Here is a 72,089-nt window from a genome sequence, read left to right as displayed (position 1 = left end):
ATAGAATGTCTAATATCTGTAAAAATCCCTTCACTTTTGATATCATTGATCATTCTTTACTCACAGTAGTACTGGCTCATCACATTTTCCATCTTCACATGGTTAGAAATTTCAAAGGTCATAATCCTGTCTCAGAAGAACAATTATCACTTTTCTCCTCATTTGTATCCACTACATAATAGATAACTAAAACTATATATGTACAGCTAACATAAAAGCAGAAGAAAAATCAAGAAAGAAATGAAGAGGAAAGAGCTGGGTCTGAGGAAATGTGCTCAAAGCAGACTATATTCTTGTACCACAATACCTTTGTGTAACCCTGAATAATAAAATATTAAGAAGAACAATAAAATTTTTATTTTCCTTATCTTTTGTAAGGACCTATCTGAAAAGAGAACTAATTTTTTCGTTCCACCTTTAACTCAGGTCTGTAAGCCAATTAAACAGTTTTAGAGAGTGAGTAGTGCCTCTGGAGAATAAACATTTATTTGTCAGTAACTACATGAACCCCCCAAAAAGTTCATACCCTTTGGTTGATTATTTATTTTCCAGACTCATGTAAAATTAGCAATTTCTGCCTGCAGATGGCTTATGATGAAGGGCAGTTGCATGAAGTTGAGGATTCTTCCCATGAGCACTGGTTTCATTCCATTTTTAACAGCCCAGTGTATCAGCTGAACTGATACCCCCAGAAGAACTTCTGATGCTAATAAACAACCAACATTGTTTTCTTTACTTTAAGAACATTTCAAATAGTGTCTACCCTAGACAAAGTTCAAGCTAATTTGCAAGTGTGAAAAAAAACTTCATAATGTAAAAAATAATCACCATAAAATAAATTTGCCAACCACATACAATTTCTGGTGGTTTAATTTAAGGTTTGGTGGTAAAATTTAAGGTTGAGGACATTATAAAAATGAGGAGTAACAGTGTCATTTAACAACCTGTTACCCTAAAGTTGTTTTTAGCTTCACTGGAGTCTCCCAGTATTCCTGGTCTTGAAAAAGATGGTCTTGCAATACTTAATTTTCTTTGAGGAACTCTGATGACATTCACTTCCTTGAGCAAAGTATTTTAGTAATAACCATGAGGTACTTTTTCTAAATCATACATTTCCTTTGTGTTGACGTAGATTTTTCACCAAACCTACTTTATTTAGGGTTCTTAAACATCTTTACAGCCCTCCTACCCCCGCCCCAGACTTTAGATAGATAGTTGATTAGCAAAGAAAAGGGCTATAGATATATTTATCTACTTCTTGCTGATTAGGGTTAATGGGTCTTTAGGGGATTACCAAACTCAGGTGTCAGGATACCAGCAGTCCATGGCAAGTTAGTGAAAGCTGTAAGACTCAATTGGATTGCTCCAAATAGTTCTTGGAATATTTCTCTCTGTGAAGTCAAGTGTCAAAGCATGAAGATCAGTATAGTGATGTTAACCAAAAAAGTGAAGTCTCACTGAGCATGGGCTTCTATATATCTCCTCTCCTCAGAGTCCACAGATGTTCTCAGCTGGCCAAAGTCATGCCCCTCACATGTAAGAGCTCACAGCAAAACATCATATGCCCTCTCACAGGCCAATCTCAGGCAAAACATCAAGTGCTCCGCTTGTAGCAAAACACCACATGACAAAACTGAGTATTCAAGGAAACCAGAAACAGACCTAATTTCTTTGAAGAGGCTGCTCTTGACAACTGTCTTTCCTTTTCCTTATAATGCACAATGGTACCTGAAATTACATCCCCTATCATGTCTCCCATCTCAGTTAGACTGGATGAAGTTTCTTTCCCACCTTCCTCAGGGGGTGCACCTCTGCAGTGCAGTAGCTTTGTTTTGCAGTCTGTGAGCTTCCTGATGTTCATTCCATCTGCTCCTTCACATTCTCTTTGGCCTAGCTCAAGTCTCCTCTCTGAGAGACCATTATAAACAATGCACAAAGCCACTTCCTTAAGTTACTTTTTGTTTCTATGAGGATCTTTATTGTAAAGAAAAGTTACTTCCTTTAGTAGAGCAAAAAGCATTAATTTTGGTAGAGGAACACAGAAGAGTCTCAGTGCATATAGGATGGTCTTCATTTAGCAGTCTTCCGCCGGTTTCTCAAGTGCTGAGAGTTGTTTCATCAAAATGTGTGGACTTCTTGAGAAACAAACTCATGCCCAAGTAGGAAGCAAAACTATTTTAGAGTTGATCCAAGGATGCTGGCTGCCAAGAATATGTCTGCCCCATGGTACCATGCTGGTCCTGCTCCTACTGAAGAGCAGGAGAGGCAAATAGGGCAGAAAGGGAAGATGGGGCGGGGGGAACAAAAGCAATCACTGCCCTTCCTCTTTTTACCACTATAATTTGGCTCAAATTTGGATGCCTTTTTACCTCACTCCTGGAACCCAAGTCAGTACCTCATCTACAGTACCTGATGACTCCTATGAAGACAGCCAACCTTTCCCTAACACTCAGACCTTTGGACATGTCTGAGATGATTACTATATTTTATTAATATTCATTAACAAAGCTAATACTAATGTATTTATTATCCTGTATTAAGCTACTCCATAGCCCTTATTACGGCCTGTGACTGGTCTGGAATATGTGTATATCTCCATATTTATCATGTTATTTCTTCTATAATAAAAGAATAAAGAACAAAAGAACATATTATTTTCTTTTGTTTCTGTGGCAAATTTCCACAAACTAAGTAGCTTAATATAGCACAAAACTTACTTTCTTATAGGTAAGAAATCTTACCTACTTCTCAGTAAAATCAAGGAAGTGGAGGGGGTGATGCTTGATTTGTGGCCTCTGTCTTTTCAAAACCAGCAACAAGTAGTAGAATGCCTCTGACATTTTGAATCTGCACTTCTGTTACCTCATCTTTATGCCAGACTGGTGAATTTTGAGGTATTTAAGGACCTGTGAGATTAGATTAGGCATACAAATATAATGAGATAATTTCCCCAATTTGAGATTGGTATCCTTGCTTCCACAAAGCTCCTTTTGCCATATAAGGTAACCTATCTTTAGATTCTGGAAAAGTGGGGCCTGGGATTTGTATTAGTTACTTTTCTCTTTCTAGTTGGAAGAGTTCATTTGGGCTTATAATTGCAGATGGACCTTTTGATCCATCATAGTAAGAATTTGTGCATTAGGCATGGCAGCCAGAGGAAAATACTGAGAGATCACACCCTTAACCATAAGCACCAATCAGAGAGAGTAAATGGGAAATAGAATGAGGTTTCTTTGTCTAATTCCACCCATAGTAGTATACTTTCTCCAAGGAGGCTGCATCACGTAAACATCCCGTAACAGTGTCATCGTCTGGGTCCCAAGTGTTCAAATGCCTGAGACTACAAGGTACATTTCTTTTTCAAACCACTACCAACATTTTTGGAGTTGGTATTTTACCTGCCATTGTTACCTTGTCTGTCTTCACTCTTACAAATTGAATGCCTTAAATGGTGTCTGCTTCATATTCAATAAATGTTACCAGAACGAAAGCCCTTAGATAATGGCAGACCCTATGTTCTCTTTGTCTCATACTTCCTTAGCCTGATTCATCTGGGACCCACTTGAGTCATAGAAAGTGAGTTTATATTGCAAAAATCTATGAATGACCCCAGAAGGAACTGGCTAGCAGGGAATCTTTACCCATAAATGTCTTACCCAAATGTAAACAGTGCATTCAGCTAAGTTTTATTGGGAATTTTTGCCCCATAAATTCTACCTGTTCTGGCCATATGAGCACACATCACTGACAGTCATGTAGGTACAGTAACTCTGAGAAATGAAGGTCATCTCTTACAAACAAAGGAAGAAGCTTCCAATTTGATTAAATCATGACACTGCAACCACTCAGAAAACTGAAACCTTGTATTTGGCCTCCTTCCTCAGTGAATTCATTAGACACATGCACACAAGTGCCCAAGGGCAGACTGAGACCCGTTCAGTGATTATGACATCTCTTCTTATAGGTCAGTTTGAATAACATGCAATTTAATTCATTGTTTCCATGCAACAGAATCTCTGGTTGAATAATGTTGAACAACTGTTAAATTCTTTTTTTTTCTTAATATAATTTTTTGAACTATCTTTTTTTCAGTTCACTTTAAATTCCAATCATAGTCCCCACCCTCCTCTCCTTCTGGTCCCAATCTCATTCCCCTCCCCCCATCAATAAAGGACCTTTCCCTCCTACCCCTCAGGAAAGCATCCCCTCCCCCACCACCACTAACCCATCCATTACTTCAAGTCAGGACTGAGCATATCCTCTTCCATTGTTGCCTGGAAAGTCAGTCACACCAGGGGAAAGTGATCAAAAAGCCACTCCCCGCACTAGGGAACCCACAAGAAGACCAAGTTGCCTATTGGGTATATATGTATAGGGGGCCTAGCTCCAGTTCTTGCTTGGTACTTGGCTGGTGCTTCAGTCTCTGCAGAGCCCCCTGTGCCCAAGTTAGTTGGCTCTGTTGGTCTTCTTGTAAAGCTCTTCTCCATGCTGTGTCCTTCTATCCTTCCTCCAACTCTTTCACAAGGCTCCCTCAGCCCAGTCTTTAGCTGTGGGTCTCAGTATCTGTTTTGATCCTTTGCTGGATGGAGTCTCTCAGAACTCAGCTATACTAGGCTCTTGTCTGCAATCATAGCACAGTGTCCTTGTTAGTGTTGGTTTTCTCTTATGGGGTGGGTCTCTGGTTGGACCAGGAATTGGTTGGACATTCCTTCCATTTCTGCTTTATCTTTATCCCTGCACATCCTATAAGTAGGGTAAATTTTGGGTCTAAGTTGCTGTACGTGGGTTGGTGTTTCACCTCTTTCCTCTAAGAATCTTATCTAGTTGTCCAAAATACATAAAGGACTCTAGAAATTAAACACCAACAAACCAAAAAAATCTAATTTAAAAATTGTGTACAGAGCTAAACAGAGAATTCTCAGTGGAGGAATCTCTAATGTCAGAGAAGCACTTAAAGAAATGTTCAGTGTTATTAGTCAACAGGGAAATGCAAATGAAAATGATTCCGAGATTCCATCTTACACGTATCAGAACTGCTAAGAACAAAACTCAAGTGACAGCACATGCTGTCAAGGTTGTAGAGAAAGGGGAACATTCCTCCATTGCTTGTGGGAATGCAACTTTGTATAACCACTTTCGAAATCAATCTGGTACTTTCTCTGAAAATAGGGAATAGCTCTATTCTGAGAGCCAGTTATACCACTCTTAGGCATATACTCAAAAGATGTTCCACTATACAACGAGGACATTTGCTCAGCTATGTTCACAGAAGCTTTATTTCTTTTATTTTTATTATTAGTTACATTTTATTAACTCTGTACTGTATCCCACTCCCTCATTCCCTGCCAATCCCACCTTCCCTCCCTCATCTCCTCCCTGCCCCTTTCCAAGTCCACTGATTGGGGAGGACCTCCTCCTCTTTCATCTGACCCTATTTTATCAGGTATCTTCAGGACTGGTTGCAAAGTCCTCCTCCTCTGTGGCCTAGCAGGGCTGTTCCTCCCTTGGGGGTAGGGAAGTCAAAGAGCCTGCCAAGGAGTTCATGTCAGAAATCGTCCCTGTTCCACTTACTGGGTTCCTGAGCTACCACAGCTACATCTGAGCAGAGGTTCTAGGTTATATCCATTCTTGGTCCTTAGTTGGAGAAATAGTCTCATATAAGACTCCTGTGCCCAGATATATTTGGTCCTTGTGGAGCTCCTATCCTCTTCACATCATACTAATTCCCCCTTCTTTCATATGATTTCCTGCACTCTGCCGAAGGTTTGGTTATGAGTCTTAGTATGTGCTTTGATACACTGCTAGGTAGAGTCTTTCAGAGGCCCTCTGCAGCAGGCTCCTGTCCTGTTACTTGTTTTCTCCTACTTCCAATGCCCATTGCATTTGTCTTTCTAAGTGAGGATTGATCATCTTACCTTGGGTCTTCTTTCTTGTTTATCTTCTTTAGGTGTATAGATTTCATTATGTTTATCATATCTTATAGGTCTATATAAGTGAGTATATACCATGTTTGTCTTTCTCCTTCTGGGATATTTCACTCAGAATGATCTTTTCTAGATTGCACCATTTGCCTGCAAATTTCATGATTTCCTCATTTTTGATTGCTGAGTAGTATTCCATTGTGTAAAAAATACCACAATTTCTGTATTCATTCCTCCGTTGATGACATCTGGGTTGTTTCCAGGTTCTGGCTATTACAAATAAAGCTGCTACAAACATGGTTGAGCAAATGTCCTTACTGTGTACTGGAGCCTCTTTTGGATATATGCCTAGGAGAGGTATAGCTAGGTCTTGAGGAAGCACTAATTGTCTGAGAAAGTGCCAGATTGATTTCCAAAGTGGTTGTACCAGTTTACATTCCTACCAGCAATGGAGGAGGGTTCTTCTTTCTCCACAACCTCTCCAGCATGTGTTGTCATTTGAATTTTTTATTTTAGCCATTTTGATGGGTATAAGGTGAAATCTCAGGGTTGTTTTGATTTGCATCTCTCTGATGGCTAAGGATGTTGAACATCTCTTTAAGTGTTTCTCTGCCATTCTATATTCCTTTGCAGGAAATTCTCTGTTTAGCTCTGTACCCCATTTTTTTAATTGAATTCCTTGACTTATTGCTTTTTAACTTCTTTAGTTCTTTATGTATTCTGGATATCAGGCCTCTGTCAGATATAGGGTTGGTGAAGATCTTTTCCCAGTCTGTAGGCAGTCATTTTATTCTGATGACAGTGTCTTCTGCTTTACAGAAGCTTTTCAGTTTCATGAGGTCCCATTTATTGATTGTTGCTCTTAGCTCCTTCTCACCATAATTTCTCTTCCCAGATTGCTACTGATGTCTACACAAGCATACTGCTCTAGGGTTATTCATCTGTTCGAACATTTACATTTTAACCTCCTTACCATTTTAAATGTTATTGTATTTACCTGTGCTGCTGACTCAGTTAGGGCCTCTACTGCTATGATAAAACATGACCATAAGGACAACATAAAGAGAAAAGGGTTTATTTGGCTTACACTTCCCCATGATATCACTGAAGGAAGTCAGGGCAGGAACTCAAGGTAGGAACCTGGCCTCGGGAACTGAATCAGAAGCCATGGAGGAGCGCTGCTTATTGGCTTGCCTCGAATGGCTTGTTCAATCCTCTTTTCTATATATTCAGCACACCTTGCCCATGGATGTCATTACCCACAGTGATCTGGACCCCCTCATCAATCAACAATCAAGAAAATGTTCCACAGGCTTTCCCATAGGCCAATCAATTGACTTTGCCTTTTCCCAAATGACTCGAATTTGTGTCTAACTGACATGAAAACTAGCAAGGAAAGCAATTATCTTATTTTTTCTTTCTGTGTCTACTACTTTTTCTTCAAATGAATGAAAACCTCATAAATACTTACAATCTGTTTTTATAATTTATTTTAAAACCCAGAATTATGGTTTGGGTATGAAATGTACTCCTCTCCTCCTCAAAGGTCATATATTGAAGACTTGGTTCTCAATGTAAACAGTATTCAGGGTGCAGATATTGAGAAGCTAAGGGGATATCTGACTTTATGAATGCACTATTAGGAGTTGATGGAAACATTTGGATATGGCTCTTGGTCATTGTAAGTATGAATCTTGTCCCCTGCATCTTTTCTGAGTCTCTCTGCTTGCTAGCCACTCTCACACATGGTCGGACTGTCATGAACCCTACTGACTGAGCCATCTCCCCAGTCCCTGGTTTTACAATTTTAAAGGAAGACCTAAAAATGACCACTAGGAACAGAAAACAAAATGTTTCACATTAGAGTAAATCAAGATCCATACTAAAACATCATATTTCATAATTATCATTATCAGCAAAGCAAAAGGTAAAGTGTGGAGAAAAGGGAACTCTTGAATAGTTTACAGGAATGTACTTTAGCACAATTAATATGAAAAAGAACTTATAAATCCTTAAAAAGTTGAAAATAGAACTGCAGTATTAGCTAAAAATCCCACTATCCCACTATTATATGTATATTGAAAGAAAAATAAATAAGGTTGTTGAGGAAACATATGCATGTTCGTATTAATTATATCACTATTCACAGTAGGCAAGAAATAGAAACAAACAAACAAAAAATCCTATGTGTGGATGAACTGGTGAATACAGAAAATGTGGCACACATACATAGTGCCATAGAAAGAATGGAATTCCTTGATAAACAACAACATGGACTGAAATAGAAGTAAATGTATCAAGTAAAATAAGACAATCATAGAAAGGTAAGTCCCACCTAATCTCATTCATTTGTGTAATGTGCAAAGAAGTAGATGATCTCATAGAAATAGAAAGTAGAATGATTGTCACCACACACTAGTGAATTCAGAGGAGAAAGGGGCATGTAGAAAGGTTGTTTTCCGGGTTCTAAGTTACAGTGAGATGGAAGAAAGAAGTCTGGTGTTTCATTGCACAGTGGGGGTGACCATTGTTAAAAGAATAATACCTTGTGTATACATGTATACCAATCGGGATAAACTTGAATGCTTTCACCATGAAGAAGTGTTAACTGTTTGTAAAGATGTATGCTTGCCTCAGTTTGTATATCACACTACATATGCATGTGATGTCACATTACAACAAAACTACACATTTTTAAGGTATCAGTTAAAAAAAAAACCAAGATTCATATTTACAAATAACAAAACTTGTTTTTAATACTTATTTTTAGTAGTTATTTCTTTTTTGTCAGTTTAGTAGCCCTTTTTTGAAATTCTCCTTAAAATTCCTTTTAATGATGATAGGAGATTAAAAGACATAGAGAAAAGCTTAACATCTCGGACATTTCTGTAACAAATATATTTTTTGGACATTGCCCATACTAACTAATTTTCACAAGGAACTTTCTGTCATTAATTTTGGAATTTAAAAAATTCTAAACATCAAGAAAAAAATAAAAACATTTGAACCACATGTTACTTCAGAAATATAAATGTGTGTATGAGATTTCATATTTAACCTTGTTTAGTTCTTTTTAAATTGTATTTTAAATTTTCACATATGTGTACTGTATTTACATAATTTATCTCCCTTCCTCTGAACTGCTCCTACCCCATCCCTTTCAAACCCATGCATATAACTGTATGTTTTTAGGGATGACTACTCAGGACTGGATAACAGATTAAGGTGTTCATCCCTATGAAAGACTAATTCTCTTTCTCTCAGAAGTCATTAATTGCTTGTAGCTCTTTATGGGGCCCCACGAGACTCCTCGCCTCCACATGTCATGTCTACCAATGTTGACTCTGAGCTGGTCTTGTTTATGTGACCATATTGTTGAGACTTCACGGACATAGCTTTCTTGTCATGTAGAGAATCAAATATTTCACAACAGACTTCCTCTGGCTCTTAGAATATCCATTTCTCCTTTTCAGAGATGTTCCCCGAGTTGTGGGTACAGAAATTGTCTTGTAGATATATCAATTGTGGGTGGGCATTATTTTCTGCATTTTGACTAGCCTTGAGTCTCTGTGATAGGCTCATGTTACAAAAGAAAGCTTCTTCACTAAGGGGTAATAGTTACACTTACCTGACTGGACTCAGACACAGGGTAAGCATGCTGTAGGTTGGATGTTGTGATGCCAGGATAAAGATATGACTAGACTGGGCTTGTGAATGGGATGTGCAACTGAGAATCTATCTGAGGATTATGAAATGTCCTGGTTTAGCACCTTAGAATTATTACATTAAAACAAAACAAAACAAGCAAGCAAACAAACAAACAAAAAACCTGAATGAGGGCTGGAGATGTAGCTCACTTGGCTTACCCAGCATGCATCAGGATCATGATTTAGACTCACTAGCTTATAAACCAGGCATGGTGGTATATGGCTATAGTCCGAGCACCTCAGAAGTGAAGGCATGGAGGTCAAAAGTTTAAGATTATCCTTAGATTGTGAGTTCAAGGCTACACAAGATCCTGTCAAAACCAAAAATAAAACAATATAACTGAATAAAGTAAATCATGATATTAGACTGGAGTTCTAGAATGCAAAATTACACAGCACAGACATCCTTTTACATATACTTTTCCTGGTTGCTACTTATCATCAAATAAACCCAAATGTTTATACAGTATGAATACTTTAAAATAAACTAGTGTCTGAGAACAGAGTTAAGTCAATAGTTTGCAAACATTGCTGTGTTTCTCTATATACATTTAGCTACTAATACATCTTTTTCAATGAATGAGGCAGACCTGAGCACATTCAATAAAGGAAAGCAAAAATTACCAGGTTTGGACTTTTCTTCACAGTTAGAATAATTCTGTTGAGTCTGCCAGCAGGGGATTTTGCGTATTAATACCCCACCTGGAAGAGCTGACATGTTGAAAATGAGATTAACACTTCCCTGTTTTACATTAACTAAGGCTAAAGTGTCATTTGCCTTATCAGAAGAAAATATTTAATGTTGAAGTGATAGGGTTGAGAACAAGGTATGGTTTTAAGAAAAATTTAAAATATAAAGTAGGATGTTTGCTGTGGTGGTAGTGATTCATTAAAGATAAATACCTTGTGCAGATAAGAGCGAAAATTATAAAAATGACTCAAAAGCTGAATATAAACACGTGTGGCACACCAACTCATTTCCAAGCTGATACCAACTGACATAGTAAACAACTTGTCAGTATTCTAAATGCTTTTAGAAGTAGCACATGAATCCATTGTGTCAAAGGCACTAATTCCAAGCTAATTGTTGCTAATTCCAGCACAGCCTAACAACAGAGAGTAAAGGAAATTATTTATTCATCAAATATAAGGTAGCACTTATTTTTTAATTAAATTTTTATTTATTTATTTTTTTTTTACTTTTTTGTGTTAACTTTTTATTTTATTTTATTTTTTTTTATCAGTTACATTTTATTAACTCTGTATCCCAGCCGTGTCCCGATCCCTCATTCCCTCCCAGTCCCTCCCTCCCTCCCTCCCTCCCTCATCTCCACCGTGCCCCTTTCCAAGTCCACTGATGGGGGGGACCTCCTCCCCATTCATCTGATCCTGTTTTATCAGGTATCTTCAGGACTGGCTGCAAAGCCCTCCTCTGTGGCCTAACAGGACTGCTCCTCCCTTCGGGGGTGGGGAGACCAAAGAGCCAGTCATCGAGTTCCTGTTAGAAATAGTCCCTGTTCCCCTCACTTTGGGAAACCAATTGGTTACTGAGCTACCACAGGCTACATCTGAGTGGAGGTTCTAGGTTATATCCATACATGGTCCTTGGTTGAATGTCAGTCTCAGAAAACTTTCTAAGACAAATAGGAATACTGCTTCCTCCAGACCCAGCTATACCACTGCTAGGTATATACCCAAAGTTTGTTCAAGTACACAAAAAGGACACTTGCTCAACCATGTTTATAGCAGCTCTATTTGTAATAGCCAGAACCTGGAAACAACCCAGATGTCCATCAACGGTGGAATGGGTACAGAAATTGTGGTATTTTTATACAATGGAATACTACTCAGCAATCAAAAAGGAGGAAATCATGAAATTTGCAGGCAAATGGTGGGATCTAGAAAAGATCATTCTGAGTGAAATATCCCAGAAGGAGAAAGACAAACATGGGATATACTCACTTATATAGACCTATAAGATATGATAAACATAATGAAATCTATACACCTAAAAAAGATAATCAATTGAGCGGACATGGGGTAAGATGATCAATCCTCATTTAGAAAGACAGATGGGATGTGCATTGAACGTATGACAGGAGTCTACTGAGCGCATCTGAAAGACTCTAACTAGCAGTGTTTTCAAAGCAAAGACTCATGACCAAACCTTTGGCAGAGTACAGGGAATCATAAGAAAGAAGGGGAGTTAGTCTGATGGGGAAAGGATAGGAGCTCCACAAGGACCAAATTTTTATTTTTTAATATTAGTTACAGTTTATTAACTTTGTATCCCAGCTGTATCCCTCACCCTTATTCCCTCCAATCCCACCCTCCCTCCCTCATCTTCTCCCTACCCCTTTCCAAGTCCACTGATAGGGGAGGACCTCCTCCCCTTTCATCTGACCCTAGCTAATCAGGTATCTTCAGGCCTGGGTGCAAAGTCCTCCTCTGTGGCCTAGCAGAGCTGCTCCTCCCTCAGGTGGTGGGGGGAGGTCAAAGAGCCTGCCATTGAGTTCATGTCAGAAATAGTCCCTGTTCCCCTTACTAGGGAACCTACTTGGATACTGAGCTACCATGGGCTACATCCAAGCAGAGGTTCCAGGTTATATCCATACATGGTCCTTGGTTGGAAATACAGTCTCATAAAAGACCCCTGTGCCCAGATATATTTGGTCCTTTTGGAGCTCCTGTCCTCTCTAGGTCATACTAACTCCCCCTTCTTTCATTTGATTCCCTGTACTCTGCCAAAGGTTTAGTTATGAGTCTCAGTATCTGCTTTGATACACTGCTAGGCAGGGACTTTCAGAAGCCCTGTTAATTCTCTAACTTGACAATCTGTCTTGAAATGATATTACTAAGATGAGTGTTTAGATAGCAATATACTAAATATTATATATTATATTAATTAAATATTAATATTATAGTAGAGGGTCCTTTCAAAATCACTATCAGATCTAAGCTGAAATGCAGTTGCATACATAGGGTCAGGAGTGGCTTTCTTAAGCCAAGGAGGCTGGGACATTGGCCTCATTCAGTAGCATCACTAGATGGGACTAGGTGTTGGCAGAGGAGTTGGAATAGAGGAAGTTAAGTTCTTTGTGTTCCATGACTCAGGTGTGGAAGACAACAGCCATATACAGAGTAAAAACCCAACTCTAGTAGATCAATGAAGAGAGGCATAAAGAGGGAAGAGACCCGTTGTAGGAGGATTTGGCTGTATTTTTAGAGAACACATGGGCAGCACGTTAACAGGTCAGAGAAGAAATGGTGGCTAAGCTTTCTAAGTAGAGTGGATGGATACACTACTTTTGGTGACATGGAAATGTGGGACATCATGGTTATACTGGCAGTTGACATGTGCCAATAGCAATGATGTTGCAGAAATGACTGTAGGGCATCCATGTTTTGAGAAAACAGTGTGTCTACTGAAAGTGTAGGTGGTGAATTAGTCAGCCTTTTATTTTTCATTAAAATAAAGAAGTAAACATAAAAAGAAAAGCTTGTTTTGGCTCAAATGTTGAAGGCTCTGGTCCAGTATCTATTTTCTCTGCTACTTTGTGCCTAATAGAAGGGTGTAATGCAAAGAAAATGTAATCTTCTGATTAAGATGGGGAAAGTGAAAGAAAGACAAAGAAACTAATGGTCTTCCCAATTCCCTCTGAAGACTTAAAATCTCTAATTGGTGCTCTCTCGTTTATTGTTTCCAGGTGACACTGCTCTGTATAAGACAGGTGGTTAAGATAGCACAAAGGAAGGCAACTTAATGCCTCCCCAAGACAGGATGCAGAGGGTCCTGCTTTCGGAGAAGATGATATAAGCAATGATAGAAATAACAAAAGAGTGCAGGGGTATGGTGGGGAAATGAGTCCTGAGAAGTGGGATGAGGTGGGAGGAAAAGGTAGGTCTGCCCTTTGGAGGTGTACCAGGAGGATTTGCATGTGATTCAGAGTAAGGACCACTAGGCCAGGAGGCAGGATATTCACATCCAGGGAGTTCCCAAGAATGAAAGAGAAACACATTGCCTCATCAGGATCACGGAAACCCAAATCTTTCCAGGAAGTCATGCCTTTTTGTACTAGATGTTTTGAAGCTGAGTTGGGGTGGGGATTGTTGCAAGGTGTGGGGGGGGGGCAGTAAAAGAGGAGGGGAAATCACTGAGAAAAATTAAACAGTCTGAAAGGAAGGTAAGATTATGAAGATAAATGTTTACCTCTCAGCTGCTTTGTGTCTCTTGAAGTGAAGCTGAGTTTGAATAGTACTGTGTGTGTACTGTGGAATATGGGCATTGTGAGCAAACTGACTGTCTCAGATGATTTGACACATTTTGATTTCTACTTAGGAAAATATCTGTTAATCCTATTTGAAAAAGAAGGAGAGAGTCCTGAGCAGCAACGCAGAAGATCAAACTCCTTTTCGCCTTGCACTGGCTCTCTCCATGCCAAGGTATTAAAATCGCTGACATTTTCAAAAGACCTCAAGCTTCATCACTGACCTGTTTGGCACTGAAAATCCTATCTCCACCTCTTCATTTCTTTCTTGGCACTGGCAAAAATCAAGACAGGACTGGATGTCTACCCTCTCTGCAGCAAACTACAAGAGAGAATAAAATCTTACTTTTTGCTTTTCTCTTGACATAATTTTTTCTTCCATCTTTCTCTTCTTCCCTTTCTTGTTTCTGTGGTTCACTGTTTGTTAATATCCAACCACAAACCATTCTTTGTGTTTGGCAGAGGAAGCAGTTTTATTGTTTGGTAACTCCAGGGGGGATTTAGTGTCTATGATGTTGTCTAAGCCCAACCTCCCCCAGGAAGGCTAACCACTTCCATCCTACTCTCAGTGGGGAAAGGATGCCAACCTCACACTCCCACACCAGAAAGCAGATCTGCTGCTGCCCGGAAGTACTTTTTACCCTCACAGTGCTGTTATCTCCATGTTGAAATTCCATTTGGGAGATCAGGAGATGTTATTTAGAATCTGAATGTACAAATTGTGCAAATTGTGGATGAGGAAAAGGGAAGACTTTTTCCCTCTCTAACCCTTTTTTTTGTGTTCTGGAGTAGCATGTAAATCTGATGAAAGGCCTGCTCATCTGTCTCAAGAACCAGCGCTGGAGCCCAGCATGCACCTAGAAATATGCTCTCACAATCCTAGAAAATTGTGTTCATTAAACTCCACGGACAGGTCCTCAAGCAGAATCTGCTCCATGCTAAAGCAGCATGCTACTGTTAATCCCCTTTTACAGATCAGGCAGTGAAATAAAGAGGGCGGGGCTAAGGCGCAGGGACGTCTGCACACTTGTTTGGAGAAGAAAAAAGGGGCAAAACACAGGGATTTCTTGTTCTCTCCTTTATGTTATGAGTCACCAAGACTGACCAGAGCACTGAGGGACACAGGGCTCTTAGCGTTCACAGTTTTTTCTCCTCCACAGGATAAGTGTTACAGGTAACATGGGAAATTTGAGCAAGATCACATGAATGTGTTTTAAGCAGTGGCACACTGTCATTTCTGTACTGCTCCTCCCTTTGTGTGCTAAGGAGGAAATAATTACAATTGCAGCTGGCATTATTTGGCATGTAGTAGGTGCCAAGTAGGTGGTGTGCTATGCATAATGCCATTTTATTCTCTAAGATTCCCGGGGCATTAGGGATGGGCCTGCTGATGCTGCAGTTTAGAAAGCTGAAGAAAGTTGATCACGAAGTAGCAAGGCTGGGATTTGAACCCGAAGCTTCCAAAGCCTCACGCTTAACTTCTTTGCCATAATTTCCTCTGTAAATAGTTTCTTTGAAAGCATGTTTTTTGGTTTTTATTTAAGATTTTAGTGACTGCTCCTTAATAATAGTTCTGCCATTATATGAATCATTACAATTTTCTGCAATCAAACCATAGGGTTTCTTGGAGTCAGGGCCTGTGTCTCTCTTACCTTTGCATACCCCTACAGCTCTGAAAACAAAGCCTGCCCAGAATGGGAGCTAAACAATTATTTGTTGAAACACACTTTACATTATATCTGTATCTAAACAAAGCACCGTAAACAAGTTCACTTTCCCAACAAGGCAGTTTCATCTCCTTTGCAGCCATTGCACATTCTTGTTTTGTTTTCCAAAGGTTCATTTGAACTGGAGGGACATTGCAGTTGTCTTGTCACTTAGTGTGATTTGAAAGTGAGAGTCTGTGTAGTGCTTTCGCCTGCCCTCAGCAATCAGGCCTCACACTCACGAGGGCTCTGATTGTAGGAGTTGCCTTATTTGCATTGATGAGGATGAGCCAGCTGCTAGAGCATACAGAACTGCACCTGACACAATCACTGAGTTCAGGATTAGCGAGGGGAATCAGGAATCCACTGAGCTGCGCGGCAATCTCAGCCCCACATTAGAGTCACTCATGCAAAATGACCCAAATTTGCAATGAGCACAATTAGCAATCCAAGATGCATGTTAATTTGTGGCCTAATATTTTCTACATTTCCCTAAATTAAAAATAACAAATATACCCTTTTCTTGATGGGTATAGGCATAATACAATTCCGAGTACTCGGGTAGGATCTCTAGAAAATGTACAAACCACAGAAAATGTAGATTTCTTTGGATAACTGGCTACCCTGACAAAGTTTGTCATTAAATATGTTTGTAGTGTCATCTTCTTTTGAATCAGTAAATAACAATTACATATGAGGGTAACATGATAAACACAACAATAGCTATAGTACAGGGGAAAGAAGATTTTAAACTTTAAAAAAAGGATTTGAAGTTTTATATTAGATATTAATGTTTTTGAGGGTATGTTTGGGTTACACATGACTGGAGACACTGTCAGGTATTTCAGAGTCCTGAAAGTACAAGCAGTTGTGCAGGATTTTTATTAAAAAGATTTTGTAAATCAAATAAAATGTTATCAAGCCGTGGGCTGTGTTTCTGTCTGTTGACAGTCTATAAGTACTGAAACGCTCACCTATACTTTAGTGGGAAGAGAAACCCCCACATTTTATAAAAATTGAATAAGTGATCATTTGAAGCAAAAGCATGCAGTTCAAAAGCTAAACCTCCCATTGGAGAACAGAAAATTTAATGAGCTTTTAATGGAATGCAATGCTCAGAGTAGTAAATTATTTGTTAGTTGACGATGCAATCAGCATGCTGATTAAGGTTGCTTGCTTTTTTTTACTAAACATTAACTGAATGAAAACGGGTAGTCCTTGTTCTGCTTGGGGGCTTTAAGGAAGCAAATGGACTTTCAGAACAGAGATTGTCAATAAAGGTGAGTGCACTCCAGGTGTCATTTGAATATGATGATAAAATACTAGTGATAAATATTTAAAAGCATTTTAAATCCACAATGTTCGCCTAGTGTTTTGTGGACTCTGTTTAAAGAAACAGTGGCCTTGGCAGGCCTAATATCAGACCTTCCATCTCTCTCTAGAAAGAAATATCTAGATCTGCTGTTTTCTATTGCAAAAGAAAAAGGAAGGAGTGTGCTGTGAAAATATAAACGAGCATAAACTCAGGGACAAGGAGCTGCTTGGGAGTTAGGAATGTAAACCTAAAGAGAAAGAGGCAGAGAGAGGGAGAGAAAGAGAGAGATGGTTGGGGGGAGAGATATCAAAACAAAGAAAAATATTCCTGCAGGATATAAAAGAAAACATGTGCTTGTCTGGATAAATTGAGATAAAAATTTAATTATGCAGTTTCAATTTTCTGATGTTTTAAAATTATTACTATTAGAATATTTATATTTTTAAATTTGTAAAACGGCATTATGGGGACAAGAGCATTGTGAGTCTGTTGTTATATTCTGATTTATTGAGTCTGAAGGTTCACAAAAGAATAAGAGCAAAACCATAAACGAAATTGTGGAATTTTGGCTATTATGAATATTAATACACAATTTGTTAAAAATACATCTTTTACTATATTTTAGTCAGTCTGTATATTAGTCATAAATTGTTTATAGCAGAAGCTTTTTGTTATTAAATCTGTTTAAATCAGTGGTTTGATTTTTTCTCTTAAACAAGAGCTTTTTTTGTTTGTTTTTCTTCCTGCCTATTGAAGAAACATGGGTTTGTAGGTTAATTTTCTTTGAATAGCTACAAAGTTCTTTTTCTATAAATCCCAATTAGTCTCATCATTGGTGATTCTCTGGCAATGATCAGGTACCCTTAAAATCCGATAAATAACTACCTCTCACTTTTAACTATTCCTGTTTATGACCCGAGAGGTTAAAAGCCTTTGACTGGCATTTGACTTCTGACCTCATATAAATGTTATCTTATCAGTCCCTGCTTGTTAACTTGTATTGAGTGCTTGTCCCTGATGGCTTTTAGATAAAGGCTGTTTTTTTTTTTTTTTTTTTTAAATATATTTTCTATAGGAACTAAACCACTTACATTGTTCTGTGCTTCGTGCACTCTTGTCTACTCAGCTGCTAGGAATCTACTGGAAAACATAAATTGTATTTTTATTTATTCCTTACATTATTTTAGATTTGGCTTTATGGTGGGATTTTATGATTAGAATACATATTTATTGTGATTAGTAATAGTAATTCCTAGTGTTTGTAATCCTTTAGCATGTTTATCAAGAAGTTGCAAAGCTCCCTATTCTTTCTTTAAAAAGAAAAAAAAAGAAAAAGAAAAAAAATTAGCTGTGTATTTTGTACCAGCGTGAGATGGGTAGACAGATAATTTATGGAAATCTTGTCTCCCCAGACTTCAGAAGTCTGCTTAACGAGGGAGTCATCAGTAAGATAGATCTTTTTAAAAAGCCAAACAGTTCATGAATGGTGCCTGTGCTAACCTTTGGGAAAAGGTGTCCAGGGTGTCCTTTACCTTTCATACTGAGAGTTAAGAAAGCACTGGGCCCTTGATTCTATGGCAACTGTATGTTGCTCACACAACCAAGTGTACATGTGTGTGAGTCTAGTCACTGTGCACAGACCTAGTGTGTTTGAATCCTTGCATTTTAATCTCTCCACACCTCCATGTCACTGGGAGGATACTGCGGCAGACAGCCTGCTTCATTTGCTAATGATCTACAATGTGGTTCCCAAACAAAATGTTACATTAATTTCCATGGGAGAAACAGTGTAAGGAGGGGAAGGACGGGAGAGGCAGCCATCTTGGAGACAGTCTGCCTTTCAGACTTATTCTTTCTCCTGCTAAGACTCAATAGTTGGAATATTATCTTTATTTTTAATTGGTCCTTAACGTAAAGCAAAAGGCATATTCAAAAGGCCTTTGTGTTTGTGTTTGGAGTAGAAAGAAAGTTTTAACCTCTTTGGACTTTAGATAATAAATACACTATAGACAAACTGTACCTATTATTCTCTACCATTCTAAATAAATATACATATAAATGAAGCATATGCCACAGCTTGTTAGAGACCTGCACAGAACCTGTTCAGGAAAACAAATGTCTATTTAGACCATTCATTTGCTGCTTTCTAAAGGATTTATATGTCAGTAAAGTTATCTGTATTGCCTCTCCGCCCTCCCCCCTCCTCGCCCGTCTGCTTTTTCTGCAGACATACTCTCACATATGTACACACAAACACATACGTTCAGATGCCCCCCACCACAGTGACATGGCAACTTCAAAACTTTTCTAAAGCAGGAATTCTCTTTCTCTCAAATCATAGGTATTTAGGTAAGCAGCCTTGTAAATTTGCTATTTATTTCCCTGTGTGTGGAAAGCTGCTGGAGCTCTGTGATGTCTCCACACTGCTTTCATCCTGCTCTTTTTCTAGTTACAACAGAGGTTTGATGCAATTTGTCCCAAGTTTTCATTTTAACCATTGCTTTTATTCAAGTGGCCAGAGTTTAAGGTTTGCAAAAGCAAGGAAAAAAGAAAAAAAAAACACAACAGGGAGAAAAACAAACCAACCCCCAAAAGTGGAGCTGGCATTCTCTGCCTTCCACATTCTCAAATGTTTTCTTTGCAGTTTAAACACAAAAGCGCTTCCTTCCCTGTTTTGATGTGTTAAGGAAAGAAGACACGTGGAAGTGCTGAAATAAGAATTTGGAAAGCACAGGGCTAGTATTTCTCTTTTGACCATTAAGCATGTGCCAGCAGCAGGTAGACACCCTACAGTTTAATATTCACTTAGGGTTGTTTTTTTTTTGTTTGTTTGTTGTTTGTTTATTGTTTTTTTTAATAGAGAGGGAAAAAATTGAGTGAAGGAAATTTTGTCCCATCCACTGAACTTTTGTGGACTGATAACACCTTCCATTTGTACATTCAGAAGTAAGTTCACAGCTGCTCACTTTTCTGTCTGAAATCAGGAGATTTGATCTGTCCCCCAGAGAAGGGTATGAGCATGTCAGTAACAAGTTATGATCCAGAAGTTTTATTCCTTTAATTCTGGTAATCTGAGCTAATTCTCCCAAACACTATCACCTGCAGACTTTTAAAACTGAAGTAAGGATTTGAGCAATAAATAATAATCCAAAATACTTACTTTATATTGAATAAAGTCTCTGGCTTAAATGGCAGGGCTCTTTCCAAATGGCCTTTGTATCCTGACATATCAGTTTAATATATAGCCTGATAATTTTAAGGTGGTAAAAGACATAGAACATTTCATCTTGTTGTGTAATTCATATTTTAATGTATGGTTCTAAGTCCTAGTTTCCTTAGAAAGAAAGAAGTGTTTGCTTATACTAGTTTTTGTAACAATAGTAGTTAGATTGTTGTAGTTGGAAGAACAGGAAGATGAGGGGCACTCAAGTTCTTCAGCCTTTTGCATGGATAGGTCTCTTCAGAAAACTTTGAGACTGTCTTCAATTTATTGCTCCCATGTTCTCATGTTTACCACCTTACTATGAGAATGTATTAAGAGATATAATTCACTTGATTTTTTTTTTCATTGTTGGCTCAGAAATCAAGCTTGGCCTGTGTGAGAATGCAGAGATTATGGACCTTTTGGTGTTTCAAGAAAAAAAGTTGAGGACATGAAGTCAGAAATAAACTCCCCCCAAATGTTAAGGGCCAGGTAATTGCTGTTCTTGCCTTGTGCAGACTGATGTAGATGGGTTCCTGATGGCCTTTGGTCTGGCCTATCTTTTGTGCTTGCTCTATTTCTGTAAACGGACCATGCCCTTTCCTACTGGGTCATTTGATTTGGCCACACTCTCCCCAGTATATTCTCATTCTCACTCCCAGAGCTTATTTGAAGTTTGCACTGGTGGTGTTCTTTATTTTCAAAGCTTTGGGATTCAGACTGGAAGAACTAAGACATTTCTCTAGACAAGCTCATTGATTCTACCCAAGATGATAAACCATGCTTTTACCCTTATGGGATATTGAAAAATATATATCCACAGGCTTCTGATACTAAGGGCACAGCCTGGACATCCACCTTGTCTTCTTCATCTTGGCTTCATCTCCCTGGAAGAAAGAATACATTCATCCCTAAGGTTGCCACTTCAAAGTGACCAGTGAGATGCTAACAGGTCAGCTGGCTGTCCTGGTGGACAGAGGGTCCATAAATCAGAGACGGGTTGGTATGGTTGAAAGACGAAGGTAGTCTAGCCTGAGGGGAGCCCCTGTAAATCTCTCCAGGAGCTTTGTTCCTGGTAGGGGTAGGGGTGGGGGCTGGAGTTGGGGTAGCCATGCCTGTGGCTGTTATTAATGCTCTGGCCCTCCTGCAGTGGGTGCTAACTTCTTGTGCATGAAAGCCTCCTCTACCCATCCCAAACATCGGCTGCTTGGAAAAGTCAAGCACGGCTGAGCCCTGATTTTCATTTAATAGTCAAAACCAAGATGCATTTGGGCTATGATGATAGGACAGCTCCCTTGAAAAGATTATTTGAACTACAAAGGCATTCATTTAGGGCTAGCAATGTTGCAAAAGGGCCCGCTAGAAATTAGCAGCCTGTCCTGGTATTTGGAGAGCAAGAGTGACAACTTACTGGAAGTTCTCAAGGAATCATTTATATTTCACACTCCACTAGGCAGCTGATTTGAGATTGTCTGTTAGCATAACAAAGGCTCTGAGCCTGTGAACTTCAGAAACCTTTCGACCTCTTAGCTGCTGGCATGAATAGCCCCCAGTCCTGCCTATAGAGCTCTCCCAAAGCTCCCCTGTTCGTGGCTAAATTGTTAATCAGGGTAATTTAATATAGTTTTCAATATGCCTCATCTCTTATTGGGAAAGGTATTCACAGCTTTCCTACCCCTGAAAAAAAGTTCTTTTATTCAAGTGTGAGAGGGGCAGCTGCAGACAGACCCGTCTCTTGGTTCTCCCCCACGCCTTCCCAGCCACAGTGTTGTGAGTAGCAAATACAGGGTAGCCCCAGAAAGAGAAACAAGGATGATGTTCCCTTTGCATGCACTCCACCCTGAGCCTGAAACTCCGCACTGGGAAACAACTAAACCAAAGTCCCAAGCTCAGCGGCAACTAAAACTGAACACACACACACACACACACACACACAGGCCACACCCGGTTCCTACTCCACCTTCCTCTTACCACCACCTTTTCCCCTCCCCCTTCATCTCCCCTTTCAGCTGCTCTTGTGGCCCTGACAAAATGCACTAGACCCCAAAGCCTTCTTGCTTTCATTTTTGTTGCTTGGTCAGAGGCAGCCCGCACTAGCCTGGACACTCCTTTGCATAGCTACATTCGGCCTGTATCCTGCATCCACTCTCAGTGTGGTTCCCTTGCTGTGTCAATTCACATGCACATTAGTTAACTGAAGAGCTGCAGCCCAAATATATTCATTTTAATCCAGTTAAGACCTAAGAGGTCTCATAGGATATTATTCAATAGTTTGAAAACGAAGTATAAAACTCAGAGTTTGCTACCGTGTTTCATCTCAGAGGCCTAGAGTAGGCCTTTCCATCACTTCCAACAGGGCATGCTCAAGAAACAGAGCGAATAACAAAACGATTATGAGCAAAGAACCAGCTGCAGGTGGACATTCTGTTAAAATACTGTGTTGTTGACTCTGCTAATTCCTATACTTCTAGTGCATGCACACGTTCAGAATTGTATTCAATGAAGGGAAAAATATGAAGCCATTAATTGTGTATTTTTAGAATTAAAAATGGAAAGATATAGTTTTTTAATCACATAGTTAACCTTTCTTTTCCACATGAGAATTTTTTTTTTTTCCACATGAGAATTTTAGGCCATTTCTAAACCACATTTGGGTATTTCTGGGCTGCTGTAGCTGTGATTTTTATTTTATTTTATTTTATTTATTTAGTTTTTTTTACGGGGTTGATGTATCTTTGTGTGTATGGCCTTGGCCTTGTGTCTTGTTCCTTTTCTTGCCTGTGCCAGGCTTTAGTGAGTATGTTTGTCTTCTTGGCCTCCTGAAGTTAGATGCAGCCATGGTCTAGATCCTGAAGTATTTTCTTTGATTCCTTTCTTTCCGAGAATGGCTCCTGATGGGGTTGGAGACTTTCTTCATTAACTTGGGATTCTAACCTAGCATCCCCAAACTGCTGGAAAGGCAGGGGACAAAGGTGCTCAAAACCTCAAGTCAGAAATACAAATTCAGACCCACTCTCAGATGCACAGAAGCACTCAACAGTCCAGTTTCCTTTCCAAGTTAATGTTTCTGGGCATTAACAAGTGCTTTTAAAAAACAGGGTTCCTAGTTACTGTAAACATCTTAACAGTGTTCATCATGACATGTTGAAACAAAAAACAAAATAATTGCACACAGATTATGTAACAATCTATATTTTCCATGGGAGGGATATCTGACAGTTTTAATTTCAGTGTTGAAGAAGTTTTACATTATGAACATTTTAATCAATAATTATGCATTATTCATTTTTATGATGTGCATTCTATTTATTCTTTAAGTAATGACTTTCATTTTTCTTGATGTCTTAAATTATAATATTTTAAAACATAAACTGATAACTATTACAAACAAGTAGATGGCTATTACTGAGTTCTCTTTTTTAAAAGCCAAAGACATAAAATCATTCATTCACATATTCACAGAAATGTAACTTTTATAAGATGTTTAGAGAGAGAGAAAACACTGTGGCTTTAAACTCGAGAAAGGAAAAATACACAGTTGGCGTTTTTCAATGCTTTTGCTTAACACTATTTTCATTAGCCTTTTCCTCATTAGAATTTATGGTCCATGTCCATCTCTATACTTTCACATTTCTGATTTTTGTTAAAATGTCTAACAGAGGTTAATGAGTATAAAGAAATAGAAGGCCAGTTTGTTTTCATCTATGATGCTCAATATTTTAAGGTTGTTTATATTTGCATTTATTTTTTCTGTAATCTTAAATTATTAAAATTCAGTGATATTAATTGCATTGGAGTTAACTAACAGGGATTTAAAAAAGAATTAAATTAAGCAGTAGAATTCTGCTGAATTGTAATGTTTTCTTGGGCTTGGGCCATCTAATGCCCTCTCCAACACTGCACAGTTTAGGTTTCATATTTGTTAAAGAAGAAGGATTGGGGGGTGAAGGATGTGTTTTTGGAATGGTGTTTGACAAGGGGAATGAACGCAGACACCAGAACAATTATATTACAATCCCATTGGGAATGCCAGCACCAAATTTAGCCAGACTGATGGGGCACCGTCTAGACGGTCCCTTTTGTGTATCAGCTGTTTTTTCCCTGCTTTATTGCATTGCCTGAATGTGTGAGTTGAACATGCATATGGATCCCAAACATAGCCATTCCTGCTCTTAAACCTGCTTTCATTCGGCTAGCAGGCAAGGGCTATGTGCTCCTGCTGCATCCCCTTTACAGGATTTTGAAATTAAAGTGCAGCTTCCACATTGCTGGCTTAACAAAGGCCATAAGACAGAGTAAAAAGTACTTAGGCTCTCTTTTTACATGAAAAATTTAACTGGGTAAATATTTTTGTCTTCCCAAACATGCTCACCCCTTTTCTACTGAAATGAAAGAAAGCCAGAAAGATAAATAAAAGCAAGAGGAAAGAGCCAGGGAACATGTAAATTACCACCTTTCTTTTTGAAAAGGGCAAAGGATTAAAAAAAAATGTGTATTAAATGTTTACAGTGTAATTAAAACGGTGTGTATTTGTGTGTGTGTGAGGTCACTCCTCCCTTTATTTGGTAAACCAAGTGGAGCCCAGTGATCACGGCTCTTACGGAGTATCATAAACAGATTACCAAATTCTTCTTAACATACACTTACACTTTGTGTTCTTGTTTGGGGCAGATAGGAAATTCCAGAAATGGTTTACATCTGGGCAACAGGATTCTGTTTCATTTGCCAAATGGGTGCAGGAAGGAGAAGGCTTCCTTATGAATGTCCACACAAAACAGCCATTGTTTACAGGACCTGGGGTGCACCGCTAAACAGGGTGCACACTTCATGGGTGATGTGCTGAGAATTTGAGATGAACACAAATTGCAATTAGACAGTGAGAAACAGCAAAACTCATTAATGCTGGTGAGGTTAGGTCTGAGATCCACCTCTTTTCATAAAAGGGTTATCAGCAAATTTTGCCTTCAGTTACCAAGAACTAAAAAGCTTGAGAAATTCAATTCCATAAAATGTAAGTCATTTTAACTAAATCTCTGCCTCATACAAGGAGCCAAAAACCCTCACTATTTCAGGAGAGATGAGAGACAAGACGATGTTTCATAACAGATAACTTTAGTAAGTACAAATGCACAAATTTATATTTGGTGAAATTATTTCCTATTACAGCAACAAAAGTGGTAAAATTTTTATCTGAAGAGGAAAAAAAAGTTAAAGTTAACGATAAAATATGTTTAAGTCATTACAACTAAGTCACAGAATTAGGATTTTTAGAATAGTGATTTTCAAGTTTTTGTTGTTAGAAGTTAGTAACTGCCACCTACTATGGGCAATAAAGATGTTTTCCATTTTTTGTGGACTAGATGTTGATGTGTGTATGTGTGTGTGTGTGTGTGTGTGTGTGTGTGTGTATGAGAGAGAGAGAGAGATGGAGGGAGAAGGAGAAAGAGGTAAATGCTTTCTAATTTTATTATTAGAATACACAAGGAGTGATCTGAGTTTGGCGGTAGCGGTGGTGTGTTTTTGGTATTTTGTTTGGTTGATGTCATTGTTGCTTGGGTTTTGGTTCAAAACAACATAACACAAATCAACTATCCTGAAATACACAGTGACATCAGATGTGGGAAATTTCAAGGCTGGAAGCAAGCAGGAACCGATTGCACAGTTGACAGTGACATGAAGATCTTCAGTAGGCACTGAGAGGTTTGGTGTGATCAGCCTCTCCAACTTTATTTAACAGGATATGGAGAAAAACCTCACAGAAGGCAGAGAGAGGAGAGGGAGAGAACCAAAAACATTGAAAAAAAAAATAATACCAGAGGAAAGTGGGGTGGATGGGTTGTTTGGGAGTGGGTGGTGGGTGATCAAGATTACTAAGAAAAAAAAAAAAAAGCAAGAGCAGAGAATGAATATTCTAAGCATTGTTTTAATCTAAAACAGAGATGCTTCCAGGAAAATGGATTTCAATGGAGCTGAGCCAAAAATAATTATAGAGATTTTCTTGTTTTGTTTTGTGAATGAAGAACATCTCTTTTCTCTGACGATGCAGAATGAGATGGAAGCAGAGCCCAGATATTGAAGTGATGCCACTCTGCCCCTTTTTGTCCACAAACTATAGTGGCAGACCTTTCTTCCTTCTCCTTTCCAATAGCAAGAGAGAGGCCAGTGACAGCAGCCCCAAACCTTAGCTGGGTTTTTTTTTTTTCTGACAATTACTTGTTTACTTTGATAGAGCTGAAGTTTTGAAATGGAATCAAGATTGGGGTAGGTGGCAGCAGAACATATTTTAAGCTCTAGAAATAAAATTGAGATATTTACAACCAAGAATATTCCTCTGTTTGTGATGCTTGAAACTTCCTATGGGGTTTGTCTTATCAATTACCTTTGTTCTCCTATTTTTTATCATCAATAGCAAGCTACAAAAGGAAATGAAAGGCTTCTCCAAATTTTTCTCCAGTTTCTCTGTGATGTAAAAATCTTTATATTACAACCATTTCTTAAACAGGAAAAATAAATCATTTATTAAAATAACTTGAGCTATGACTGAATTTTCATGAAAGCAATAAAGCATGTTTCTTGCAAAGGCAGAAACAAAAGGTTTATATGTATATGAAATACACAAGGAGAGTCCACCAACATTAATAGGCTTTGTGACAGGGTAACTTAAACATCTTGGAATTAATATCAAAACACTATTAATTTCGTTACGTTAAATTGACATTCAAATCACGGCATATGAATGGTCTAATCCTAAGTTTTCACTTTAGGTGTGGTCCTGTATTAGAGAATGTATTGTCATGCACGAAGAACAACATTAGGACTCAAGGCATACCTTGTGTCTTTCTAATGACACAAGGAATTTGAGAAAACTTTTTTAAAAGATATATTTCCAAAACTCAAGAACTAAGTCTCTTTCTCCGTATCATATTTTACAACTTACAAAACTGATATTTGAGATTTGGTTTTGCTAATATTTGATCTGCTAACTTTAGCAATTCAGTGGCTCAGCAGAAGAGCAGCATAGAGCTGTAAATTTAATGGGATAACATTAAATGACCTCAGTATGGGTTGAAAACAAAAGAATGTATAAGTATGTTATAATCATAGAAAATGTTAACTGGCAGGATAAATATAGACATTCCAAAAAGTGGTAAATTAAATATAATTTCCTTTAGAACTTTTACAGATTAAAATTTATTGTGTTTTCCTTTCACAAAACTTGAAATGTAGAGTAGTTAGCAGAAAAGTCATAAAATTCTACTATGTAGATAACTTATTTTTTGAAGATGAAAAATGTCTACATGGATATAGGACTTTTATTTGGAGATTTTTAATGTCAGTATGGATATATTATATACATCTGCGACTATGAGTTTTATGAATCCATGTTTAACAAATCTCATCAATTCACATGACATTTTTCTCTCTCTGAGTTCTTTCCCCTTTTCATCTCTCCATTAAAAGCATTTCTTTCACTGTAGTAGACTAATTTTTGAACCAGGTTTTTATAAAAAAAAAGACTGACAATTGTTTTAGAAGAACTTTTAAACCATTCAACTTTGATATATTATAAATGATTAAATGGATATTTAAGAATCTAAAGGACTTAACAACACTAATAAAATCTCAACTCCCGAAATGAACATATCTACCCTTTAATAATAGTAGCTAATTAATGCTATTGAGAATAACATATCTATACCCCAAGCTGAAATTAACAAAAAAAAAATTGTGCTTGAAATTAGAAAAAAAAGTTTCTAAAAGAAAACGTCTGTTCTTTAATAATAATAATAATAATAATGCTAGGTGTGGTAGTTCTTACCTGCAATCCAGTGGCCTGAGGCCCAATGATTGTGAGCTTAGAGCCAATGCTAGCTGTTCAGCGAGTTCCAGACTGTTCTAAGCTCTATAGTGAAATCTTGTTTCTAAAAGCAAAGCAAAAAGCAAATGAAAACAACAGTAAAAATAGATAACTTCCAATATAGCAAATGATTTAATGATAGTTATGTTTATTGAAAGCACAAGAAAATATAATCAATACTGGGTTACAACAAGGCAGTGAAATTATTGAGGGAAAATATTTGTTTACTAAAATATTTAGATACAGGCACAGTAATTAATTATTAACAAAATACAATATATCACACCTGCATGTGTATTTAATGTCTCAGAAACTAATTCTAAAACAGATTTATTTTTATTATTAGTTACATTTTATTATTATTTTTATTATTAGCTACATTTAACTCTATATCCAGCTGTATCCTGTTCCTTTATTCCCTCCCAATCCCACCTTCCCTCCCTCATCTTCTCCCTGTCCCTTTCCAAGTCCACTGATAGGGGAGGACCTCCTCCCCTTTCATCTGACCCTGTTTTATCAGGTATCTTCAGGCGTGGGTGCAAAGTCCTCCTCTGTGGCCTAGCAGGGCTGCTCCTTCCTTGTGGGGTAGAGAGGTCAATGAGCCAGCCATTGAGCTCATGTCAGAAATAGTCTCTGTTCCCCTTACTAGGACACCCACTTGGTTACTGAGCTACCACGGCTACGTCCTAGCAGAGGTTCTAGGTTATATCCATACATGGTCCTTGGTTGGAGAAACAATCTCATATAGACCCCTGTGCCCAGATATATTTAGTCCTTGTGGAGTTCCTGTTCTCTCCAGGTCATACTAACTCCCCCTTCTTTCATATGATTCCCTGCACTCTGCTGAAGTTTTAGTTATGAGTCTTAGTATCTGCTTTGATACACTGCTAGGTAGAGTCTTTCAGAGGCCCTCTGTGGTAGGCTCTTGTCCTGTTACTTGTTTTCTCCTACATCCATTGCCCATCCCATTTGTCTTTCTAAGTGAGGCTTGATCATCTTACCTTGGGTCTTCTTTCTTGTTTATCTTCTTTAGGTGTATAGATTTCATTATGTTTATCATATCTTATAGGTCTATGTAAGTGAGTATATACCATGTGTGTCTTTCTTCTTCTGGGATACCTCACTCAGAATGATATTTTTTAGTTTCCAAATTTCAGGATTTCTTCATTTTTGATTGCTGAGTAGTATTCCATTGTGTAAAAATACCACAATTTCTGTATTCATTCCTCTGTTGATGGACATCTGGGTTGTTTCCAGGTTCTGGCTATGTTGGTATAATGTTCTTTTAAAATGTATACACCTTACCCTTGTTCATTCAAATGCTGGCTCCCCCCCCCCCCGCCACTCTCTGGTTTCAATCTGGATATTGCATTGTGATACTCATTCTAAGCATCCTATCTCAACTCTTGTGTAAACAGGCCAAAATAAAGCAACTAGACACAATGTTGAGCTGGGAGGAACCAGAGGACAGGAAAGAGGGGAGGATCCAGAGGTCAGGAAATGAGTGGGAGGCGAAAGGAGAGAATTGCTTGGAAAGAAAGCTGGAGGAGAAGTCTTGGAGCAGGAGAGATGGACTGGACCTAATAAATCACTAAAAGCAAGTATAATCTGGGAAATCAAAATGTTAGGAAACTATGAGGGCTTCGAGGATTAAGAGGGAGTAAATTTTGCCCAGCATTGTGTTCTAGGTTAATTAAGTAAATCCCAGTGTCTGTGTGGTGATTTGGGTATAAAGCTGTTTAGGATTAACAGCAAGCTTTGCCAGAAGATATATCAACAGTAAATATTAATCACTGCTTACAACAAATGGTACCCAACTAATCTAAGTATCCACACCCTTTAAATCATACTTTATCATAATTTGGTCGGGGGGAATAAGCTCCCAGTGATAAAACCCAAACTTAAACCTAAAAATTCCCAGGTCAATTACAATCTCTTTAAGAGAGACTCTTAACCCGGCACAGCTGCAAAAGACAGCCTCCTGTGGGCAGACGTGAGACTTCTATAATATAACTGGCTGGTGCTAAAGTTTAACTGAGGGGTAAAGAAGCATGGCTCCTTTATACTGTGGCTGGCTCAACTGGCTCAGCTCCACAGCCATGGTGGGAAAGAAAGAAATTGGAGGCAGACAGACCTCTAAACAGAGTTTGGCCTAAACTGCATCTAAAATAAAAAAAATTGCCATGGCAGAGGGTATTTTAATCCCTTTGACTTCGTTTTGGCTATCATAGTCATGGATCTGGTTGTAATATATTTAATGGTGTTGGTTCTACTCCATACCTTCTCCAAGAAAGTTGAAGGAGAAAATGGGGGAAAAAAAAAACAAAACAAAAACCAAGGATTGGAACATTAAGTAACAGACAAGAAAAAAAGCACTCTTCCTAATAATTAGATTAATAATGGCTAAAATTCAAGGCTCTCTGGGTGCAAGATACTTGTCAGCTCTTTCTGGTAAGGGTCCACCAATTCACTGAAACATCAACTTAAAATAACCATCTGGGCTTTGTTTGTAAATTGGCACAACTGACCCCAAACTTAAAATTTTCTTGTCTTTTTGTTTGATTTTCATTTAAAATTACAATGATACTGATTTGAAAAACAAACAAACAAACTATATATATATATATATATATATATATATATATATATATATATCTGAACAAGTTGGTGAAGGCACATGCCTTTCTTTCCAACACAAAGTAAAAAGAAACAGGCAGATTTCTGAGTTCTGGATCAAGCTAATCTACATAATAAAAGCCAGGATGGCAACTCTTGCTGTTTAGCCACTTACAGAGATAGTCTAAGATTCAAAATGACAAAATTTTCCTTAAGGTTACCATGTAAATTATTTTTTCTTAATAATAGATATTATGTCCTTACTGGTCTAAAGGTGGTATTACCATCATTTTTAGGTTTATGTAAAGAGAGATAATGTTATACTGCTCTGGAAAATGCCTTATCCTTTTAAATGTGAGACCTTTTTACGGGGGGAAAATGTTGGTCATGCCTAGGTAAAAAAGTCACAAGAGGCTTAAAGATGGCAAAGTACATGCCAACCTAGTTTAGTCCTAAAAACTCAAAAATTATATTCATATATTTAAAAACAAAACTATCCTTCCCATATCAAAAGGGGGTAAGCCAAAGAATAGCCAAAGCCAATGTAAAATCCAGGTACAAGATGCCTAGGATATATTTAAATGCTAAGGGTAAGAGAATTTATACGCTAACGCTAAGAGAGTTTATATAAAGTTAGGCTATAAAGGAATAACTGCCCATCCTGAATAAAAAAAGAGGAAAGCCAAAAAATAGCCACTATCAATGTAAAGCCCAGGTACAAGATGCCTAGGGTATGCTTAAATGCTAAAGTTAAGAGGGAGTTTAAATAAAGTTTGGCTATAAAGACATAACTGCCCATTCTATATAAACAAGGGGATAGGACAAATAGCTACAACATATATAAAAATCTTGGGCTAAACCTCAAAACAGGTACAAGATACCTATGGTACGCTTATATTCTAAATTAAAAAGGAGTTTATATAAAGTTTACTTAAAACATGCATTTTCTATTGCTCAAGGCAACCAGCTTGTCTCTCTAATGGGAAGCTTCTCTTGGGAAATAGGTAGCAACTTGGCCTAGTAAAACAGGCACGCAAGAGCCAGAAAAGATGTTTTAATCTATCCAACCTTGTTTTGATGATAATTATTGTATATTCAATAATAATGGTAACTTATATTGCTTATCCCTTTACTTGGGAACAACTCTAAAACTAACTGAGACATAAAATATGTCTCTGGCCAAAAACTTCAACAATACTTGGCCAATAAATCCTTGGCTATAATATCCTCAAAATGTATTATGCTAATATTTTAATTGGCATAGATAAAATTTGCTTACAATTTAGTTGCATCCTGCACATATCATACATTTATAATTTTAGAACTCTATAATGCTTCTGAGAAATTATATGTTTTCAGAACAAAAGAACTGGACACCAGATATGCTGGATCAAACCTAATGGATTCATTCTTCAACATGCTGAGACATTGACACATCTGTTCCAGCATCTTGCATGTTCCAGCATTCTGCTTGTACCTGCCTCAACTTCTTCAACTGCTGTTTCTCATCAAAGCCTGCTCACAAAAGAACTTTGAAGAAAGCTACTAATTTTAACTGGTCCAGCATTTTAGACTGTTCCAAAGAGGACTTTTATTAAGCCTGAAATTTCTCAAAATTCAAAGACTGTACCACAAATGTTATTGCTTGCTTAATTAACCATATTCCCCCAATTTTATTTGGGCCCTCTACAGGATTTCTACATGTCCAAAATGTCACCTAGAAGAAAACCATGAGAATGGCGTCCAATTTTCCTTAAAGGGGGTTGGGTATGTTTTTGGTTGTTTGCTATGGCTATGAAATTTTATTGTCATTGGGAGATATTTATTAGTAATGGTCTTATTCAAAGTGAAACAAGGAACATATAGGAATATCTTATAGGAATAGAAAAAAAGGTAGATTATTGAATCTACTCAACTTAGGGTTTTATTTATTATTCCCAAATAAGGTTAATTTTAACTCTGTTATAGGATTTTGCATATTGATGAAAAAATAAGTCTATTTTTGATACATTGGTATAAGCTTTATTATATTGATAAGAAGTCAAGGTTACTTCCAATACTTTTTTTTAAATTTATTTTAATTTTATTTTTCTTTTTAGTTACATTTTGTTAACTCTGTGTCCCAGCTGTATCCCGCTCCCTCATTCCCTCCCCAACCCCACACTCCTTCCCTGGTCTCCTCCCTGCCCCTTTCCAAGTCCACTGATAGGGGAGGACCTCCTCCCCTTTCATTTGACCCTGTTTTATCAGGTATCTTCAGGGCTGGCTGCAAAGTCCTCCTCTGTGGCCTAACAGGACTGCTCCTCCCCTAGGGGGGGGGAGGTCAAAGAGCCTGCCCTTGAGATCCTGTTAGAAATAGTCCTTGTTTCCCTTACTTTGGGAAACTACTTGGTTACTGAGCTACCACGGGCCACATCCAAGCAGAAGTTCTAGGTTATATCCATAGATGGTCCTTGGTTGAGTGTCAGTCTCAGAAAAGACCCTGTGCCTGGATATATTTGGTCCTTGTAGAGCTCCTATCCTTTCCTTATCATACTAACTCCCCTTCTTTCATATGATTCCCTGTACTCTGCAGAGGGTTTGGTTATGAGTCTTAGTGTCTGCTTTGAAACACTGGTAGGTAGAGTCTTTCAGATGCCTTTTGTGGTAGACTCCTGTCATACATTCAATGCACATCCCATTTGTTTTTCTAAATGAGGATTGATCATCTTCACCTGTATCCACTTTCTTGATTATCTTCTTTAGGTGTGTAGATTACATTATGTTTATCATATCTTGTAGGTCTATACAAGCGAGTATATACCATGTTTGCCTTTCTCCTTCTGGGATTCTTCACTCAGAATGATCTTTTCTAGATCCCACCACTTGCCTGCAAATTTCATGATTTCCTCCTTTTTGATTGCTGAGTAGTATTCCATTGTGTAAAAATACCACAATTTCTTTATCCATTCCTCCATTGATGGACATCTGGGTTGTTTCCAGGTTCTGGCTATTACAAATAAAGCTGCTACAAACATGGTTGAACAAATGTCCTTGTTGTGTACTTGAGCAAATTTTGGGTATATACCTAGGAGTGGTATAGCTGGGTCTTGAGGTAGCACTACTCCTAGTTGTCTGAGAAAGCACCAGATTGACTTCCAAAGTGGTTGTACCAGTTTACATTCCCACCAGCAATGGAGGAGGGTTCCCCATTCTCCACAACTCTCTCGTATGTGTTGTCATTTGAGTTTTTTATTTTAGCCATTTTGATGGGTGTAAGGTGAAATGTCAGGGTTGTTTTGATTTGTATCTCTCTGATGGCTAAGGATGTTGAACATCTCTTTAAGAGTTTCTCTGCCATTCTATATTCCTCTACAGAGAATTCTTTGTTTAGCTCTATACCCCATTTATTTTTTAATTTTTATTTTTTTATTGTTTCTTATTATTAGTTACATTTTATTAACTCTGTATCCCAGCTGTATCCCACTCCCTTATTTCCTCCCAATCCCACCCTCCCTCCCTCAGCTTCTCCCTGCCCCTTTCCAAGTCCATGGATTGGGGAGGACCTCCTCCCCTTTTGTCTGGCCCTGTTTTATCAGGTATCTTCAGGGCTGGCTGCAAAGTTCTCCTCTGTGGCCTAACAGGACTGCTCCTCCCTTGGGGGTGGGGAGGTCAAAGAGCCTGCCATTGAGTTCCTGTCAGAGATAGTCCCTGTTCCCCTTACTATGGGAAACCAATTGGTTATTGAGCTATCAGGAGCTTCATCCGAGCAAAGGTTCTAGATTATATCCATACATGGTCCTTGGTTGGGCCCATTTTTTAATTGGATTCCTTGATTTATTGCTTTTTAACTGTTCTTTATATATTCTTTACATATTCTGGATATCAGCCTTCTGTCAGTTATAAGGATAGTGAAGATCCTTTCCCAATCTGTAGGCTGCTGTTTTGTTCTGACAACTGTGTCTTTTGCTTTACAGAAGCTTTTCAGTTTCATGAGGTCCCATTTATTGATTTTTGCTCTTAGAGCCTGTGCTGTTGGTCTTCTGTTCAGGAAGTTGTCTCCTGTGTCAATGAGCTCTTCCCCAGTTTTTTTTTTCTAACCAATTTAGAGTATCTGGTTTTATGTTGAGGTCCTTGATCCACTTGGACTTCAGTTTTGTGCAGGGTGATAAATATGGATCTATTTTCATTTTTCTGCATGTAAACATCCAGTTGGACCAGCACTATTTGTTGAAGATGCTGTCTTTTTTCCATTGAATGGTTTTAGCTTCTTTGTAAAAAATCAAGTATTTATAGATGTATGGATTTATTTCTGGGTCTTCTATTCCGTTCCATTGATCATGTGTATTTTTCTCCTTCAGTTTGTTTATGTGGTGGATTACATTTTTGGATTTCCATATATTGAGGTACCATTGCATGCCTAGGATGAAGCCTACTTGATCATGGTGGATGATAACTTTGATGTGTTCTTGGATTCGGTTTTCAAGTAATTTGTTGATTATTTTTGCATCAATCAATATTCATAAGAGATATAGGTCTGAAGTTTTTTTTTTCTGTTCAGTCTGTGTGGTTTAGGTATCAAGGTGACTGCGGCTTCATAGAATGAGTTTGATAATATTCCTTCTGGTTCTATTTTGTGGAATAGTTTGGAGAGAATTGGAGTTAGCACTTCTTTGAAGGTCTGGTAGAATTCTGCACTGAATCCATCTGGCCCAGGGCTTTTTTTGGAAAGGAAACTGTTGACTACTTCTATTTCCTTGGGGGATATAGGACTATGCAATCTTTCTAGCCGATCTTGACTTAATTTTGCTAGATGGAATCTATGAAGAAAATTGTCCATTTCTTTTAGATTTTCAAATTTTGTGGCATATAGGCTTTTGTAGTACAAACTAATGAATGTTTGGTTTTCTTCAGTGTCTTTAGTTATGTCCCCCTTTTCAATTCTGATTTTGCTGATTTGGATAGTTTCTCTCTGCCTTTTAGTTAGTTTGTCTAAAGGTTTGCTTACCTTGTTGATTTTCTCAAAGAACCAGTTCTTGGTTTCATTGATTCTTTGAATAGTTTTATTTGTTTCTAATTGATTGATTTCAGCCCTGAGTTTGATAATTTCCAGCTGTCTGCTCCTCTTGGGTGTATTTGTTTCTTTTTTTTTTTCCTAAGACTTTCAGTTGGGCCATTAAGTTGCTTGTAAGAGATGTCACAAATTTCTTCTTGAAAGCACTTAGTGCTATGAATTTTTCTCTGAGCACTGCTTTCATTGTGTCCCATATATTAGGGTATGTTGTACCTTTATTTTCATTGAATTCTAGAAAGTCTTTAATTTCTTTCTTTATTTCTTCCTTAACCCAGCTGTCATTGAGCAGCAAGTTGTTCAGTTTCCATGTGATTGTAGGCTTTTTTCTAATTCCATTGTTGTTGAGGTCGAGCTTTAGTCCATGGTGGTCAGATAGAATACAGGGGATTATTTAAATCTTATTGAATCTGTTGAGGTTTACTTTGTGACCAACTATATCGTCTATTTTTGAGAAGGCTCCCTGATTTGCTGAAAAGAAGGTATACTCTTGAGTTTGAGTGAAAAGTTCTGTAGACATGTATTAGCTTCATTTGATTTCAGACCTCTGTAAGTGCCTTTATTTCCTTATCAGGCTTCTGTCTAGATGATCTGTCCCTTGATGAAAGTGGGGTGTTGAAGTCTCCTGCTATTAATTCATTGGGATTCATATGTGATTTAAGTTTTAATAATGTTTCATTTATGAATGTAGGCACTCTTGTATTTGGGGCATAGATGTTCAGAATTGTGATGTCCTCTTGGTGAATTTTTCCTTTGATGAGAATGTAGTGTCTCTCCTCATCTTTTTTGATTAATTTTGGTTGAAAGTCTATTTTATTAGATATTAGGATAGTTACCCCAGCTTGTTTTCTGGATCCCTTTGCTTGAAAAACATTTTTCCAGACCTTTACTCTGAGGTAGTGCTTATCTTTGTTGTAGAGTTGCGTTTCTTGGATGTAGCAGAATGTTTGATCCTACTTCTGCACCTATTCTTTTAGTCTATGTCTTTTTATTGGAGAGTTGAGTCCAATGATGTTGATAGATAATAGTGACCAATGAACGCTATTTCCTTTTATTGCTTCGTTGGTGGTCTTACTGTGTTTCATTGCTTGTTTTCTTTTCATTTTTGTTGGGATATTATCTGTATGCTATGTTGTCTTGGATGAAGCTATTTTCATTGGATTGGAGTTTTCCTTCTAGTATCTTCTGTAGGGCTGGTTTGCTGTGTTGATATTGCATAAATTTAGTTTTGTCATGGAATATTTTCTTTTCTCTATCTATGTTGATTGAATGCTTTGCAGGGTATAGTAGTCTGGGTTGGCATCTGTGGTCCCTTAAAGTCTGCCTGATACCTGCCCAGGCCCTTCTGGCTTTCATAGTTTCTGATGAGAAGTGCTGTGTGATTCTGATAGGTCTACCTTCATATGTTACTTGGCCTTTTTCCCTTTCTGCTTTTAATATCTTTTCTTTCTTCTGTAGATTTAGTGTTTTGACTATGATGTGACATGATGCATTTCTTTTCTGGTCTAGTCTATTTGGTGTTCTGTAGGCCTCTTGTATATTTATGGACATCTCTTTCTTTATATTGGGAGATTTTTCTTCCATGATTTTCTTGAAAATATTTTCTGGACCTTGGAGCCTGGAGTCTTCTTTTTCATCAATTCCTATTATTCTTAGATTTCGTCTTTTCATGGCATCCTTAATTTCCTGGATATTTTGTGTTTGAGACTTTTTTAATTTTACTTTTTCTTTGAGAAAAGTATCAATTTCTGTGAGTGTATCTTCAGCACCAGAGATTCTCTCTTCCATTTCTTGTATTCTGTTGGTGATGCTTACTTTTGTGGTTCATAATCTCTAATTTTCTCTAATTTCTTCAGCTCCAGGTTTTTCTAGTTTGTATTTTCTTTATTGATTCTAATTCTGTTTTCATGCCTTGCACCATTTCCTTCATCTGTTTGAATGTGGATTCCTGTCTCTCTTCAATGGTCTCTATTTTTTTGTTCATTTCCTCTCTATATGCCACTAATTGTATCTTTATTTTTGCCTCTATTTGTTTGACTACATTTGACTGTGTTTCTTTGAGAATTTTGTTCATTTTCTCTTCTGAATTTTTTATGTCTATTGCTCTGAGAGATTTGTTTGATTCCTCTTAATGAGCCTCAAATAATTGGGTAAGCATGTCTTTAAAGTTATTTTCCTGTGCTTCTGCTGAATTGGAGTATCCATTAATTTTGGGGGTTTCTGGTGAAGCCATGATGTCATGATTTATGTTGGATGTGTTCTTTTGCCTACCCCTGGCCATTGGCTTATATGTAACCTTCCCTGTTTGTTTCTGGGTTCTGCAGTTCATTCTGGTACTGTCTCTCTCTGTGTCTGAAGACTTCTTCAGGAAGCTGAGAGAGGTCCTGTGGCCTCAGTGTGTGCATTGGTGCTTTAGTTGTACCTGTGGAAGGAAAGACTGAGGGCACAAAAAGGTAAATGCAGCTGTGTGTGTGTGTGTGTGTGTGTGTGTGTGTGTGTGTAAGTGTGCCTGGAAGTGTGCCTCGAGGGACAGAGTGATAGAGAATGTTGAACACTTGAGTGTGTGGGAAGGGCTCTGTCTTGCAGGCTTCTAGGGGGTTACTTGTGCATGCACTGTATATGCAGCAGGCACTGGTGATAATTGCAGTGTAATTTCCAGCATTATCTGCCTTAACTCCTTAGTTGGACCCGCAGAGCTGGGGCTTCAATGTCCCAAGAGATCCTCTGTTTCCCAAAGTGGATGTGTGGGTGGGAGGGGTCCAATGTCTAACTTCTAGTTTAGAAGGGCCCTGGATCTGGGGCTCTGTAAACACTCAAGGGCGCACTCATCTTCAAGAAGGTCACATCAGTAAGAGCCAGGGCATCTGGGCTCTCTGCTCTCTGGTTTGGCCCTGCCTGGTCTTATGCAGGAGGACTGACAAGCTCTACCAGCTCAGTGCTGCTCCAGCCGCCAGGTTAGGAAGTCCAGCTGCACCTGGAGACTGGGATGCTAGTTCAGATGTCTTCTGAGAAGTCATGGGGGCCCTCCACTGTGCTCTTCAGTCCTGGGAGGCCCAGCACCTGGTGTGCCTAGCTTGTATGGCAGGTCTGCAAGGCTTTGGTGGGTATATAGCATATTATCTGTCACTGAGGGTTTAGGCAGGCTGTACAGTCAGTGGCTGAGAGACCCTGCAGAGTAAGTATGGCGGCTAGCAGACCTGGGACCCTGGGAGGGTGGCGCTGTGGTTCTGGGACTCCAAGGCAGGTACAGCTGGAAGTTGCAGCTAAGAGGCCAGGAGCCCCGCCTCATCTGCCACACTTCCCAGGCAGTAAGCTCTGAGCTGAGAACCTTGGTGAGCAGGCTGTGCTGAGAGGAAGGGAGTCCCAAAACAAAGGGGAGTGCTGGGAGATCAAAGGATCATTTCTCTCCTTCCCCACAAGTCCACAGGTGACCCAAGACCAAAGTTCTCACCCCTTGTGATGTTCCCTTGTTTAGAAAATCTCACAGTCATTTCCCTGGCTTCAGAAGTCCTTGCACTCACCAACTCAGGTGGTTCAGGTCCTCTGCAACTCAGAAACTGTGTGTGGTAGTCGCCATCTTGGCTCCACCCTCCTAAAACAGATTTATAATTGAGAAGTATATCAAATTTATTAGTGTAAACCACAGTTATATAAATATTGAGCACTTGGTATGTGTTCTGGGGTTTTTATACTTTATAAGAACATATAGACATGCAGATAGAGAAAAGTTCAAAACAGATGGATTTGCCAGTTCTTTACATTGGCCCTGATATAATAAACATATTGGTAGCAGTTCTAACTGGAACAAGTCTTTTCTACCTATAAATTATTAAAACACTTTCAGAGTTTAGTAATTCAGGTCATCACACTGGGAAAAATCACATTTTAATTGAAACTAATGGTAGGAAATGCCTCAAAGACAGTCTTATTGTTCTTTTCATGTTTTGTGGTGATGTAGAGCCTGGTACAGTGCTGTAGGCAGGAAGAAGCAACGGGAAGTTGTTGAAATATTTGGGAAGGGAGTTCTGAGGCTCACAGGCTTCCTTGCTGTCCACATAATTTCATAAGTCATTATGAAATTATGGAGTGTATATGTGTACATGTATGTGTCTTTATGTGTGTGTGTATGTGTACATGAACATCAAAACTTCAAAAAGAACCTTCACAATCCTGAAAACCCAGAGTCAAGCTTCTGTATTCACTAGGCACAACTTTCTGTGCTGGCACAGAGAGACAGCTGCAGATGGGTTCATTCAACTCCATGCTCAGATTTGTTACTTTGTGTCATAACCTCCAGGTTCTTTAAATGTAGCTTTAAAATGTGTTAAATGGAATTGCCTGATATATGCCTAAATGCAAGTGTACTTGCCTTTTCTGCTCTGGCTTCATTCATGGTGGTGGAATTTGTTAAGGGACCTAGAACAGTGGTTCTTTATAGTAAGGGAATAAGATCTTCTTGACTTCAGTTGAGGCTAGGTATGTGAAAGAGCAGAGAGCGCTGATTATACTGAAAAGACTGACTGCTGTGAGGAGTGCACATTTCATTGCTGTGCCTTACAATACAGGAAGTATGGTACAGTGTAAGCAAACTCTTGTTATCCCTTTTCCTCAGATTAAACACTTTTCTATAGCTAGGTGTTTCTATACCTGTAGTATTTATTGTAGCAATAGATGACTCTATATAAGAACTGTTTGTGATCTTCTATGTCTATTTAATCATAATCAAGGGCTACCTGCAAAGCACTAAGTGACAATAAAGCATATCCTTGCTAAGATATTAGGTAAATTGATAATAGAGAAAATGGTGATTTAAGATAGAAAAGTCAACAGAAAATGACAGTGATTATATGTGTCTTGCACACAAATGTACTGTATTACATACATCCAGTATACAATGTGCTGTCATATAAAAGAGAAAGTGTGTCCCTCTTCCTGGTGACATAGCTGTGTTAGAAAGTTTTATCGAGTGGTTTCTTTCCAAGAGCTCATTAAGCTCCTTACATGGCTTGCTTCGTTGAATCTCTCCTACCAGTTAAAAATTGGTTTTGTCACAGAACTTCCTAATATTTCCCCACAACTGCTGCAATTGCTTGGTTTGTGTATCTGTACTCGAGGGTGTCAGTGTTTGCTCTTCTACCTCATAAAATGTGTCAGCATTAGAGGTGTGGGAAAAGGAGTTTTGACCTTACATACTTTATTGCTGTGTTGGTTGGGGTACGCAGGCCTACATCTTTGCAAAAGGCATAAATATCTATTATTGTTGCATTATTATCTTAGAACAAAATGCAAGCATAAAACTAGAGGTAAATGGAAAAACAAGAAGCCTCACAATGTGGAAATTACTTAATGCACAAAGAAAACTCCTCTTTGGTAGATGCACATGAGTGACTGAATGGAAGGGGCTCCTGGCAGGACTTATTAATAGCATCATCATAGGCAGCCTTGGGACCCACATTTGTGGGATCTGTCAGACCAACATCTCAAATGGATTTCAAGTCATTAGAGAAGATCTAATCATTTTGTCACTCACAATACTCTACACAAACACATATAAAAACCAAGCCCCACTGCTCCTGCCAGCCTTTTGACTTCTCCCAGCATCCTCCCCTCCAGCTTTCCATTCCCCTCCTGTCTGCCTGCTGTCCTTCAAGTTCTCTATAATCCTTGCTTTCCCTTGACCCTCTTTACTCTTGTTCTCCATTGATGCCAATAAAAATAAACAGCTTATTTAAAACAAATGAGTTTAGGCCCATAATGCATGATTAATGTGTGCCTTTTATTATTATTTAGTTAAAATATACTTGTGGCATTGGATTTTTAAATTAATTGTTTTAATAGTATACAGAATAATGGGTTTCATTACGACATTTTCGCATGCACGTGCATGCACGTACACACACATGCACACACAGTCTTTGTACTTAGCTAATATTTGCCCACAAAATAACTTTAGAAACAAATCTAAAGAAAATAGAAAACTGAAATGCTATTTTGTGTCACCAAACTTCTTTATAAATACATACAGTGGTAGCCCTTGTGAGACCACTCTTATGCTTACTGATCCCAGGGTGCAGAAAGAATTAGCTTATTCAAGAAAACGCCAAGTTATAATTAGTCTTGTGTATTACAATAATCTGATCTCATCCTCCACTTCTTTCTCATGTGATACTCCCAGTGGGAGTTCTGAATGAAAAATGACAATGAAGTTGGGCATTAATAATGACATACCTGTGAAGTATGAACATTTTCCTATAGTAAAACTTGAAATCTGTCCCATCTTACTCCTGTATTTTTCAATTAATGAAATAACATCATCATATTTTTTAATTAAAAAAGTCAGTCATAAATTTTAAAGTAATTCAAAATAAGAACATAAAATAAATTCCCCCTATGTAAATATGTCTTTCCTCTTACTGTAGTTATAAACACAAAGCTATATTTAATTTTATTTTTTATAGTTTTAAGTGTCTAGGTTTGATAGTTTCCTCAAGCAAAAAGAAACAAAAGAAAGAAAGAAAAAGTAAAACTCGGAAAAAAAGTCTATAATAATTCTGAAGGTCAGACACGTTTCATAATTTGGCCACTCAGGTCACCAGATAGTTTATGATTACTAACTGAGGTGACCAATTTCTAAATACATTAATTAAGAGGGAAAATGCGATTGTCTGCTAGCCTTAAAATTTTAAAACGTTTTTTAAAAATAGTGCACCTTTGAGAGAGTCATAGTTTAATGAACTGCTAACTAGTCAAAGAAAAACACAGAATCAAAATACATTATAAGTGTACATCCACACAAAGCCCAAACTTGCATAGTTTCCACAGCCTTAAAATTTAAGAGTAGATCATCAACAAGACAATAAATATACCGTAGTCTATTCTAAGAGTGGAATATTACTTAACAATGCAAAAGAATATGCTATTGCTTTTTACAAGATGGAAGAATCCAACTCAGTGACTGACTCTTTGATCAGCTCCCCCTCAGGGGGGAAGCAGCCTTACCAGGCCACAGAGGAAGACAATGCAGCCAGTCCTGATGAGACGTGATAGGCTAGGGTCAGATAGAAAGGGAGGTCCTCCTCCCCATCAGTGGATTTGGAGAGAGGCATGAGAGGAGATAAGGGAGGGAGGGCCAGATTAGGAAGGGATGAGGGTAGGGGCTTCAGTTGGGATACAAAGTGAATAAATTGTAATTGCTAAATTGTAATTAAAAAAAAACAAGATAGAAGAATCTCAGCATAACTGTATTTTATTAAAATTAACAGACCAGGAATAAAAGACAGAGGTGGAGGGAGAGTGCAAACCATTTTTGTAATGTTACAGGAAATTAAACATAATTTTTAGTAACAAAAAGTAGGTCAGTAACATGCAGAGGGTGTTTGTAAAATTTTCCAGGACAAGGAAATTATGGGTGACATATTTTTGTTTGTTTTCTTACTTGTTTTTGAGTCAGGGTTTCTCTGTGTTGCCTTTGCTGTCCTGGACTCACTTTGTAGACCAGGCTGGCCTCTAACTCACAGAGAACCGCCTCCCTCTGCCTCCCCGAGTGCTGGGATAACGGGCATGCACTACTGAGCCTGGTAGTGATACACGTTCATTATTTTGACAGGTGATAGATTCATAAGTGTATATGCCTGTAAAGATTTAAATTATTCAGTTAAATTTGAGAAGTTATTTATATATAGTTTTACTTCAACAATTGTGCTATACAAAATACAAAAGGACTACCCAGAATAAGTACATCAACTATTCACAACACATGGGAGCCATTAGCAAAAACAATCACACAATAGGTTTTGGTGCTGTTGTAATACACAGACCTTTCTCACACTTGTGAAAAATTTGGGAATTCCAATTGTTTTTTGGGTTTAGTAGCTGAGGTTTATGGTTTCTGTCTTGACTTAAACTATTGTCCTGTTTTATTTTTAATTAAAAGCAGTATATTCCTGAATGTAAAGAACAACACAAATCTCGATTCCATCTCTTGTAATGTATGACTTAAGACAGTCAGCTAAACCATGGTCCAAACACTGCTAAACAATCATTTGCGGCAGAGGTAAGCTGAAAGACATTTTCATCTTGAAAAAATAGGATCAATCTGCAAAGCCTTTTGATTTTATGATTGTGTTTGTCATAAAACCATTTTTGGTGGCTTACCTTGATTGCAGCTTGACACAGTTGGGAGGAGGAGATCTCATATGAAGAGTTTCCTCCATTTAATTGGCCATAGAATTCTCTGGGCATTTCCTTGATTCTCTTTCATACAGGTGTTCTTTCTACACTATGGCAAATGCCATCCCTAAGCAAGTGGCCTGGACTGCATAAGAAAGGAAGATGAATACAAGTGAGAGAGGAGGTCAGTAAGCTGCACTATGCCATGGGCTCTTTCAGTTTCTGCTTCGGGCTCCTAACTTGAGTTTGCAAACATGGGGTCCTTCAATGACAGACTGTAACTTGTAAAATGAACTAAACCCTTTTCTCCCCAGGATGCTTTCAGTTAGTATGTCATCACAACAGAAAGCAAACTAAGACACACCTCCAAAATTTTTTTCTCTTTCATTTCTTACCATGTGGATAATAAAGACAAAGAAAGAGTGGAAGAGTGTCTCTGAGAGGCGCTTATAGACAAATAACAGATAATATCTGCACATGTTTGCCTCAGATGGATATCTTGTAAGTAAACCCATTTTAACTGATTTCAGCAAAATTTTGTTTGAATCCATAGTAAGTTATAGAAATACCACATTGACTCTCTTTCAGAACAGAACATGGCTACCCAAGGCCCCTAAGAACGTCCTTGTATGGCTCAGTGTAAAGGACTGAGATGACTCCAGCCTACTGTTATTTTCTTCTAATTTTATTACAGAAAACAGTGTGTTTGCTTTTAATTAAAATTGTAGATGCAGAGCCTGATTTAGGTCAATTCCCATCTTACGGTAGAGAGTTACCATGAAAACCAGACAACACACAGGGGTAAAGATGGAAGGAGAGCACTTCAATGTCAATAAGACAGAACCAACATTCAGTAGACAGAGTATTGATGTGTCTGACATTACCTGAAAGACAAACATTTTCTGCCTTAACATATTATGATTTAAATTTATTGCTCTGATTTTTACAGACATTTGAAATTAATGCAAACATTTATATTTAGAGTGAGCTATTTATTAATTTTCAAAATATCCTCCCTTCATTTTGGTCAGAATTGGTTCTCACATGTCATAGAGTACTGAATATAAGATCTACAAAAAAAAAGTGTCACTGAGCCTATGAATTTATAGTTGATCTTATGTTAAGATTCAGTTAACATTTGCATTCAAAATTTTTTACACAGTTATGACCATGTTTCCCCACTCTGGACTTTTTTTTTTCTTTTTTCTAGTGGAGTTCCCCACTGAAAGGCAGAGAAAATCAACTTCTCCCCTTTTCCTGTGCACTTTCACCTGGTGGCCTACTTTGCTTTTTGAGTCTTAAAAATATGGCTTTATTGGAAAACTAAAAGATTATAAACTATTGAGTAATGTAAGTCAGGTGAGTATTGTGTGACTCAGCCCTGTATTTATTTATTTATTTTTACAGAAAATCTGATCAGTAGGCAGAGTCACTTAGTGACTTCTAAATGATCCTAAGGTATGGGCACTTGTCAACACAAAATTTTCTGAACGTGGAAATGAGAGGAAAAGATCTAGCTTTTCAGAAGACATATGAACAAACATTGCTGGCTAAGACATTCACATAGTATCATGAAATACTACCCACAAACCTTTTCTCCAAAAATGTAAAAGCTTTCCTTGGGCCCTCACTGATCTATTAGCATAAAGTCACTTTTAAATTTGCTGTTATAAGTAATTGAAATGGATTTATTAATTAATCCATGATATAATCATTATTAATTACTCTTAACTTCATAGCATTTCATGTAATATGCTCCATAGCTCTTTAATATCCAGAAAGATAGAATTCATAGTTAACCCTGAAGACAATTGACCCACAAAAGCAGTTATGGACTGAATTAAAACAAAGAAATTAATGTAACACTTGAAAAGGGAAAATAAATAGCTTCTACAAACGTTCATGCTTATTTTGCTTACACCAGGACTAGTTGTTTCATATTAGGATAATAAACTCAATTCTACTTTGTACATTTCTTATTCATTGACTACCCAATAATGACACCTATTTTTTTAAAAAAAGCATATATAGATTGTAATGTTAGAGAAAATAATTGTATCTGTTTTCATTTAAATTTTTACAAAAAAAAATAAGACGTGTTAGTTTTTCAATACCAAAAAGTCACTTATAGGGAGATGATGTTGACTGGAAAACAAAACATCCTCTAATTACTAAAATATTTTAGAATTTGCCAATCTCTGTGTATTTGCCTAAAATTACATCCTTTGCTCTGCACATTACTTATTGGCCACTAATTGTTTTTGTAGGCTGTTTATTATTCTATTCAAAGAACATACCATGTAAACTTTCTCTCCGACCCATGGTAAGCACAAGAACAAATTGTATAGGCTCTTGTTTTGCATAAATAAAAGTATAATAAGGAAGAGCAGTGTGGCCTAAGCAAATATCAAAAGCTAAGACAGGCAGCTAGGTAAGAGATAAAAGTACGTTCTTTACCTTAAGCTCCCTCAGAATGAAACATACAAAGAAAGGCTAAAAATTACATAGAATTTAACATAAATTTTACTTATTCTCCAACTAGATTATTCAGGTATTGCCCTCAGCTAATGAATAAAATATATGATAATATGTCACAAAATTTAATCATTTTTATTCTTCTTTTGAGGCTGGCTAGTTCAAGAAGGATGCTGTGACATGATGTAAGCAACTATGTGTCTGGTTCACTACAAACAAGTCTGAACAGGACATAGGCTACCCGATGGTCCCAGCTACTTGCATGACAGAGGAAAGTAGATTGCTTCAGGCTAGGAAATGTCACATAATTCTGCCTGTAAATAATTAAAATAAAAGAGATCAGTTTAGAAAATGGAGTGTTTTACAAAAGCCTACAAAGGCTTCTGCTGTGGTCTCCTTATTTCTGTCAGAGACTTGGTATGTGCTTTTTGTTTCTTACTGTTACCTCAGAATTTGACTCTGCATGTATGATTCCTGGGAATTAGATTTTGCTTTCTTCCATGACTGCCCTTGATCTTCTCTCAGCTTGGCTGTATCCAAGTCTCTGTTGCACATGGCCTGCCAGCCTCACCAAGTATCTCGTCTATTAACATATGCTATTGGTCAACTCAAAAGAGAAAGAAATCTATATTTTATACTTAGTTGAGCAACTGAGAAGCCAATTTTAAATTGTTCAATAAAATTTCCCAGGACTGTAAGATTCATAGTTGGGGAATGGTAAAAAGGTGAAGGAATGATGTTTCAAAAATACTTGAAGAGAAAATAGATAGGACTTAATGACTGAGTGCATTAAGCTGACAGCTGAGGATCATACTTTACCCTGGCTCAAAATATGAGGCCACCACAAGACTCCCTTTGTCTCAATTGTGACACAAGAAGTGAAGCGAGATTATTTCAGTGCTGCCCAGTCGTAAGTCTGTCTGTGAGCCATCTAAATAGTGATGTATCTGTATAGCTGCATATTGTCTGTTGGTCATGCAGGAAATCTGTGCTTGGGAACAGAATAATTTAAATGGTCAAGAGTGTTAAATCAAGAAGTTGCAGAGGAAAAAACATGAAACTCATCAGATGTACCACAAGAAGCTGTTGTTGAAAATAATTCATAGAGTTTTAGTGAAATGATAGACACAGAAGCTAGGACTCAGAGGATAGGGGCAAAACTGGAAAAGGAAAAAAAAGGAGAGCCTTTCTCAAAAAGAGAATAGCTATATTTTATCTTATTTCAGAATTAAACAGAACAATAATTTATATGTGTTTTGAAAAAAGTTAAATAAAATCTTCTATCTCACACATCTGTTCTCTACTTATTACTTCTAGATATTTCTGTTGGAGTTGTTTGCTTTAAAGAAATTATGTATATTAAATGTTTACCACAAAATCTTAAGTAAGATATAATGACAGGCACTTCTTACCATCTGAATCTAACCCACTCCTGACAGTCTATGGGAAAGCAAATTTTTATAGTCAAGATGGGCAAATTGGGGCAGGTGAGATGCCTCAATGGCTATGGGTACTGAGTAGCAAGCTGACGATCTGAGTGTAATTCTTAGGACCCCCGGTGAAAGGAAAGAATGGATCCTGAAGGTTGTCCTCGGACAGCCACATGCACCCTGGGCCACACATGTGCCTCCCCATTCCAGAAATAGATCAAACAAAAATTAAAACCAAACATTGTAAACAATGGACATCCCCACATTTTGGTACACACAAAACTTATAATCAGTTCTTGTTAATGTTACTAGAACACTCTAAACTAATCTATAAAAGATCTATGCATCATATAAAGCATATAATATTTAATTATTTAATGTTTAATCAATCTACTATTAAACATTTACATGGATTACAGACAATATCAGTTACAGATTGCATTTTATTTCTATGATAAGATCAAGTATGTACTGCATTTTCTTTCTATGATGAAATTAATATGTCTTTTTAAAAGATTTATTTTATGTACCTGGATATATATATATATATATATATATATATATATATATGCGCATCACAATTGTGCAGGTCCTATCAGGAACCAAGAGTTAACTGGAGTTACAGACAATTATGAAGCACCTCCTGTGGGTGCTGCGAGCCCGACACATGTCCTCGCAGTTAGCAGCAAGTGATATGTAACTAAGAAAATTAAAACCAAAGATTTCAAAAGACAGGCCCATCCCCTTTTTTTGATAAGTGCAAAATTACAACCAGTTCCTTTGAATGATGTGGCATCAGGATGATATGTGAAAGAAATAGGTATTGGTGAAGTTAGCATAGCAAAACTGAATTAGGAAGTGAGCCTTTCAAGCTAGTTGATTTCCTGAGTGAAGTTCGGTAGTGGGTAGTAGGGAGTCTTCACAATGCTTAGGACTCTTACACCAGGAAACCAGAATCTAGAGGGGGTGGGGATGCTGAGACATGACCACAGGTGCTATGTATCATATTGCCCAAGTCACTGGAATCCACATTCATGACAACAATTGCTCGTAAGAGCTAAATGCTCACTGTGCTACCCACAGCTCTGGTATAAGGAGAGTGACTGTGTTAGCGCACATCAACAAGGGCAGAAGTACAGCAGCAGTTCTCCACTGGGAGCAGTTCTGCCCTGGGGATGTCTGTGAACATTTCTAAATGTCACTCAATAGAGAACAGGGAAGTCATTAAATGTCCTCTGATGGAATGTACAGCTCCCCACAACAACAGAAAACAACAGCAATAAACAAACAAACAAATAAAACCAGTTCATCCAAAAATATCAGTAATGCTAAGGTCCAGGAACCCAAGAAGCAGGTTGTCTTCTGAGCTGTGGTATTCTCTGTGCAGAACAAAGATAAGTACATTTGACCAGAACTAAGTGACAATCTATGCTCTTTAGGACAATTGGAGCTGAAGTCGAGGAAATATAACATTGGGTGGTCAGGTCAGCAAATGAAACGTAAAGATTATTGAACACAACAGGAAGAATTTGAAGTTCTCAAAGGAGGATGGAGGTGGCAATGTGCACTTTTAATCCTAGTACTCAGGAGGCAGAGCCAGATAGATCTCTGTGACTCTAAGACCAGTCTGGTCTACACAGAAAGTTCCTGGCCTGTCTCAGAGATGCTCCCCACAGCAATTCTCATTCTCTCTCCTAGCCCTTCCCCACCATATCCCCCTACTGCTCTCCTCCCCACACACTCTCCCACCCTGTTCCCTCTCTTTATCCACCTCCAATGTCTATTTTTTCTCTTCTCTGAGTGAGATTCAAGCATACTCCTTGGGGCCCTCCTTGATATTTAGCTTCTTTGGGTCTGTGGATTGTAACCTGATCATCCTGTATTTTACGGCTAATAGTCACTTATGAGCAAATAAATACCACACATGTCTTTCTGGGTCTGGGTTAGCTCACTCAGCATGATGTTTTCTAGTTCCATCCATTTGCCTGCAAATTTCATAATTTTCTTTTTCTTAATAGCTGAGTAGTATTCCATATGTAAATCTACCACAATTTCTATATCCATTCTTTTGTTGAGGGACATCCGGACTGTTTCCAGTTTCTGGCTATTATGAATAAAGCTTTGATGAGCATAGTTGAGCAAATGTTCTTGTTATATGGTAGAGTATCTTTTGGGCATATGCCCAGGAGTGGTATAGCTGGGTCTTCAGATAAAACTATTCTCATTTTTCTCAGAAACTGCCAAAGTGATTTCCAAAGAGGTTGTATGAGATTGCACTTCCACCAGCATTGGAGACTTCCACCAGCATTGGAGACTTCCGCCAGCATTGGAGACTTCCGCCAGCATTGGAGACTTCCGCCAGCATTGAAGACTTCCGCCAGCATTTGGAGACTTCCGCCAGCATTGGAGACTTCCGCCAGCATTGGAGACTTCCGCCAGCATTGGAGACTTCTGCCGGCATTGGAGACTTCCGCCGGCATTGGAGACTTCCGCCGGCATTGGAGACTTCCGCCGGCATTGGAGACTTCCGCCAGCATTGGAGACTTCCGCCAGCATTTGAAGAGTGCTCTCCTTGTTCCACACCTTCACCAGCATGTGCTGTCACTTGAGTGATTTCGGACATTCTGACAGCTGTAAGATGGAATCTCAGAGCTCCCGGAAGTCTGTTGGGGTGACCCTCGCGGAGACACCTAGCAGCAGGGAATATAGAGCCTGAAGTAGCCTCCTCCTGTTTCCAGGCAGAGCTTCTTTTGGAGGTATGGGGATACCAATCCACCTTAGACACACAATGTTTCCTGCTTACAAGATGTGCAGTGACAAAGATGGGGCAGAGATTGAGGGAATGGCCAACAAATGACTGGTCCAACTTGACTTGAGACCCATCCCCTGGGAGAGAGCCAACCCATGACACTATTAACAATACTCTGCTGTGCTTGCAGACAGGAACCTAACATAACTGTCCTCTGAGAGGCTTCACCCAGCAGCTGAAGAAAACACATGCAGACACCCACAGCCAAACATTACTTGGAGTTCGGGTGTCTTGTGGAAGATGGGAGAAGGATTGAGAGAGCTTCAGAGGTCAAGTACACCACAAGAAGACCTACAGAGCAAAATAACCTGGGTCCATGGAGACTCACAGAGACTAAACCAATAAACAAAAAGCTGGCATGGCCTGGACCTAGGCCCCCTCAACTTAATGGGTCCCACATAAAAATGTCTTCTACATCTGACTCAGGGGCTGTCTCTGGGTCTGTTGCTTGCCTGTGGATCCCTTCTCACTATCTGGGCTGCCTTGTCTACTAGGAGTGGTAGGAGCAGACTATGCAATAGATATGCCAAAGGAACATATAGAAAAGGTATATTTCCTTCCCGATGGTGAGTGCTCTCTGTCACGAACAACTCCACGTTTGGCTAAGGCTGAGGATCTGGCTTGCTTCCATGTATGTGGACCTATCTGCATTGCCCATGTGGCATGCTGCGGTTGGCTATTTAAGCTGTGGGCTGGCTTTCCCCAGGGTCCGATGATTGTTCAAGGTTTCTGAATAAACTGCTTGAAAAAAAAAAAAAAAAAGAAAAGGTGTATTAAAATTCATGTTTCAGAAGAAACATAGTTGGAATGAGGAGCACATTGACGATCACAGAATTAGTAGTTAGAATGTGGGCTGCAGAGTTGGTAAAGATGTCTGTTGCCAAGGCTGACTTCTGAGTTCAATAATTCAATCCCTGTAACCTACATTACAAAAAGAATCAAGTTTTCAAGTTGTCTTCTGATCACCACACTTGAAACACATTTGTGTAAGTATGCGGGTGTGCAGCACACACTCATACATATACAATAACAAATTTATACATACACACACAAATGTAATAAACACTTTTAAAATTGGAATGAATCAATATTATTATTTCCAGGAGCTACAAAATGGGCCTTTCAAGCAACAGTACCAATAAATATAAGAAGAGCAGGTGCTTTGGATGGGAAGTATGAGAATATGTTTTTTAGCATATCATGCTTCAACTAAGGATAATATATCCAAAAGTCTAAGATAATTGTAATAATTATAAATGTCTTTGTCTAGGTTTTTCAATTAGTTCTGTTTTTGTTTTTTGTTCATTTTTGTTTTTTTGAGACATGGTTGCTCTGTGTATCTGTGGCTGTCCTGGACTGACTTTGTAGACCAGGCTGCCCTCTGCCTCCCTGAGTGTTAAGATTACAGATGTGCACAACAGAGCATGGCTCAGTTAATTCTGTTTTAAATCACTTAGATATTCCTCAGTTTTCTGGCATGTAACACATGTGAGAGCCAGATCTGACCCATAGACCATGTATTTCTCCTAATCAGTATCATCCAATGAAATACTAGAAATGTTACTACGCCATTTTTAAGGCTATGACAAATGAAGCTTACCAGGATATCATTGTACTAAAACCCAACCCAGCATCTTTTAAGTCCTGGTTTTTATAAAAGTGGTTTCCCTTTAGTACTTATTACAAACTTCAGCTGACTCACACTTCTCTACAACTACATAGTTATTGAGTTTAATAAATGACTTTCCTGTAAGCGTGCATACCATTAAAAATACACTAATAAAAGAATATAAGTTAAGAGAATAAAAAAATCATTAATTCTACAATGTAGACATGTTTCCTAACAAATATTTTAAGTAACATTTTCCTTTTTGTCATAATAATTTTTATTTTTCTCTGGTATTTTTAGAAGGGATGTTGATGAGTTAGGGGAGATAAAAGAAAGGAATGGTACATGTATAGATAATTAGTTTTCTAATGCATGGAGAAGAAACTTGTGTGGGTGAACATGAGGAAAGAGAATGGGAAGAGAGATAGTAACTTTTAGAACCTCTTTTTGCCCAAGGAGTACTAGGAACTTAATAAATCTTAGTTCATCTGTCACCTCTGCGCTCTGCTAATGACGGGATTAAACTGAAGCCACACTTTCTTGAGTGGCTGTGGTATGCCAGACACAGTACTAACAGCTTCCCTCACATTGTCACATTCTGTTCCTGCAGCACAATTCCAATTTGCAGAAGAAGAAACTTAAGCTTAAGGCGGTTTTAAAAATTTGCCCAAGTTTAATGTCCGGTAAGTGGAGAAGCAGGGTAAGGAGTCAAAAGCAATTTGTCAACCCATTCGGGCAGTACTGTCACTGGGTGCCGGTCCCTCCTCCCAGGGAAGAGTCTCAGGCAAGAAAAGGGACATAGGAACTTGTAAGTCAGAGCAGAGGAGGAGCAACTCTTGGGAATCTATGGCATGGAACACCTTCTCACTGTTTCTACTGTCAGTTCTACAGATACCCCTTTGCCATTTATGTATGTATGTATGTATGTATGTATTCTTTGAAGAAGTTAAGTGGCATTTGACCTCCCGAGTATGATTTAACACTGGAGCCAACAGATCATTTCTAGTGAATTTCATTGGAAAATTATTTGAGGATAGATGCATAACATTATTATTATTTTTTATTTTTTTAATTACACTTTATTCACTTTGCATCCCCCCCATAAGCCCCACTCTCCTCCCCTCCCGGTCCCACCCTCCCTCCACCTTCTTCACGCATATAGCCAACATACAGCAGACCCATGCTTTGTTGAATGATGACTGAAATAAGGATCATTTTCTTGTAATCTTAACAACAAGCTGAGCAATGGAATCTTGTAGAATTCCACCACTGTCTTATTTCAAATGAGAGAATCTATATTAAATGTCAGCTGACCAAAATTACTATTGCTTCAAGCATTTCTCCATCACACTACTTCTTTCAGAAGAAACAACATCACATTACATTTAAAAACTCAACATGTTGTGGCTCAAATTTAAAGTTAATAAGTGTATACTAAGAGCCTTTTAAAATATTTTAAATTTTTAGTGATATTTTATGTACATAATTTATTTTGGTTATATTCATCACCCGAATCTTCTTTCAGTGTTCTCCCTCTACCACTGAACCCCTTCTTCTCAAGAAGGCCTCTTCTGCTTTCCGGGCTTTTATGTTTTAATGACTCTTTGAATTTAATTGGGGTTGCTTGCAAGAGTATGAGTGGAGAGTTATTTACAAGAGCATAGGCAGTTCCCAGTGGCTCTAGCATTGAAGGAAATTATTCTTCTTACTTCAGCAATGATTAACTATACACCTCCTTAGGAAGGGGTGGGGCCTCATGAGCCCCTCACCATCTGTAATGGAAATTTTGCTTTTTTTACCAAGATTTATTTATTTATATTTATGCTTGTGTGAGAGAGAGACAGAAACAGAGAGAGAGAGAGAGGGAGAAGGAGAGAGAGAGGGAGAGAAAGAGAGAGAGAGAAAGGGAGAATATTCCTTTTTCTTTTTTAATATAATAATTTTTATTTATTACAATTTATTTACTTTGTATCCCAGCTGTAGCCCCCACCCTTATCCCCTCCCAATTCCACCTTCCTTTCCTCCCTCATCTCCTCCCATGGCCCTTCCCCAGTCCACTAATAAGGGAGGACCTCCTCCCCTTCCATCTGACCCTAGCCTATCAGGTTTCACAGGACTGTCTTTCATAGTCTTCCTCTGTGGCCTGGTAAGGCTGCCACCCCCTCATGGGGAGGTGATCAAAGAGCCAGCCACTGAGTTCATCTCAAAGATAGCTCTTGTTCCTCTTACGGATGATCCCATTTGGAGACTGAGCTGCCACGGGCTACATCTGTGTAGGGGTTCTAAGTTATCTCCATGAATGGTCCTTGGTTGGAGAATCAGTCTCAGAAAAGACCACTGGGCTGAGGTTCTGTTGTTCTCCTTGTGGATCTCCAGACCCTTCCAGGTCTTTCTATCTCCCCTTTCACAAGATTCCCTGCACTCTGCCCAAAATTTTGCAGTAAGTCTCAACTGCCTTTCTAATACCCTGCTGGGTAGAGTCTTTCAGAGGCCCTCTGTGGAAGGCTGTCTTGTTTCTTGTTTTCACCTTCTTCTGATTTCTATCCTATTTGCCTTTCTGAATGAGAATTGAACATCTTACCCAGGGTTCTCCTTCTTGCTTAACTTCTTTAGGTGTACAAATTTTAGCATACTTATCCTATATTATATGTCTAATATCCACTTATAAGTGAGTATATACCATGGGAGTATATTTCTGCTTCTGGGATACCTCACTTAGGATGATCTTTTCTATTTCCCACCATTTGCTGCAAAGTTTATGATTTCCTTATTTTTAATTGCTGAGTAGAATTCCATGGTGTAAATGTACCACAATTTCTGTATCCATTCCTCCATTGAGGAACATCTGGGTTGTTTCCAGCTTCTGGTTATTAAAAATAAACCTGCTACGAACATGATTGACAAAAATGTCCTTGTTGTATACTTGATCATATTTTGGATATATGCCCAGGAGTGGTATAGCTGGATCTTGAGGAAGAACTATTCCTAATTTTCTGAGAAAGTACCAGATAGATTTCCAAAGTGGTCATACAAGTTTACATTCCCACCAGCACCCACCAGAAATGGAGGACGGTTCTCCTTTCTCTACATTCTCTTCAGCATGTGCTTTCTCTATAGTTTTTTATCTTAGCCATTCTGAAGGTGAAATCTCAGTTTTTTTTTTTTAATTTGCATTTCCTTGATGACTAAGGATGTTGAGCATTTCTTTAAGTTTTTCTCTGCCATTTGGTATTCCTCTATTGAGAATTCTCTGTTTAGCTCTATACCCCATTTTTTAATTGGATTGATTTGTTGCTGTTTAACTTCTTGAGTTCTTTATATATTCTGGATATTAGCCCTTTGTCAGATATAGGGTTTGGTTAAGATCTTTTCCCAGTCTGTAGGCTGTTGTTTTGTTCTGACAACAGTGTTTTTTGCCTTGCAGAAACTTTTCAGCTTCATGAGGTCCAATTTATTGATTGTTGATCTTAGAGCCTGTGATGTTGCTGTCCTGTTCAGGAAGTTGTCTCCTGTGCCAATGAGTTGAAGGCTCTTCCCCACTTTTTCTTCCAACAGCTTTAGTGTGTCTGGTTTTATGTTGAGGTCTTTGATTCACTTGGACTTTAGTTTTGTGCAAGGTGATAACAGGGTATGGATCTGTTTCCATTTTTCTAAATATATCCAGTTAAACCATCACAATTTGTTGAAGATGCTGTCTTTTTTCCATTGTATGGTTTTGGCATCTTTGTAAAAAATCAGGTGTCCATAAGTGTGTGGGTTTATTTCTGGGTCTTCTATTCTATTCCATTGATCCACCATTCTGTTTCTATGCCAGTACCACGTAGTTTTTATTACTGTTGCTCTACAGTACACCTTGAAATCAGGGATGGAGATACCTCTAAAAGATCTATTAATGTAGAGGATTGTTTTAGCAATTCTGGATTTCTTGTTATTCCATATGAAGTTGAGAATTTTTCTTTCAAGGTTTGTAAAGAATTTGTATTAGTAATTTGATGGGAATTGCAATGAATCTGTAGCTTCAGAAGACTGAAATAATCCCTTGTATTATCTCTGATCACCATGGACTAAAGCTGGACCTCAATATCAAGAGAAATAGCAAAAAGCCTACACTCAAGTGGAAACTGAACAACTTGTTACTCCAATGACAGCTGAGTCAGGGAAGAAATAAAGAAAGAAATTAATGACTTTCTAGAATTCAATGAATTTGAAGGCACAACATACCCAAACTTATGGTACACAATGAAAGCAGTGCTAAGAGGAAAGTTCACAGCCCTAAGTACCTTCAAGGAGAATATTCTTATGTGTGCAGGTGCCAATGTTGACCAATGATGAGTTAACTCAACCATTGAAACTGAAGCTTCTCTGACCAAGGCTAAGAACAACAGTAATCAGTGAGTACAAATATAAATATTTTCATGACAGTTTCTATTTAGGAAGACAACAGTAGCATCTATCCCCTGCTCCCCTTGAGAATAGAACCTCTTTAGCAATGGGTTTCTAACTCAGTTTACAGTTCCAGGCATGGAATTCCTTCCTGTGGAGTGGGCCTCCAATCCAATCAGAAAGCAATTACTCACCTTCATAATAGTTGCCAGGGGATATTTCACCAGGGGACTAGTAGGTCAGTCCTTTAGCACGCAGATTCCATAGCTCTGGATGACCACTGATGACATCTTTCAGTAGTTTGCATAACATTTTCCATCATTATAAAGGCTAGTCAACAGAGAAGGAGTTTTCAAGTCAGTTTCAGCTTAATATTTCTATCTCCTACGGCCAATGTGTACCTTCACAATAAAATCTTACCGGGAACTCCTGGTTAGAAAACCTAGTGTTTTAAGCTGTTGCTAGTGCTGTTATGAAAAAGTAAAGATTTTTCTCAGCACGTCTTTTAGGTTGGAAATATTTTTATATGTGTGTGTAATCATAGCCTTTTTTGAAGCCTGTTGCAAGTTATTGATTTTACTCAAAGACCTTTATTAGCCTACTCACTCAGAGACATATGTATACATAATTCTTGGGTAATAGTCTGTATTTATTCTGTTAATAAATGTTTCAAAGCTATTGTTCTCTGGGGTCTTCAAATAAACGGAGATATTTATCTCTTTGGAATTTTAGTAATACCACAATTAAAATGAAATGCAATCAATAAAATATTAATGCAGCTGTGTTTGAAGACCAACTACTTAATGGTTAGATCCATATCTGTCATTCTCTAGCTTCCTCAAAGTCAATAAGTAGCATAGTCAATGAGTTACTAGCCGATTAAAAACACCGTTTATATCCAATTGTGGGTCCATTATTAATTCATAAAAGGTTTATGACACCACCACCTGGTCACTAAAAAACAAACAAACAAAAAACCTTGATAGACTAGTTTGCTCCTTTAAAATCATTGAACACTATTTTTACCTCTTAGACACCAGCAGCACACAGTAAGGTGTAGACAGTCATGGGATGCTAGGGACAGTGGCAGCTCTATAGATCCTTCCTCAGCTTATTTCTAAAACAGGGCACTGTAGATCAGTGTCACAATTAGTGATGAACTGGACTTACATAGGCTCCTCACTCTCAGACCATTGAACCCTGAAACATCATAATATTAAATCCCACCTCAGACTCGTACAATATATATCTTGGACCTGACCTATGTTTACTGTTTTATTTTTATTTTATTTATATATTTATTTATTACAATTTATTCACTTTGCATCCCTGCTGCAGCCCCCTCCCTCATCTTGTTCCAGTCTCACCCACCCTCCTTCTTCACCCTCTATGCCCTTTCCTTAGTCCACTGATAGGGGAGGACCTCCTCCCCTTTCATCTGACCCCAGCCTGTCAGGGCTGGCTGCATTGTCATCCTCTGTGACCTGGTAAGGCTACTCTCTTCTCAGGGGAAGGTGATCAAAGAACTAGCTACTAAGTTCATGTCAGAGACAGTCCCTCCTCCCCTTACTAGGAAACTTATTGGAAACTGAGCAGCCTATGGACTTTCTCTGAGCAGGGGGTCTAGGTCCTCTCTATGCATGGTCCTTGGTTGGAGTATCAGTCTCTGAAGGCCCCTCTGGGCCCAGGTGTTTTGGTTCTGTTTTTCTCCTTGGTACAGCATGATGAAGAAAAGGAGGAGAGGGCAGCCTCAGTTCTAGATAAAAGCTGGATCTCACAGTAGAAAGTTCCACAGAAGGTCTTGAGACTAATCTTGATAAAGGTGAGCGAGCACCTTCTTAGAAATGAGGCTCTAAAACATTTAACAAGCGTCACTCTCATGGAAGGTTTTGACTCTAAGACAGACGGATAGATTTACTTGAAATTCTGGTTTTGGGGGTGAAATTTGGAGTTTGGGATGATGACTCATAGGGTAAGAGTTTGCTGCATTAATATGAGAACCTTAACCAAAGATATCTGGGCACAGGGTCTTTTCTGAGACTGACATTCAACCAAGGACCATGTATGGATATAAACTAGAACCTCTGCTCAGATGTAGCCTGTGGTAGCTCAGTAACCAATTGGTTTCCCAAAGTGAGGGGAACAGGGACTATTTCTAACAGGAACTCAATGACTGGCTCTTTGGCCTCTCCCAAGGGAGGAACAGTCCTGTTAGGCCACAGAGGAGGGCTTTGCAGCCAGTCCTGAAGATACCTGATAAAACAGGATCAGATGAATGGGGAGGAGCTCCCCCCCATCAGTGGACTTGGAAAGGGGCACGGTGGAGATGAGAGAGGGAGGGAGGGACTGGGAGGGAATGAGGGATCGGGACACGGCTGGGATACAGAGTTAATAAAATGTAACTGATAAGAAAAAAAAAAGAGAGAGAACCTTAATTCTAATTGCTATAAGCCATATAAAAAGCAAGATATGGTAAAAATGTGTCTGTAACACAGCACTGTGGGAGGGTGGCAGTCGCAGGGTCCACTAGTGCTAGCCACTAGCTTAAATCCAGGTCCAGTTAGGTCAAGAGTGATAGAGCAAGGCACGTGCCATCCTCCTCTGCATTCCACGCACATGTGTGTGTCCCCCTCCACATACATGTGCATGTATCTCACACACATTTATACACAAATAAGTTATAGTGGAAGTACAGAGAAAAATTTTGCAATAATCTTTTTTGCTCTTTTCTTTGCAAATCAGCTTTAAATAGCCATTTTACTTCATGTTGGAATATTGAAAGAGTCTAAGATTTAATCATTTGTGTAAATCTCACAGCTCTGCACAAAGGAGAAAGTAAAGCTTTTGACCTAAAATTTATATAATGTTTCTAACTGTAACAAACAAATAAACCAACAAATCAACAAAACTACAGGCTGGTACTATGGAAAAGATTTCCATTTCAGTTGTTTTAAATATTTATTTTCTTATTTCTATGTGCATGAGCATTTTGCATGCCTGGTGCCTGAAGAGGTCAGAAGAAGGTGTCAGATCCCTGGAGCTAGAGGTAGACAGTGGTGGTGCGAACTGAACCTGGGTCCTCTGCAAGAACAGCATGTGCTCTTGACAGCTCCATCATTACTCCAGTCCCTCCATATTGATTTTTCACAAATCCATGTTCCCCAAGTGCCTGGTCATTTAAATGAGAACAAGAAAAGACACATTGAGAAAATTTTGGAGTATTGAAAAAGCTGCATTAAAAAAACAAAAACAAACAAACAAACAAACAAAAAAAACAAACCCAAAATGTTTTATCCTTGTCAGAGTGAGTTCAACGTTTGGCTTTAGCTTTGACAAACATTTTTCAAGTCATGTAAAAATCTTATTTTCAGTGTGGTTATTAAATAAAAAGTCTTTACAGCCGCTGAGTGACGTTGACCAATAGGAGCCTCACTCCTGCTCTTTCCTCATTACAGTTTCATGTCTCAGCCAGTTACTCAGAGTCCTGGAGGATGGAGAAGATGCATCTCTTGCTGCAAGATGTTTGTGTTTCTATGTTTTGAAGCACCAAACAGGAAATAAACCTTTTTCTCCTTGTGTATCTGCAAACAGAATGATTGTCTGTGGGGATGTAAACTTACATCTAGAGAGATCCTGGCAGGCTGAAGGATGTGTGCCAGTATGCATAGATCCTTTTAGGAAGCATATAGGCAAAAACTTTCACAACTTAAAACTGTCTTCTTTTCAGCTTTTTTACACTTCTAATTATATAAAAAAAAGTCTCAGTCTGGTGCTAACAAAGGGCTCTCAAGTACTTTTGTCTTCGTTTTTTTAAAAGAAGTTGAAGATGAGCCTCAGGCTCAGCATCCTCAGCAGAAAACTACACAGAGCTAGAGTTTAATGATATTGTATGGTTTTCATAAATTTAAAGCAATTTAGATGACTATCTATTTAGGTGACAATTTTTCTAATGGTAGTGATTCAAAACTTTCTTTTAAAACATAGAAAAAATGATTTCAAGTAAAAGTCAATTGTAACACATATAAATAGTGCATGGTGACTGCATATACGGACATAGTGAAAATCACAAGACTGAAACAGGGAGAAATAAATTGATTCACCTACCAAATGGATTGGAAACCAGAAGCCCAGAGATGCTAGGAAATCTCAAAGTCAAGAATGCTATTCAGAAGTCGCCATGAAGTCAGGGCTGTTATCCAAACACCCCCTTCCAAATGGATGTGATACTTCCTCCTGGAAGTATAAACCATTTTCTTCAAAATGGTCTTTTCCTCTCCATGTGAACAATATTCATTGAGTTCAAACTTGTAAAACAATAAAGCTTTATGTCTTCATCCCCATGTCATGCCAGCGTTAACATGGTAAAGTTAGTGAAAAGTAATCCCAGATATTAGAAAAGCTCAACCAGATTTGTGAGACATGAGCTAACGAGAAAGAAATCATGAAAGACTATCTCAGTGTAAAATTTTACTCTAAATTCAACGCTAAGCTAGGGCTTATTCCCCTGCATCTTGAGTATAGTTTACCAAAATAAGTAAAAACATGCTTGTTTGAAATTTACAAAAGTCTTAAGCTCTTAGAATTATTGCTCTTCAAAAACATACAGACTCATCAAAATATAAAATTTAAATTTTTCTAGAAAGAGAAATTTTTAAACTAAAAGAAAATATATATCACACAAGTATTTTTTAATTTTTATTTTTTAGTATTAGTTACAGTTTATTAACTTTGTATCCCAGCTGTAGCCCTTCCTCTCATTCCCTCCCAATCCCACCTTCCCTCCCTCATCTACTCCCCACCTCTTTCTAAGTCCACTGATAGAGGAGGTCCTCCTCCCCTTCCATCTGACCCTAGGTTATCAGGTATTTTCAGGACTGGCTGCAATGTCCTAATCTGTGGCCTAGCAAGGCACTCTTCCCTCTGGATAGGGGAGGTCAAAGAGCCAACCATTGAGTTCATGTCAGAAATAGTCCCTGTTCCCCTTACTAGGGTACCCATGGACTATATCCGAGCAGAGGTTTTAGGTTATATTCAAACATTGTCCTTGGTTGGAGTATCAGTTTCATAAAAGACCCCTGTGCCAAGATATATTTGGTCCAGATATATTTGTGGAGCTCCTGTCCTCTCCAGGTCATACAAACTCTCCCTCCTTTCATATCATTCCCTGCACTGTGCCGAAGGTTTGGTTATGAATCTCAGCATCTGCTTTGATACACTGCTAGGCAGAGTCTGTCAGAGACCCTCTGTGGTAGCCTCCTGTCCTGTTACTTGTTTTCTTTTACTTCCAAAGTCCATCCCATTTGTCTTTCTAAGTGAGGATGCACACAAATATTTAAAAATAGAGTTATGTTTGTGTTTTAGAAGATTTGTCTCCATTTTTCCTCTTTGCTTTGTTTTTTATTACTGCCAAAAATAGTTTATAAGATGCTTGAGAAGAATGGAGAGACAACTTCTCCTGTCCAAGGGCTCACAGTTCGCCAAGCCACTGGCCATTGCAAGTAGGTTAGCAGAACATTAAGAGATGGTTTACTAAAAATAATGAATAGTGCTGAGGGGATGCTCAGTAGATCACATGCTTGGTAGGCAAACATGAGGAACTGAATGCAATTCTTAGAACACATGCTTGTGTTCCAGCTCTGGAAGGCAGACAGGCTCACTAGCTAGCCAATATGGCCAACCAATGAGCTCCACGCTCAGCAGGAGACCCTGTCTCAAAAACTAAAGTTAGATTGTATGGTTACTTCCCCATGCCCCAGAAGCAAATATTGTCATTATAGATTCCTGTGAATGCTTGTACCATGTAGGGTTTGAGAAAAGGAGATAGATAGATAGATAGATAGATAGATAGATAGATAGATAGACAGAGACAGAATCAGAGACAGACAAAGAGACAGAGATAGACAGTCAGGGACACAGAGACACAGACACAAACTGAGAGACAGAGACACAGATAGCAAGGCACAGAGAACAGAGAGAGATATAGACAGAGATATATTAACAGACAAAGACAGAGACAGATAAAAATAGACAGACAGGTAGGTAGGCAGAGACAGACAGATAGACACAGAAAAACATACAGACAGACTAACAGACAGACACAGAGAGAAACATATGCACACCCACACCCAGAGAGAGAGAGAGAGAGAGAGAGAGAGACAGAAAGACAGATAGACAGAGAATTGTATATCAGGAATTGGGCATAGGGCCTGGCTCTTGCTAGAAAACCACTCTGACATTTTCATTCCTGACATTCAGTCTCGGGAATTCCAAGAAATATCTTTCCATGGACCTAGTGGATTCTTTTGAATGACTGTGGAGCCTCTGATCAGCAGGAGAGATATGACTCTGACTTTCCTTTTTTTATTTTCTTCTATCATTTTACAAACAGCTCTATTTCTCATGCTGACCAAGCAGACAGACAAGAAAACTATTTAACATTGGAAATCATCTTTGAACCATTTCACAAGGAATTCATTCCTACAACTCCTTGCCCCACTTACAAGATGTCCACACATCCAGTACCATCATGTCACCCAGCCCACATTATTCAAGAACTTATAATAAGTTACCAATATTGGAAAATGTCTATTTATAATTTTCCTGAAGATGAATGAGAGAGTAAAAACAAAGTCCTGTGTGTGAAGATGATGCAATGCCTCTTCAACAATATACATCATTGCGAGCTAATTTTTAATATGTACCTATCTGTATTTTATATGTATGTGTAAATGCTGGTGTGTACATATGTGTATCATGCAAGTGTCTTGTGCCCACAGAGAGCAGAAGAGACTGTCATATCTTCTGGAATCAGAATTACAGGGAGCTTTGAGCTACCTTATGTAGGTCCTGGGAAATGAATCCAGGTTCTATGGAACAACAAAAATTGTTCTTAAACTCTGAGCCGGCTGAGGGGCATCTGGGCTATTTCCAGCTTCTGGCTATTACAAGTGAAGCTGCTACAAACATGGTTGAGCAAATGTCCTTATTGTGTACTTGAGCCTCTTTTCGATATATGCCTAGGAGTGGTATGGCTGGATCTTGAGGAAGTGCTATTCCTAGTTGTCTGAGAAAGCACCAGATTGATTTCCAGAGGGATTGTACAAGTTTACATTCGCACCAGCAGTGGAGAAGGATTCCCCTTTCTCCACAACCTCTCCAGCATGTGTTGTCACTTGAGTTTTTGATCTTGGCCATTCTCATGGGTGTAAGGTGAAATCTCAGGGTCATTTTAATTTGCATTTCCCTAATGGCTGATGAGGTTGAGCATTTCTTTAAATGTTTCTCTGATGCCCCTCAACTGAAGAATGGATGCAGAAATTGTGGTACATCTACACAATGGAATATTACTCAGCAATGAAAAATAAGGAAATCATGAACTTTGCAGGTAAATGGTGGGAACTGGAAAGGCTCATCCTGAGTGAGCTGTCCCAGAAGCAGAAAGACACACACTCATCTAGACATAATATAGGATAAACCTACTAAAATCTGTACATCTAAAGAAACCAATCAAGAGGGAGGACCCTGACTAAAATGCTCAATCTGTATCCCAAAAGGCAAAGAGGATGAATATCAGAAGAAGAAGAAAACAGGAAACAAGTTAGGAAACTGCCACAGAGGGCCTCTGAAAGGCTCTAATCTGCAGACTATCAAAGCAGATGCTGAGACTTATGGTCAACTGTTAGGCAGTGTGTATGGAATCCTATGAAAGAAGTGGGAAAAAGTAAGATCTGGAGAGGACAGGAACTCCACAAGGAGAGCAACAGAATCAGAAAATTTGAACACAGAGGTCTTTCCTGAGACTCATACTCCAACCAAGTACCATGCATGGAGATAACCTAGAACCCCTGCACAGATGTAGCCCATGGCAGTTTAATGTCCAAGTGGGTTCCACAGTAATGGGAAGAGGGACTGCCTCTGACATGAACTGATTGGCCTGCTCTTTGATCACCTCCCCCTGAGGGGGGAGCAGCCTTACCAGGCCACAGAAGATGACAATGCAGCTACTCCTGATGAGATGTGATAGACTAGGATCAGAAGGAAGGAGAGGGGGACCTCCCCTATCAGTGGACTTGGGGAGGGGCATGCGTGAGGAAGGGGGAGGGAAGGTGGGATTAGGTGGGGAGGAGGGTTGGGGTTTATGGGGGGATATAAAATGAATAAAGTGTAATTAATAAAAGTTAAAAAAATTGAAAAAAACCTGAGCCAGCTATGAGCTAATTTATTTATGTGATCCCTTTCAGATTTGTTTGTTTCTGTGTTTGTTTTTGGAAAAATGTCTTTTACGTACATCTAGCTAGACTGGAACTCACTTTGTAGCTTTGGCTGACCTGATAAAGCTTCTGCAATCTCCTTGCTCTAGCCTCTTGGGTACTAGGCATGCACTGTCATACCCAATTCTGAGGACTTTGTTCTTGCTTAGAAATTTCAAGTGCTTTAAATGTACTGCAAATATCTATTTCATCAGAGATGAATCAGTCACAAAGAGCTACTTTCCTATGAAGAAGTTAGCACATAGTTTTCTCAAAGGTAGAATAGAATTTTGACCAGTTTCCCATTTGGTCATTTTACCTCAATGATTTCTAGCAGTATGTTGATCTCAGTTTTTCCTTTTCTAAGTGAGTTTTGGATTATTATCGAGGACCTGCCAATCTTGCTCTTTTGTGGAAGATATTACAATGATCCTACTTTCTAGGTTAGCAAACACACTGAAACAGAGGAAACAACAGCTTTAGTTGACAGAAAAGTCCACCAAGTTAGTAATATAAAATCTGATTGTTTGGTTAAAAATGTCTTTGATTTCAGAGTTTCTGGCTCAATGATCCCCCATCTTATGTGGCTCCGCTGTGCCTTATTCATCAAATATGGGTCATGTGGTCTCAGCTAAGTGAAGTTACTTGTCATTTCTCCTGCTGTCCATAGCACACACACGCCTTTGTTTTTAATAAGTCACAGACATAAACATTCCATTTTAAATAAGTAAAAAGAGCCTTAAATAATTTTTCAAAGAAAAATTGCATCCTTAAGAGTAGAACAATGGAATCGAATCAAAGACCCAGAAATAAACCTACACACCTACAGATACTTGATTTTTCACAAAGAAGCCAAAACCATACAATGGAAAAAAGATAGCATCTTCAACAAATTGTGCTGGTCTCACTGGATGTCTACATGTAGAAAATGCAAATAGATCTATATTCATCACCTTAGACAAAACTAAAGTCCACGTGGATCAAAGACCTCAACATAAAACCAAACATACTAAATCTTTTAGAAGAAAAAATGGGGAAGAGCCTTGAACTCATTGGAACAAGAAACAACTTCCTGAACAGAACACCAACAGCACAGGTTCCAAGATCAACAATCAATAATTTTTACCTTATGAAACTGAAAAGCTTCTTTAAATCAAAGGACACTGTTGTCAAAACAAAATGACAGCCTAAGGATTGGGAAAGGATCTTCATCAACCCTATATCTGACAGAGGCCTAATATCCAGAATATATAAAGAACTCAAGAAGTTAAACAGCAGCAAATCAATTAAGCCAATTAAAAAAATGGAGTACAGGGCTATAAAGAGAATTCTCAATAGAGGAATATCAAATGCAGAGAAACATTTAAAGAAATGCTCAAAGTCCTTAGTTATCTGGGAAATGCAAATCAAAATACTATTGAGATTCCACCTTATACCCATCAGAATGGGTAAGATCAAAAACTCAAGTGACAGCATATGCTGGAGAGGATGTGAAGAAAGGGGAACCCTCCTCCACTTGTACAACCACTTTGGAAGTCAATCTGGTGCTTTCTCAGAAAATTAGGAATAGTGCTACCTCAAGATCTAGTTATACTATACTATTTCATATATCTGAAATATGCTCAACCACACAACAAGGACATTTGTTCATCTATGTTCATAGCAGCTTTATGCATAATATCCAGAATCTTGAAACAACCTAGATGTCCCTCAACTTAGAAATGGATAAAGAAATTGTGGCATATTTACACAATGGAATTCTACTCAGTAATTGAAAACAAAGAAGTCATGAAATTTACAGACAAATGAATGGAACTAGAAAAGATCATCCTGAGTGAGGTAGCCCAGAAGCAGAAAGACAAACGTGGTATAATACACTCACTTATAGGTGGATACTAGACATATAATATAGGATAAACATACTTTAGTTCTATAGTACTAGGGAAGCTACAGGGAGGATACTAGGGAAGATGTTTAATCTTCATTCAGAGGGGCAAACTATATGGACATCAGAAGTAAGAGAAGACAGGGAACAGGACAGGAGCCTTCTACAGAGGGCCTCTGAAAGACACTACCCTGCAGGGTATCGAAGCAAATGCTGAAACTCATAGCCAAACTTTGGGCAGAGTGCAGGAAATCTTATGGAAGAAAGGGGAGATAGAAAGACCTGGAGGAGACAGGAGTTCCACAAGGAGAGCAACAGAAACAAAAAAATATGGGACCTTGGCCTGCGGAGAGTGATGAATCAACCAAGGACCATGCATGAAGAGGACCTAGACCCCCTGCTCAGATGTAGCCCATAGGCAGCTCAGTGTCTATGGGAATCCCTAGTATGGGAAGCAGGGGCAGTCAAAGGCATGGACTTGGTTATCTTCTCTTTGATCAACTACCTCTGGTGAGGTGTCCTTACTAGGCCACAGAGAAGGAAGTTCCTGACTGTCCAGTTGAGACTTGATAGTCAGATAGTAGGGAAAGAGGACCTTCCCTATCACTGGACTAGGGAGAAACATGGGGAGAGGAGAGGAAGGGACAGTGAGACCAGGCAGAGATGAGGGAGGGGGCTACAGTCAGGATACAAAGCGAATAAATTTTAATAAATAGTAATAATAATGAACAAGACTGGGGAAAAAGTTAACCCAAGTTGACTTCAAATTTAAAGTTTTTCAGAACTCAAAAAAGCAGTTGTGGTTTATCTTAAACACTTTCAAGTATTTATCTCATCAATCTAAAGCTCACAACCTTCACCTTATGCTGAAATAATTATTCCGTCTCTAAAATGCTCTTCTAGTCTCTTCCATTAGATAAGCATCTGGGACTGTATTCAGTGTAGCCTCTCCCATGACATCTTTGTTAAACATACACTTGTAATCAACTCTTCTATTATGTATTTTCTTTTGCCTAACTCTGAGGCTTGGGTCATTTTCATCTTTATGTATCTAACATATAGTTGAGTGTCTAACTAGACTATATTAGATGCTCAGGAAATGTATGTTGAATGTAAATGATTAATAATGAGTACAGCTATCTGTCAGAAATTTCTACTCAATCTCCCTCCCTAGAGTGCATTGTAAATATTAACCATCTTAAATTTTGATATTTGTTATTATTATTTTTAAAAAGCCATGATTCAAGCAAGGAAGAAAGAAAGAAAAAATTTCCCTTTGCTCTTAACCAGGGAGGTTACACGCTTGCCCTCTCAGAACAAACAAAAATCAAACACATTACCATTAAAGCCTATTTAATTCTCTTGGTATTAAGGTTATTTAACTACAGTTATCTCCTTGTGCTTCTAATAAGGAAGAGAATATATACAAAATAAGGCATCTGTCTTAATAAAACAGTTTTCCAAACAATTCACAGTTCTTCATTCCTTCCATGATGGTTATATCTTCAAAGAGCCAACATTAAAACAGATTTTATGTACCTGGCCATCTCCTCTGGAAAATATGATGAAACCAAAGACTCTTGTAGCATTTTCATAGCATATCACTAAAATGTTTAGTTTTTACAGATATATTCTTTTTTTCATTTAGGGAAGTATATTTTATTAGTGAAATTGTTTCTGTTTTTCTGTCTAGAAGCTTACCTCTGTAGCAATTCTGATTACAGAAATTTTTTATTTTTATATAAACTATTATTATTATTATTTTAAAAAGAAGTCTAGCTTGTCATGACAGTGATTATTTTAACTGAATTCACTGCTTAGTTGCATTTCTTACCATTTACCTACAATTTTCTCAGTATTCTTTCTTAATCTTTGGTGAGCTAAAGAACTGCCAATGGAGAAGTGACCTGCCAAAGAACTGACTGATAACAGATCAGTTACATTGTCCTGAAACATAAAATGGAGACTCATGCCAAATGCAGTTGTAAGATGTTTGAATACTGTGATATGCATGTTATTGTAAAGCTTTATGGAATTAGTTGGTGAAATCTAACTTTGTGATCTAACCAGGAATATGGTGATACAGAGTGGAAGTCAGTACTTTATTATTTTATTTTATTTTATTTTTATTTTGGTGCTGAGCATTAAACCCATGTCTTTGCACATGCTAAGCAAGGGTGCTGGCCCCTTGGCCCATGGGTAAAGAGCGAATTTCTTTTGCAAATTATTGTGCAGGAGAGTAAGCTTGTCCTAAAAAGGAATCTTGTATCAGAAGACAGTTTTACAAGGTGTGATATGGTTGCACATTTATAATCACCAGCATGACTACTGTTTTCTTACTTATGGCAATAATTTTACATATATAATCAAGCACCACCATCCAGCAGAGTCCTTGTTAAATGTCCCTCTGTGTTCATCCAGACAGACTTCTCTGAGACAAATGCTCAGGTAGTGGGGAACAAAGAAAGGAAATAAAGGAAGAGAGGAGAAAGGGAAAGAAAAGAGAAGAAGAAAAAAGGAGGAATAAAGGAAGGGAAAGGGAGAGGTGGGGGAAGAAAAGAAGCTTTGCCTTGTCTGCACCTCCTTTTTGATTGTGAGGAGTCTGTCTGTCTGTCAATCTGACAAAATAAAATCGAAAAATATTATAAACAATGCTTATTTTAGGAGGGTTAGTGGCAATGGAAATAGTTGAGGGTCAAGATGAAGAACAACCAGTCCAGTTGTGCTATCATGTGACAGTGATTACCTCTCCAATATGCATTTTTTTGATGGACTATGGGATTAAGCCTCACATCATTTGCAGTTAAAAATGTTAAGACATTATGGAAATAATTGCTTAAGAACTTGTTTAGAAAATAGTTAAATTCTCAATCCATTTGGATGAAGCCAAAGAATTCATTGCAGACTCTTTCTAATTCTAGAAAGTAACTGTCAAAGTAATTCTTTACAATTATTCTTTTGAGTGTTTTGTGTTTTGTTTTGTTTTGTTTTGTTTGGGACAGGGTTTCTCTGTGTAGCCCTGGCTGTCCTGGAACTTATTTTGTAGACCAGGCTGGCCTCAGACTCAAAGAGAACCAGCTGCCTCTGACTCCCAAATGCTGGGATTAAAGGCATGTGCCACCACCACTTGGCCCCACAATTAGTATTCCTTTTTTTTTTAATTTAATTTAATTTTTTATTTTTACACTCCGGCCCTCAGGCCATGATATGAACTCGTGGGGGATGGAGACGGCACACGTGCGCACACTCACGTGCTCCTGCCTCGTTTGCACGTCAGGCCATGAACTCCTAGGGGATAGTCCAGCATCTCGGGCTCCTTCCCGTTGGCCCTCACAAAGTATGTGTCTCAGGGCGGCGTGGGCTGGCCCTTGAGCTGCACACGCGTGCCCTTCTTAAGTGCCTCGCAATTGCACTGCTCTTGGAGTGTTTCATGTGCTAGATGAGCACATTGATGCTCTTGGCCAAGATCTTGCCCTTGACCTGCTTGTTCACGATGCTGCTGCTGTGTCACACTGTACACGTGCTCTGTCTTGCTGTGGTAGCACTTGTGCGGCATGCCCTTCTTCACTGTGTCCATGCCCTTGATGTCCACAATGTCTCCCTTCTTGTAGATGCGCATGTAAGTGGCCAGGGGACGACACCTTGCTTGCGGAAGGGCCTAGGAAACACGTAGCGCATTCAGCGCCTCTTCCCCTTGGTGTTCGTCATGGTGGCAGTTCATGGTAGGTGGAGAACGCGTGTGCAACTTCTCCGTGGTTCACGCTCCTTCTGCAAGATGGCTGCCACGGCGGCAGAAAACCACAATGAGTATTCTTACAAAAATTATTGGCTCATGGAAATTATCACTGTGCTGGCTATTTTTTGTGTCAACTTAACACAAGCTAGAGTCATTTGGGAAGACAGACTCTCAACTGAGGAAATGCCTCCAATGGATTGTCCTTTGAAGTCTATGGTGCATTTTCTTAATAGATGATTGATGTGTATGTGTGTAGTTGGTTCTGGGTACTATAAGAAAGCAAGCTGATTTCCTTGTTTTTAATAATATTCTGTTCTGTCAATGGACCACAATTTATTTTTCCATTCTTTGAGGAACATCTAGGTTGTTTCCAGATTCTGGCTATTATGAATAAAGCTGCTATGAACATAGTTGAACAAATGTTTTTGTTGTATGGTGGAGCATCTTTTGGGTATATGCCCAGGAGTGGTTTTGAGGTAGTGCTATTCCCAATTTTCTGAGAAAGCTTCAGATTGATTTCCAAAGTTAGTTGTACATGTTTGTACTCTCACCAGCAATGGAGGAGTGTTCCACTAATGTGCTGGCCCTTAACTTTCCAATCTTAGCTATTCTGACAGGTGTAATATGGAATCTCAGCATTGTTTTGATTTGAATTTTTTTCCCCAATATATAATGACATTGAGCATTTCTTTAAGTATTTCTTTGCCATTTGATAGTCCTCTGTTGAGAATTCTCTGTTTAGCTCTGTGCCCCATTTTTAATTGGATTAATTAGTTTGTTGGTATTTAATTTCTTGAATTCTTTATATATTTTGGATATTTCAGGCATGTGGATGAAACTAGAAAAATCATCCTGAGTGAGATAACCCAGAACCAGGAAGGTATGCATAGTTTATACTCACTTTTAAGCAGCCATTAGCTATAAAATACAAGCTAGGCATACTAAAATCCACAGATCTAAAGAAGCCAAATTACAAGTAGGACTCTAGGGAGGATGCTCAAATCTCATACAGAAGGGCAAATAGAATAGACACCAGAAGCAGTTGAAGAGAGGGAATAGGATGGGAGCCCAACAGATGTCTTTTGAAAGACTCCACCATCAGGGGTTCAAAGCAGATACACAGCCAAACTTTGGGCAGAATGCAAGGAATCTTATAAAAGAATGGGAGGATAAGAAACATGGAGGGAACAGGAGCTTCACAAGGAGAATAACAGAGCCAAAATTTCTGGGCCCAGGCTGCAGAGACTGATGAATCAACCAAGGCCCATGTAAAGAGAGGAACTAGGCCCCTTGCTCAGATGTAGAGCATAGGCAGCTCAGTCTCCATGAGGGGTACCCTTGTAAGGGGAATAGGGGTTGTTCTGATTCTGTTGCCCACTCTCTGACCACTTTCCCTGGGTGAAGGTGCTTTGCAAGGCTACAGAGGAAAAGGATGCAGGCAGTCCTGATGAGACTTGATAGGCTGGGGTCAGATGGTGAGAAGTTCTTCCCTTTTTTGAGGACTAGGGGAGAGACATGGGAAGACAGAAGGAAGAGATGAGGGAGGGGGCTACAGTTGGTATATAAAGTGAATAAAGTATAAAAAATAAAATAAAAATTTTTTTTTTTAAAAGAAAGCAAGCTGAGCAAGCCATGGATACAAGCCAGTAAGAAGTACTCCACCATGGTCACTGTTTCAGTTTTGTTTTGAATGCCTACCTT

At 38.5% G+C, this 72,089-nt stretch overlaps 1 long non-coding RNA gene and 1 pseudogene across 7 annotated transcripts; one reads left to right on the top strand and one right to left on the bottom strand.

The window, feature by feature from the left end:
* Positions 1-16,667: 16,667 nt before the first annotated feature.
* On the top strand, positions 16,668-57,759 carry LOC132654208 (uncharacterized). Of its 7 annotated transcripts, XR_009591852.1 has the most exons (8): positions 16,668-16,882; positions 20,498-20,611; positions 20,943-21,071; positions 43,908-43,996; positions 44,127-44,313; positions 45,023-45,171; positions 49,952-51,512; positions 52,746-57,759. It is a non-coding gene; the product is annotated as an uncharacterized LOC132654208 (long non-coding RNA). The 7 variants fall into 7 exon arrangements; XR_009591851.1 differs by lacking the exon at positions 44,127-44,313 and having other exon boundaries at positions 16,670-16,882; positions 52,746-57,758; XR_009591850.1 differs by lacking the exon at positions 20,498-20,611 and having other exon boundaries at positions 16,671-16,882; positions 44,224-44,313; positions 52,746-57,758.
* A 12,166-nt stretch (positions 57,760-69,925) lies between these two features.
* Positions 69,926-70,379, bottom strand: LOC110566835 (large ribosomal subunit protein eL21-like; annotated as a pseudogene).
* Between the last annotated feature and the right edge of the window lie 1,710 nt (positions 70,380-72,089).

Source organism: Meriones unguiculatus, chromosome 5 (assembly GCF_030254825.1).
Source record: "Meriones unguiculatus strain TT.TT164.6M chromosome 5, Bangor_MerUng_6.1, whole genome shotgun sequence".
In the NCBI taxonomy this organism is placed as follows: Eukaryota; Metazoa; Chordata; class Mammalia; order Rodentia; family Muridae; genus Meriones; species Meriones unguiculatus.
Note: the sequence above shows the minus strand (reverse complement) of the source record. Positions and strands in the feature narration are given on the sequence as shown.